The 67,500-nt window shown below is 40.9% G+C and overlaps 1 protein-coding gene across 1 annotated transcript; it reads right to left on the bottom strand.

Annotated features, from left to right (window-relative positions):
- Nucleotides 1–14,462: 14,462 nt before the first annotated feature.
- On the bottom strand, nucleotides 14,463–59,101 carry si:zfos-911d5.4 (uncharacterized). The gene is made up of 7 exons (XM_058407338.1): nucleotides 58,944–59,101; nucleotides 58,075–58,261; nucleotides 57,106–57,206; nucleotides 56,776–56,927; nucleotides 54,015–54,243; nucleotides 52,886–53,106; nucleotides 14,463–18,089 (listed from the first exon to the last, which is right to left on the bottom strand). Exons 2-7 carry the CDS (start codon nucleotides 58,236–58,238, stop codon nucleotides 17,922–17,924), a joined length of 1,035 nt encoding a protein of 344 aa, XP_058263321.1. The 5' UTR covers nucleotides 58,239–58,261; nucleotides 58,944–59,101; the 3' UTR covers nucleotides 14,463–17,921.
- Nucleotides 59,102–67,500: the final 8,399 nt, after the last annotated feature.

The following is a 67,500-nucleotide window of genomic DNA, read 5'->3' as shown; positions in this document are numbered from 1 at the left end:
ATGACACCTTCATGCCTAGAGGTTGGCAGGTAACCAGGGAACGAGGAGCAACAAAGCCTGGTTGATGCTACCACCACCACCATGCTTCTTCACAGTGGAGAAGATCTGTATCTGCTACTGTATTTTTGCACAATACATATTGTCAGGTCTCAAAGTTGTACATCATTTCATTTTATTTCATTTCATTTACATTTCATTACACGTGTCCTTTTTCTTTTTTCGGCGCTAAGTGTCTTGTTTTTGTGTTGTCTTTTTGTACTTATTGTTTTTTGCACTGTCTTGTCTTTGCTCTGTTTGCACCCAGCTGCACACTCTGCACTTTATGTGGCTTGGACAGTCTTCTGTCCTAGCTCTGTGGTGGTGTTTTTGTGTTGAACTCTTTGTTGTTGTATGTTTCTGTAGCACCAGGTCCTGGAGAAACAGTGTTTCATTTCACTATGTACTGCGTCAGATATATGTGACTGAAATGACAATAAAGCTTCTTGAATCTTGAATCTCAGGGTTATTGATTTTTAATTAATATTTTTTATATTTCATATTTTTATTTTATATTTTTACATGAATTCATTTTTTAAAATTATATATATATTTAATTATTATTATTATGTTATATTTTTACATATTTATATATTTATTTTATATTTTGATATTATTTCATTTTACATTTTATATATTTATATATATATATATTCACACTAAATATAGCACCTTTTGGTCCAGAGAACCTTTTCCTACTGAGTCTCCCACATGCTTGGCCTCATGGTTTCTTCTAAGATTAATCTTCCCTTTCTTGCTCACTGATTTTTGATGGACATCTACTCCGGTCAGGAGGGGCAAATTGTTGTATAATCTTTACATTTTATAGTAATGGATTTCAAAATGTAGGATATTTTTGTAGGTAAAATAGTCATTAATACTTTCCAAAACAATTAGCGTCTTCTTCTTCATGATGTTGTTTGTTTAGGTATGTTCTCAAAAAACTCTGGGTTCTTCCAGGAACAGATCCGTCTACACTGACCCGACATTTACAACTTTTACTTTTCTTACATGTAAATCATTTTTGTGGACATAACGTTTATAACATTTATTTTATTTTCAGTTCCTGGCTGTAACACAACCCCAACATGATAGTCCACTAATAGAAGATACTGGAAAGCTGGAATGAACAAAATCTAAACTATATCCAAACTAAACCCAAACAAATTCCAAATAAAATCCAAACTAAATCCAAACTAAATGCAAACTTAACCCAAACATATTCCAAACAAAATCCAAACAAATTCCAAACAAAATCCAAACTAAATCCAAACTAAATGCAAACTTAACCCAAACATATTCCAAACAAAATCCAAACAAATTCCAAACTAAATCCAAACTAAATCTGAACAATTCCAAACAAAATCCAAAGGAAATCCAAACTAAACCCAAACAAATTCCAAACAAAATCCAAACTAAACCCAAACTAAATGCAAACTTAACCCAAACATATTCCAAACAAAATCCAAACAAATTACAAACAAAATCTAAACTAAATCCAAACAAATTACAAACAAAATCCAAACAACATCCAAACAAAATCCTGGTAGGAACCTATACAGGGGATTAAGATAAATTATTATTAGATTATCAGATCAGACAAGATAGAACTTTGACAGCATATACACAAGAGAAATAAATATAAAAGAAATTGAAATGAAATATACTCCATACACAAAATGTACATAAAGCTGCTTGAGAATTAAGACGATATTGTACATGGTATGATTATTCACATATGAAGAATAAAAGGTTTTAAAAATGAAAAAAAAAACAACAAAAAAACATTTTTTGTTTATTCTAGGTAAGAAAATCATTTAGATCAGAGTAGAGAATGAGTCGGTGATCTGAGAGTAGATGGGTTTTGAATCTGTGTGTTTCTGGAGTCCATCATGTTTACACACAGTTCATTCATCCTGAATGTGAAACACTCTGAAGTCTGGTTCATACAGTCAGCGAGCCAGAGAGCCAGAGAGCAGCCATAACTCATTACCCGGGTCTCTCTGTGTTATTATTGAGCCTTTTAGCCTTGGGCTGATCCATTTATCGGGCTGTGTGTGTGTGTGTGTGTGTGTGTGACAGCCTCCAGTGTGTGTTTGCCGGAAGCGCAGCGTGCTTTTTATTTATCGATCTTCATACTTCGCAATCATCTGACGTGTGTCACATTGTGAAACATTATGCGTGGTTAATGAAGCTGCTGTAAAGATGGATGCTGCCTGCTCTCGGCTTTTTTTGGTAAATGGTCTGCTTTGAAAAAGACCTGTCCAAACACCACGGTTCCTGTTATGATTTATCGTCAGGTTTAACTGGAACTGTCTGATGTTTTTGTTACATATATACACACAATTTAATGCTTTACCTCGTGCCACACCGGACTCAATATCTTCATAATGAGACTAAATAACAGACTGAAATAGTATTCATGTTTATTTACTATCCACATAAATAGAAATCATTCCCTTTCCCCTGATCACATAAATACACTGTAGTTAAAAACATATAAATGAGCACTTTGGCCACGCCCCTTCCACTAGGATGGACAGTTATAGATTTCTAGGGTTAAAATGGTCAGAACACTGTTGCTAGGCAACAGTAAAGTATGCACACTGAACACAACATTAACATAACGTTATGGTTAATGATTTAGATATCAAGCTCATAGCTATAAACAAAAATTGACCAGAATGTCACCATTTACCTCAGAAAGGTTGGTGAATTAATAAAACATGCCTCTATGTGTCTCAAATTTAACTCAAAACAGACAAAAGTGCTGCTAACTCTAGACTACAGCTAATAGTTCATCTGGCTAGCATCTCAGCTACTGTTTTAAATATTCCTTTTGATAGAGATTGTATAAAAGTAACAGTGATGGTAGATACAAAAAACTATCCAAGTTATCAATATTTACCTCAGAAAAGTTGATGAATTAATAAAAAAAACACCTCTATATGTCTCCAGTTCCAGAGATGAGCATTTCTCTGGTATTTTCATGTTCACACAGGAAACAAATAATAGCATTTGACGATGCAGCTATAGCGCTAAAGCTGTTAAGCTAATAATCTAGTTAAAATGACAAACATTAACAGAGAATGTGGAAATGAGAACAAAGCAACTCAGAAAATCAACCTTTACCTTAGCTAAATGACTAAAGTGGGTAAATAAAATGACAATGAAAATGTAATTACCCTTAGAATCAACTGTTAACTCAAATTTCCACTCTAAGAAGCATCTGGAAATTGTGATATTTAAAGTTATACCACAAGAGAAGACAGTTATGTTGAATGTTATTGTAATACCCTAACTTAGCCTGAAGCTAATAGCAGATTGAACATTGGACAGTATACAAGTACATTGTGGAAACATTTACCTCAGAAACACACAAAAAAAAAACCCTCAGTACAATTAAACTTACATTGTAGTTACACTTAGCATTAAAATTACAATTTTTCAAGTTGTAAATACGATAAAAGCAGACTGTTTATGAAGGACGTCCACGTAAACACAATTAAAACACAATGATATCTGAGTAAACTATAAAACTAAACATAATAATTTACCTCAGATGTGTCGATAAATGACTAAGAAAAGCCTCGCTAATGCTAAAATCACGCTATAATTATACTTAGCATTAAAAGCTCGGTTGGGTTCAGCCATATTGAACTGCTATGTAGTTACTTGAGGTAATTTATTTTACACTGACTGTGTTTTCTGTTCAAATGAGGAATATGAAGCTCGGGATAATAGGACTCCATCGCTAAGTCTCTCTGTGACTGTACTTGACCTGTTTACCAGGCCGAGCGATCGCTTCGTGACCCGCTGCCTCAATTAACGGCTCACTCTGTGTGAGGCACAATGAGCAGGATGTGATCGCAAAAATGAAACGGAAAATAAAGAGCGGTGAAAAATGGTCGAGCGTGAAGAGCGAGTCTCACTGTGAGGCGCTGAGGGGGGGAGAGGAGGAAGAGGAGGAGGAAGAGGAGGAAGAGGTGGAGGAGGTGGCGATGCTGAATAGAGCTGTGAAAGAGGCTTTCAACAACGGCCATGAAATGAGCTTCATAAACGAGGCCTCTTCTGATCCATAATGCACTGCACTCGAGAGGGAAAGAGAGAGAGAGACAGAGAAACAGAGAGAGAGAGAAGTGTGTGTGAGAGAGAGAGAGACAGGTAGAAACAGAGAGGTTAAATGTAGAAAATGGAAAGACAAAGGAAAAGAGAGACAGAGAAAAAGATAATGAAAGTGATAAATGGAAATATATAAAAAGGAAGAGATAGATAGAGACAGAGAAAGAGAGAGAGAAAAAGAGAGAGAGACAGATAGACAGAGACAGAGAGATAGACAGAGACAGAGAGAAAGAGATGGATAGACAGAGACAGAGAGATTGGAAGACAGAGAGATAAACAAATAAAGTTAGAAAGTGAGAGTTACAGACAATGATAAAACAAAGAAGACAGACAGAAAAAGATAAAGTGAGGCAGATAAACAGAGAAAAAGATAAAAAGAAAGACCTAGAGAAAAAGTTGAGAGAGAACTAGAAAAGAAGGGACAACTGTGGTACATGGAAAAAGGGGGAAAACAAACAAGACAGAAACAATAAGACAGATAAAGACAGATGAAGAGAAAGACAGTAAGACCAAGAGATAGATAGAAATACAGGTAGATGTGTAAGACGGATAGAGAGGGATAGGCAGAGAGTGAAAGAGAGACAGGTGGAAAGAGAAAAGGTGGGAAGGATAAATAAACAGTCAGAGAGTGACACATGAAGAGAAACTGATAAACTGGGAGACAGAGCAAGGTAGACAGAGAGTAAGACTAATAAAGATAGAACGAGAGAGACAGACAAAGATAAAGTGAGAGAGATAAAGAAAGATGAAGAGAGAGACGGATGCAGACAGATAGAGGGAATCAGACAGAGAGAAAGACAGAAGAGACTGATAAATAGATGGACATAGAGAAAGACAGATAAAGTGAAATGTAGACAGCAGATATACAAGTGGAGAGAGAGACAGGCAGACAGACAGAGAGGGAGATAGATAGATAGATAGATAGATAGATAGATAGATAGATAGATAGATAGATAGATAGATAGATAGATAGATGTACTTTAGTAATCCTCAAGAAGAAATTTGGAAAAGAAAGTTAAGAAATGCAGAAATATAAAGAAAGAGAAAGAGATAAATTGAGACATAAATGAAGTGAGATAGAGACAGACAGATAAATAGAGATAGACAGAAAAAAGACAGCCACGGATAAATAGAGAGAGATAAAGTGAGGTACAGGCAAACGGATATATAGAGAGAGACAGTGAAAGAGAGAGCGACAGATAACCAGAGAGAGAAATTAAGACAAAGTGAGATACAGACAAAGAGATAAAGACAGACAGATAAATCAAGATAGACAGATAATAAGAAAGACAGATAAACAGGGAAGGAAAAATAGACAAAGAGAAAATGAGTCACACAGATAAATAGAGATAGACAGATAAAGAGAGTGGGAGATAAAGCGACAGATAAAGAGAGATAGAGACAGACAGATGTATAGTAATAGAAAGATTACTGTAGAGAGAGCGACAGGTAACCAGTGAGAGAGAAAAAAGACAGAGACAAAAAAGGAGAGACAGATAAAGACAGAAAGATAAAGTGAGAGAAAGATATAATGCGAGAGAGACAGACAGATATATTCAATTCAATTCAATTCAATTTTATTTTTGTATAGCACTTTTAACAAAGAGCATTGTCTCAAAGCAGCTTTACATGAGAAACAACATAAGAAAACAACAAACATATAAACAGACAGACAGACAGACAGACAGACAGTCCTAGATGTTATCCCAAGTGAGCAAGCCTGAGGTGACTGAGGCAACTGTGGCAAGGAAAAACTCCATTAGATGGTAAGAGGAAGAAACCTTGAGAGGAACCAGACTCAAAAGGGAACCCATCCTCATTTGGGTGACAGTTGTGTGATGCGGATACAGCATGTGTATAGTGTTATGTAAATCAATAAGGAGGTTGTTGTCCATGGCTCTGCTTGAATATCCCAATCCTCACAAGCAGAACCCGGCTGGACCTGGTCCATCTCCGGATGCCACTGGAGCCGGCACAGTCTCTGTATGCCTCGGGGTGGGTAGAAGAAGGGAAAAAATGGAACAGAATTAGTGTAGCTGCTGTTCATAATATTAGCAGCACTAGATGATAATGTGTATTTAATCAGATGTACTGGAGCACAGGGTTATGGGATGTGTTAGATGTTTGCCAGGCTAAAGAGATAAATCTTTAATCTACGTTTAAACTGGGAGACTGTGTCTGAGCCCCGAACACTGTCAGGAAGACTAGTCCAAAGTTTAGGAACTAAATACAAAAACGCTCTACCCCCTTTTGTAGACTTTAATATTCTGGGAACTACCAGAATGTCCGAGACAGATATATAGAAACAGATAATGAGAGTGCAACAAAAAAACAGAGAGAGAAAAAGAGACAGATAAAGACAAAAAGATAAAGTGAGAGAAAGATACAATGCAGCAAAGACAGAAAGGTAAATAGAGACAGACAGGTAAAAAGAGATAAAGACAGACAGATATATAGCAATAGACAGATAAAGAGAGAGTGACTGGTAACAAGAGAGAGAAAAGGAGACAGACAAAGAAAAAATGAGAGACAGATAAAGACAGAAAGATAAAGTGAGAGAAATATACAGTGCGACAAAGACAGACCGGTAAAGAGAGAGCGACAGGTAAAGAGAGAGCAACAGGTAACATTCAGAGTCTCCAAAAACAGAGGAAATAAACACCGAATTTTTTGCTAACATTTCTGATCCAGCATTTCTATTGGATGAAACAGAATCAGGACACAGCGAGTGATGGACTTTAACTGGACACATGCTGAGTTTATACAGAAATCATGTAGAGCAGCTTGTGTTAAAATCTGTAAATAAAAAAATTAGATTTTAGCATATTTTTCTTCTTTTTAACATATGGAGACGCCTGGGACGGAGAGAATAAATGAACGATAGACTGAGACAGAGAGAGTGAGACAGGGAGAGTGAGACAGGCTGGTGGGGAGGAACACAATAGTGCTGAACACTGGGCCTCATTCAGTGCAGTAATTGGCAGAGTGGCTTCATTTCACACACTGATTTGCTGCCTCTTGTCCTGCGAAGGCTTTAACAAGTTTGATGCGTGTAATAGAGGATGGAGGGGCGTCTATTCTTCCCCTGAGCGCTCGCTCTCTTCCCTTCATTCTCTCCTCTTCTCTCCTCTTCTCTCCTTTTTAATGCTGCATTAACCGGATTCTCTACTCTTCTTTGTAAACACGCAAAAAAAAAAAGCCCAGCTCCTTTAATCATTCGTCTGCTGGATGAACAAGTTCCTGCTTTTTTCCTCGGGCACAATGGGAGAAAAGGTGGAGGTGAGACAAAATTTAGTCACATCTGTATCTAAAAGCCCCTCTGAATGCTTTTGTTGGCTTTAATGAAATGGCAGCGGTGTGCGATGGACGATGAGGTGGCGGCGGCGGCCGAGGTGGTGCTGGTGGTGGTGGTGGAGTGGGGAGGGAGAAAAGCTCGTCATCTTTCATCAACCCGGCGCTAGATGGATCAGAAGGAGGGCGTAAAAAGCCTCCCGCCGAAATCACCGCATTTCCCCACAATAGCGAGCGTACGTGCAGGAAAAATACATGAAAAGATGTTTTTGAAAAGGAAGGCACATTGTAATCATGCATTACTTAGCCCATAACCTTTTAATAAATCCATTTAGGAGCCAGAGAGAGCTGTGCACTTAGCAATGGTGTCGATTTATTCGGAGCCGTTTGGTGGAAACCTGTCAGGACTTAGCGTTGATTAGCCAGAGTGTGTTTCCTACTTTTGATAAATCTAGTCAGGTTTTTAGGAAGGTGTAGAATACTTACCGCTCTAATCTAATACTCCGATAGGATTGTGGCTTCGGGTTTAATGGAATTACGTTTAGAGCGTTTTACGCTATATATAGACAACCTGCTATTCCCTGAGGAGACCAAGTCAGAGTCTCCAGTGTTAGCGCTTTCTCACAGACAGAGGAAAAGCTGTGAGGTTTCTGACATCTTCAGGACAGAGAGAATAAGAGAGTCTCACCAAGCTTTTTGGACACCCCTTCAAATCTTTGAACTCAGGTGTTGTTTTCCACAGGTTGGGCCTGGCCTTTTAGTTCCAGTGAAAGTAAGTCTCCGCTCTAATTCATCCCAAAGGTGTTCTATGGGGTTGAGGTCAGGACTCTGTGCAGGACAGTCAAGTTCCTCCACACCAAACTCACTCATCCATGTCTTTATGGACCTTGCTTTGTACACTGGTGTGCAGTCATGTTGGAACAGGAAGGGGTCATCCCCAAACAGTTCCCACAACGTTGGAAGCATGACATTTTCCAAAATGTCTTGGTATGAAGCTGAAGCATCAAGAGTTCCTTTCACCTGAACTCCTGAAAAACAACACCTTAATTCAATGATCTGGAGGGGTGTCCCAAAACATTTGGCAATATAGTGTAGCTCTCACTGCTTCATTGTTAATACTTTATACATTAAAAGCTAGCAACAGTATGACAGGAAGTCTTGTGGTGAAATAAAACTAGCCGATCGTGCCCAGGTTCTTTGCAGATCGTGGAAGTCGCTGCGTTTGACCTGATCTCTGAAAGGTCATGACACCAAGCAGAACGAGTGTGGATAAAATCGCAAAAGGTCATCTGCATATAGGTTACCTGTGAACTCTAAAATGATCCGTCTTGTCCTTCTGGTGTGTGAGGAAGACTCCAGACTAGGTTCAGACCTTCTGTGGTTCAAGTGCCAGGTATTCGCTGGACAAGTCAAGGCAGTGACCTTTGGCCTTTGAGTCGAGAGTGACCATTTGCACCACACCAGACCGGGTCCAGGCTTTCCGAGGTCATGAAACGGGTCATGAAGGGGCCACTGATTGGGATGGGACGGAAAGATAGGAGAACCTGAATTCTCACTTAAATATGTCTGAGGGACATACTGGATAAATATCAGGAACTCAGAAGATCCTTTTAAAGCAGGATGATGATGATGATAAGGAAGGTTTTTTGTTCATCATTTTGTCTATAAATGTACAATAATTTTTAAAAAAAATTCACTAACAAACACAAACCATCAGATCATTTGTCTAATAAAAAAACTGGACTTTTGGAGTGGACCGTGTCCACTGATGCAAACCGATGCACATGTAACAACATGCCTGAAAGAAACGCAGCCACACAAGAAAGCAGAAAATGAGCCTTTGTAGCTTTGAAGTTCCATCGACACGCACTGAGAGTCACGTTCAGGACAAAACCGTGTGCAGGGGTCAGATGGGGTCACGGAGGGATGCTGATTGACCCTATTTTAGCTCAATATCCTGTCTGAGTTCCCCCAAGAACAGAGGCGGCCTTGATCCAAACTCCGGAATCAGATTGATCCTTGGTCTGAATGTGGATCGGATTTCAGCTTCGCTTGTTGCTCCCGCGTTTGCTTCTGATCTCAGGTGACGTTTCGTCCCCTACCGACGTCCTGCGCTGGACCCTACAGAGTCGCCTTTGTCCCTGAAATCACTCAGCCCTCAAAATTTGGGCTAATAGAAATATGGCTTATTTAAAAAGCAGACATTCCCAGACCTGCTGATGGACAGCTGGATTCCTCTCAGCTAGGAATATACTGATAAACACTGAACAACCAGACATCAAGGGATTGGATATTATTTAATAATAATAATAATAATAATAATAATAATAATAATAATAATAATAATAATAATAATAAATTAGTTTATTTAGAAGAGTTTGGATGGGGAACTTGTACTCTGTGGTCAGTAAAAGACCACCCTTTGTTGGGAAGAGTCCAGGTGGAGTTGTCTTCCAATTTGGTCAGACTTGGTCAAAATAAGGAACCTTAGATGTCAGATTCCCTCAAGCACCTTTCCAAATGACACCATAACTAGACCCCAGGGATGGACAAAACGACTTGAGCTCTCACAATAGACAAAAACGGTCAGTTACCAAACGAATGAATGAACATCTTGCAAATTTATTAATGTGAGATTCATTGCAATACCACTTCCTCTGGGAATTTTTTTTGGAATTCCATTATTTTTATTGTATTTCTGTCAAATCTTGGAGCGGTTCTAATCCCCAACTCAATCAGACACAATGTTTAATAGTCATGGTGCATGACATAGCTGATTAAAGTTCCTCAGATTGGTGTTTATGGTTAAAATTCCAATTTTAATTGGAGTCACAGGGATTGAATATGGGAATATGAGTAACTAATATAAGTGACATTTATCACCTAAACTCTGAGTTCCCTGAATTCCAGACCTGTCGTCCTCTGAGAAATGTCCAGCTCTTACAGAGACGCCTTTGTCTCCTGCTCACTCAATCCCCACAATTTTGTCTGACAGAACCAGACGCTCTGTGAGCTCAACAAACCTGCTGATGGACAGTCTGGATTCCTCTGAAGATTCATCAGCTCCTTCATAACACAGTCTTTATCCACAGGGATTATGGAGAGCAATGAGAACGATTTCATTCTAAACTGAGTGACTGATTTAGATTTTAGCCAGCAAATCTGCTGAATCTTTCTCACTGCATAGCAGAAGAAGAAGCTGCAGGTCTTCATCAGCGACATGAAGTCAGTCCTCAGAAGGTTAATGGGCAGTTTTGGAGGTATTTTCCTAATCAGACATGGCTTCAAGGCAGAAGTAGTTAGGAAGAAGCACTTTTTCATAGCAGGCTCTTTCCTGCTTCTGGTTGAGGTGGTTGGTGACCTGCGAGGTTTCTCTCTGTGGCTAATAAAGCTGACAATCTTCAAATGCAATGTGAATTTAATCCTCCTCCACTTTCAAAAGCTGCAGGTCTTCATCAACCTAAGGTCTAAGGTCCATTCTTAACATCAGCTAGAACTGAAATCACCAGAAACACCAAGCTCCAGGAGAAGACCTTCAAATTGTCCATCAATCTGCAAACCAGCAGACGAAAAACTTCTGAGATGTTTCAGTGAAAGCACTTCTAAGAGGCTCGTTTGAGATCCACTAACATCAGGGTGGGTTAGGATTTCACCAAACTCACATGACTGACCAGGGGACAATGCAGTTTCCTCTTGTTTTTATCATGTCCATGTTGATCATTGAGTGTGCTGGACGTGTTCCACTCCACAGTGGAGGTTAATATGAAGCTCATATGAAAGTAGACAGGAATTTGCAGTGTTTCATATCATTAGAATCATTATACACATATAATAACATAATCAAGTATGAGAGTGGGATTATAAATCATTATAAACACTGAGAGTGGGATTATAAATCATTATAAACACCAGAGAGTGGGATTATAAATCATTATAAACACTGAGAGTGGGATTATAAATCATTATAAACACTGAGAGTGGGATTATAAATCATTATAAACACCAGAGAGTGGGATTATAAATCATTATAAACACTGAGAGTGGGATTATAAATCATTATAAACACTGAGAGTGGGATTATAAGTCATTATAAACACTGTGTGGGATTATAAATCATTATAAACACTGAGAGTGGGATTATAAATCATTATAAACACTGAGAGTGGGATTATAAATCATTATAAACACTGAGAGTGGGATTATAAATCGTTATAAACACCAGAGAGTGGGATTATAAATCATTATAAACACTGAGAGTGGGATTATAAATCATTATAAACACTGAGAGTGGGATTATAAATCGTTATAAACACAGAGAGTGGGATTATAAATCATTATAAACACTGAGAGTGGGATTATAAATCATTATAAACACTGAGAGTGGGATTATAAATCATTATAAACACAGAGAGTGGGGTTATAAATCATAAACACTGAGAGTGGGATTATAAGTCATTATAAACACTGTGTGGGATTATAAATCATTATAAACACTGATAGTGGGATTATAAATCATTATAAACACTGAAAGTGGGATTATAAATCATTATAAACACCAGAGAGTGGGATTATAAATCATTATAAACACTGAGAGTGGGATTATAAATCATTATAAACACTGAGAGTGGGATTATAAATCATTATAAACACCAGAGAGTGGGATTATAAATCATTATAAACACTGAGAGTGGGATTATAAATCATTATAAACACTGAGAGTGGGATTATAAATCATTATAAACACAGAGAGTGGGATTATAAATCATTATAAACACTGAGAGTGGGATTATAAATCATTATAAACACTGAGAGTGGGATTATAAATCATTATAAACACTGAGAGTGGGATTATAAATCATTATAAACACTGAGAGTGGGATTATAAATCATTATAAACACCAGAGAGTGGGATTATAAATCATTATAAACACTGAGAGTGGGATTATAAATCATTATAAACCCTGAGAGTGGGATTATAAATCATTATAAACACAGAGAGTGGGATTATAAATCATTATAAACACTGAGAGTGGGATTATAAATCATTATAAACACTGAGAGTGGGATTATAAATCATTATAAACACAGAGAGTGGGATTATAAATCGTTATAAACACAGAGAGTGGGATTATAAATCATTATAAACACAGAGAGTGGGATTATAAATCATTATAAACACAGAGAGTGGGGTTATAAATCATAAACACAGAGTGGGATTATAAATCGTTATAAACACAGAGAGTGTGATTATAAATCATTATAAACACTGATAGTGGGATTATAAATCATTATAAACACTGAAAGTGGGACTATAAATCATTATAAACACAGAGTGGGATTATAAATCATTATAAACACCAGAGAGTGGGATTATAAATCATTATAAACACAGAGAGTGGGGTTATAAATCATAAACACTGAGAGTGGGATTATAAGTCATTATAAACACTGTGTGGGATTATAAATCATTATAAACACTGATATTGGGATTATAAATCATTATAAACACTGAAAGTGGGACTATAAATCATTATAAACACAGAGTGGGATTATAAATCATTATAAACACCAGAGAGTGGGATTATAAATCATTATAAACACTGAGAGTGTGATTATAAATCATTATAAACCCTGAGAGTGTGATTATAAATCATTATAAACACAGAGAGTGGGATTATAAATCATTATAAACACTGAGAGTGGGATTATAAATCATTATAAACACTGAGAGTGGGATTATAAATCATTATAAACACAGAGAGTGGGATTATAAATCGTTATAAACACAGAGAGTGGGATTATAAATCATTATAAACACTGAGAGTGGGATTATAAATCATTATAAACACTGAGAGTGGGATTATAAATCATTATAAACACAGAGAGTGGGGTTATAAATCATAAACACAGAGTGGGATTATAAGTCATTATAAACACTGTGTGGGATTATAAATCATTATAAACACTGATAGTGGGATTATAAATCATTATAAACACTGAAAGTGGGATTATAAATCATTATAAACACAGAGTGGGATTATAAATCATTATAAACACCAGAGAGTGGGATTATAAATCATTATAAACATTGAGAGTGGGATTATAAATCATTATAAACACAGAGTGGGGTTATAAATCATAAACACTGAGAGTGGGATTATAAATCATTATAAACACCAGAGAGTGGGATTATAAATCATTATAAACATTGAGAGTGGGATTATAAATCATTATAAACACTAAGAGTGGGATTATAAATCATTATAAACACAGGTGGGATTATAAATCATTATAAACACCAGAGAGTGGGATTATAAATCATTATAAACACCAGAGAGTGGGATTATAAATCATTATAAACACAGAGAGTCGGGTTATAAATCATAAACACTGAGAGTGGGATTATAAGTCATTATAAACACTAAGAGTGGGATTATAAATCATTATAAACACAGGTGGGATTATAAATCATTATAAACACCAGAGAGTGGGATTATAAATCATTATAAACACCGAGAGTGGGATTATAAATCATTATAAACACTGAGAGTGGGATTATAAATCATTATAAACACCAGAGAGTGGGATTATAAATCATTATAAACACCAGAGAGTGGGATTATAAATCATTATAAACACAGAGAGTGGGATTATAAATCATTATAAACACAGGTGGGATTATAAATCATTATAAACACCAGAGAGTGGGATTATAAATCATTATAAACATTGAGAGTGGGATTATAAATCATTATAAACACTAAGAGTGGGATTATAAACCATTATAAACCCTGAGAGTGGGATTATAAATCATTATAAACACTAAGAGTGGGATTATAAATCATTATAAACACAGGTGGGATTATAAATCATTATAAACACCAGAGAGTGGGATTATAAATCATTATAAACCCTGAGAGTGTGAATTATAAATAGGGTCACTTCACCTATTTTTAAGCAAATGCAAACATCCTGTAAATGTGCACAATGTTTTAATGCAGACTCTTTTCCAGAACAATCTTTATTATTATTATTTTTTTAGACATTTTATTTCCACACACACATTTCCTAACAGCATGCTGCCATTTTGTTGTCATTTATTAAAAAGTCACACAAATAAGCATTAAATAAACTTCAGTAATATTTAGTGTAAAAATACAGTAAACAGTAAATCACGCAGGTTTAGCGCAGGAGTAAACAGTAAAGTGGTGAATAATTCAGTTTAAATAGAGAACACAGTTCTTTGAGGTTTTAACTCTGTTGAGATTTGAAAGCTGTGTAAACTCACATCGTTTAAAGCTAGGTCATTTTTACGTCCAGTGTTTTCCCTGAAAATCTCATCGTCATGCATAGTACCAATATATTGTGAAAAATATCATATCCACATGATCTCTTTAAATAATGAAAAACCACACTGAGGCCCGAAAGTCCACTTCATCAGGTATAAAAATAATAATAATAATAAACACAAATTCTAGTCACAATACACATATCTCATGATATTTTTCAAATTTCTTCACTAATTAGAAAAGATTTTTTCATCACTTTTATTCAGCACCACAGGAGAACAGTGGATCTTGGTGGGCGGGGCTAGCGGCTGTATTTGCTGCTTATTGGTTGAAATCCATAATGCAACAAGATTCGATATTTAAATACTGTTCGAATACAAATAAGAATCTGGTTTAATAACACAAGTATACAGAAATATGACCCGGAAAATGTGATGACATCATAACTCCTGAGCACCTGAAACGCCTCGTATGGAAATGTTGGGTTGATTTTATTATGCTTTAAACATAATAACACAACATGAATATAAAAGTTTGCTAGTTTTATAAACTGCACTGTTCTCAAATCTGATCATTATGGACTATTCTCAAATTCTCAAATCTGATTGGCTCTTCATTATGGACTGTTCTAGAATTCTCAAATCTGATTGGCTCTTCATTATGGACTGTTCTAGAATTCTCAAATCTGATTGGCTCTTCATTATGGACTGTTCTAGAATTCTCAAATCTGATTGGCTCTTTATTATGGACTGTTCTCGAATTCTCAAATCTGATTGGCTCTTCATTATCAACTGTTCTCGAATTCTCAAATCTGATTGGCTCTTCATTATGGACTGTTCTTGAATACACTAAGCGGGGTTCATGGAGTCAGACTTTTACATCTTTTTTGGAGTAAACACACTTTCTAATTGAAACATATATACATTATATATATATATAATTTTTAAATGCTAATGATTTTCAGATTATTATATATCTATAAAATTCATATATAATAAGCTATAGAAGATGAGATTATAAAACTCTCACCATGTTTCCACCATAGCTCATGTTCCTATTAAAGTGAAAATAATGTTGAATTAGTTGAGGTATTGTGTTCTATACATTAAAGATGAAAACGTTAGCGCTTCTCCTGCACTCATACCTCGCTAAAGAAAGCGTCAGGCTTCCGTGGGCTCGTGGCTATGCGATGCTTTTCACCGATAACATGGCCGCTCCACCTCGAACCTCAGAGCTCACACGCACACGAAATGCCCTCCAGGGTAAATTCATAAACTGCCATTTGTGAAACTTGAGTGCAACATAATGCGGTTTGAGCCTCGAGAGCCGCCATTCACAAAGATCCGAATCTGTGTGTTAGCTTAAGGCACTCGCGCTACATCTATAACAACTCCATTAAAGCCAATACCAGAGACGCTAAATGGGACTGCTAGCTGTTAGCGCTGGTGGTAAGAAAGAAGGACAATGCACTGAGTGAAAAAATCATCTGAATGAGTCGACAAATAATGTCGATTATTTCTCTGGAAAAATAAGCTAGCTAGCATTACATAGCTGTTAGTGCTGACAGGAAACTAAGTTGCACAAAATGAGACCACTAGATGTTAGCAATAACGCTTAAATAAGGGCACAGTCTAGCAAATGAGGCACAAGAAAAAAAACATGAGAAAAGAAAAACAAACCATTTTTCTAAAAATAAACAATACGTCATGTCATGCTAACATAACACACCAGAACAATGGCGCATGTTAGTCATTAGCACTGACACCAATTTCTCTTCAGCCAATCTCCGTCTGTACTAACCTGGTGATGAAAGCTAGCATAGCATAGCACGGATGCTAAACAGTGTGAAGAATCAATGCTGTAGAATGGAACAATCATAGGGATAAACGAAGGAATTGAACAAAAAAGAAAGAAAGAAAGAAAGAAAGTTTACTAACTGTAAACTTTATAGAAAAAAGCCTTCTAGAGCCTTCTACAGCTCAACACTGTTCGCTCGGCATCAATCAGCCCCTAGTTCCACACCTGCATCAAATTAGCATTAGCGCTCGCTCCTTGAAAGAGTTCAGCGACACAATCACTAATTAATTTGCCGCTTCAAAGCATGGGCTGACACTAGTCTCGTCATCCAAAACAAGAGAAAATGAGCCGCGATAATTAGCCAAACCTTCGCCATTTCCATAAAACGCCAGCGATTCCCATTGTGCCTGGGTGAAGGAGTGCGGTTTGTGTCACGAGTGGAGTTTAGCGCAGTTTACGTAGCTTGTGCTCCAGCCGCTGCTCTCGGAGAGCTTTAACAATGCCGAGGTCACAAATGGATTCGGTGTTGAAAAACGTGTCAAGATGAGCAGCCGCTGTTTTGTTGAGTGAGCAATTACAGCCGTCACAAACCGGGTATCTGTTAAACGAGCCGAAAACGCCGCCGCTCTCCAAAACCCGCCTCGAAAAGACAAAAAAACTGAGATTTAGACAGGTTTCGTACGCACTGTGGGGTAAACAAGAATAAATAAAGCCTATGAGTTTACGGTTCTTTAGCATGATGCTACAGAAGAACTGTCTTCATCATCATCATCAACACAGGGATAATAAAGTTAAGATTTAACATTTTCACCTTTAAAGTGTGTTTACGTCAGAAACTACTGAACATGAGACACAAGAAAGATGGCAGGAGGGTGCCAATACTTTAACACAAAGACTGTTCTTCTGAAGAAGGCTGATTGTGGGAGAAAGGGATTATTCAGTTTACTGGATGGAAACAAAATGATTGATCACTGGGTTTAGTCTGGTAAGGTAAGGCAATGTATATATTGCATGTTATAGAAGGATTAAGTCAGGGTTAAGGCAGTCTTAAGGCAGTGTTACGACAGGGTTAAGGTGGTGTTAAATCAGGGTTAAGAAAGTGTTAAGGCAGTGTAGTGTCAGAGTTAAGGCAGTGTTTAGTCAGGCTTAAGGTGGTGTTGAGTCAGGCTTAAGGCAGTGTAGTGTCAGAGTTAAGGCAGTGTTTAGTCAGGCTTAAGGTGGTGTTGAGTCAGGCTTAAGGCAGTGTAATGTCAGAGTTAAGGCAGTGTTTAGTCAGGCTTAAGGTGGTGTTGAGTCAGGCTTAAGGCAGTGTAATGTCAGAATTAAGGCAGTGTTTAGTCAGGGTTACGGTGGTGTTGAGTCAGGCTTAAGGCTCTCCCTCTCCCTTTAGATGCTAAGTGTGATGGAGTTGATGTTGTTAGCCGGGATCTTGGCGTCTTCGTCATCGCCGCTGATGCGGAACATGATGTGTGTGTTGGACGGGATGGTGGTCGTCCCGCTCAGAGGTTTTCCCAACCAGCTGTGAGCTCCACGCTTGTACATCCTCACCGTCACCTACAACAAGCAGAAATAATCACACTCAGCATGCTAACTTCAGCACGCTAACATCAGCACACTAACATCTACTCAAAATAATCTGATTTATATTCAAATTCAGATTCATATTCCAATTCAGATTCAAATTCCAATTCAGATTCAAATTCTAATTCAGATTTTGATTCAGATTCTTATTTAAAATACAATGTAATTTCTGACTGTAACTCTGCTTCAGATTACAATCCTGTTTCTGATTAAAATTCTAATTCAGATTCTGATTTCGAGTCCGATTTAGACTCCATGTCTGATTCTGATTTTGATCCTAATTCAAAATTAGATTTCAATTTCAGATTTAAATTCATATTCTAATTCAGATTCACATTCAGATTTGAATTTGGATTCACATTCTGATTCCAGTACAGACTAACACTCTGATTTTACTTCTAATCAAGATCATTCAGATTCTTATTTAAATTTAGATTCAGATTTAAAGTACTGTGCAAATTCTGACTAATTCTGCTCTAGATTAAAATCCTTTTTCTGGTCCGAATTAAAATTCTAATTCAGATTCTGATTTTGATTCAGATTTGGACTCTGTTTGATTCTGATTTTGATCCTAATTCTAAATTAGATTCCAATTTAGATTCAGATTCACATTCAGATTTGAATTCAGATTCTCGCTCTGATTCCAGTTCAGATTATATCTCTGATTTTTAATTCAATTCAAGTTTAATGAACTTTTTTGATGGAGTCCGATTCTATTACAGTTCCAAACTTTAATTCAGACTCAAATTTAGAACATATAATTCAGGTCCAGATTTAAAATCGCAATTAATTCACATTCCTTTCAGATTACGGTGAAGAGTTATGTTTCTAATTCAGATTCTGATCGATTTAATACTTTTATTTCTTTTTGAAGCTCCATAACCTTCAGCTTTCACGTCTCATTTTTTCAGCCCAGCAAATTCAGATAAAAAAATCAGGATTATATCAGAAAATTTCACTTGACAGATAATAAGAGAAAAAAACACATTAGGTGTACAGATAAAGGACAGGTTTTTGTGACCTCTAGGGGTCACGGAGGTCACGACCCTGACTGAGACCTTGTCATATCTGTCTAGCTCTCTCCAGACATCCCTGACCTTCACGTTTGACCTTTGTGGGCCAAGCTGTTGCTCACCGGCTGACCAGGAGGATCGATTCAGATTCGATTAGGGTTAGAAGCCACCTGGACATCGTCATGACGACAAACTTTCCACCATCCCGAACCTCCTGTGCCGACACCGGAGACTCCTTCCATTTATGATAAATAAACACTTCCTTACGGTAAACTACATTCACGTGACACCGTACACGTCCCAGCGAACGAGCAGTTGCTATAGAAATGATAAGGTATTAGAATGAGAGCTTTAATTTAAACCCGCGTTCCGAGCCGCGCGGTTATTATAATCAACACCTTCAGAACCGAGAACTCTACATTAACACTTGGTTATTGTTGGTTAATGCGCTCAGGAAGGAAGTTAAATGAATCACTCTGAAGTCGGTGATTAAACGTAATAAGACGTGAATAAGCTGCGATTTGCGTCAGTGTGTGTATTAGCGTCCCGCTGCGTGACTCAGAGCCTCGGTGATTCAGTGGAGCAGCAGGACACACTTCAGCATCAAAGAGAAAAGCAGTGCATCTTTGAACAAGCCAAGATTGGACTCGGATCTCTCTCCATCCAGCTTAACGAAGTGTGTACTCAGCATGACACACACACACACACACACACACACAAGGTTCTCCGGCTGGACAATAGCCTCCTTAATGAGATTTGCGTGGCCGGATAATTGAACTCTGTTCCATTTCAAAGGAAAAATCTGCAGCACTTCTGCTGTTTGACGCGCCTTATACACGAGATTAAAGTGTACAACCGTGTCCACCTTCACAACACACATACGCACACACACAAACACACAGGCTGGGTGAGATGTTTTTTTGTTATAAACATGGACAATTTTTTTCAATTATGGTTTGTGTGAGAGCGGCGTGTGATGCCGAGGGTGTTTGGCTAATGGCCGCAGGTCGAGGTTCAGCGAGTGGAGCTTATTGCAGACGCGCGCTCAGGCTTTTATGAGCGACACATCAAAAGGTAGATAAACTACCAGAAAAGAGGAGAGATGGAATTGAAATGTTCATCTCCATTTCTGTAAAAATGTGTTTTAGTCTCTTTTTTTGTAACAGAAAATGTCATTTAAACAGCAAAAAAGCATGTGTGTGTGTGTGTGTGTTACAGGACTTTATAATATCCTGTGATTTAGGTTTTTACTGAAAAATGCTTGTTTTCTCTGTGAAGGGGGTGTGGCCTCGGTATCTGTCAGTCTTAGTGAAGGAGGCATGGCCTCTGTATGTCAGTCTCACTGATGGAGGCATGGCCTCTGTCAGTCTCAGCAAAGGTGACTGGGTCTTTCAGTGTCTGTCAGTCTTAGTGAAGGGGGTGTGGCCTCTGCATCTGTCTGTCTCAGTGAAAAAAGTGTGGCCTCTGTGTTGGTCAGTCTCACTGAAGAAGACGTGGATAGGACTGTCACAGTGAAGGAGGTGTGGCCTCTGTCTATCAGTCATAATGAAGGAGGCGTGGCCTCTGTGTCTGTCAGCCTCAGTGAACAGGGTGTGGCCCATGTGCTGGTCAGTCTCACTGAAGGAGTCATGGCCTCTGTGAGTGTCACAGTGAAGGAGGTGTGGCCTCTGTGTCTGTCAATCTTATTGAAGGAGGTGGGGCCTCTGTGAGTGTCAGAATGAAGGAAATGTAGCCTCTGTGTCTGTCAATCTTATTGAAGGAGGTGGGGCCTTTGTGACTGTCACAGTGAAGGAGGTGTGTTCTCTGTGTCGGTCAGTCTCACTGAAGGAGGCGTGGCCTCTGTGTCTGTGAGCCTCAGTGAACGGGGTGTGGCCTCTGTGCTGGTCAGTCTCACTGGAGGCATGGCCTCTGTGACTGTCACAGTGAAGGAAGTGTGACCTCTGTGTCTGTCCATCTCACTGAAGGTATGACCTCTGTGACTGTCACAGTGAAAGAGGTGTGGCCTTTGTGTCTGTCTGTCTTAATGAAGGAGGTGTGGCCTCTGTGACTGTCACAATGAAGGAGACATGGCCTCTGTGTCTGTCACAATGAAGGAGGGGTGGCCTCGGTGTGTTACTCATAATGAAGGAAGCGTAGCATCTGTGACTGTGACAGTAAAGGAGATGTGGTCTCTGTGTATGTCTGTCTCACTGAAGGAGGCGTGGCTTCCATGTCTGTCAGTCTCTGTGAAGGAGTTGTGGCCTCTGTGACTGTCACAGTGAAGGAGGTGTGTCTGTCAGCCTCAGTGAAGGAGTGAGTCTCAAGAACAGAGGTGTGGCTTCTATGTCTATGAGTCTCAGTGAAGGAGGCGTGGCTTCTTTGTCAGTGAGCCTCAGGGAGTGAGGCGTGGCCTCAGTGGCTCTGTGCCATCAATTGAGATTAAATTGCTAACTGAAACACAGACAAGATAAAGACATACTGTTTAAAAAAAAACAAAACGTAGCTGTAGCCTGGAATAATTATGACTGAGTATTGCATGAGTATTAAAAAGGATAACACAGCATGAGTGTTATAAAGGGTTTATTACAGATTATGTACTATTGTAAACACCTTGCTGCACTCTACACTACACCTTTAATATTCCTCAATGACAGAACATCGAGACTCGAACACAGTTGTGGTTTCCAGCTGGAATTCTTCTGGAGCTCACCTTACACTGACACCTGAGTCGCTGGAATGAAACACAGCTTCATTAATTCAGGCATGCTGAAACAATAGCACCTTGAGCGTAGCTCTTAGACGGCAGACGTCTGGAAGGGGGTGGGGGGGTGGGGAGAGACGTGGCACTGACACAACAGCTATTTGTCTACAATCAACCTCAAACCTCGGGAAATCATCAGCACCCAGTCGGAGTGATGAAACATGACAGCTCTCTGAGTTCAAAGACAGTCAGAGATTTATCACTTCTGCTTTCTAGCAGTTTAGCATCCAGAGGACAAGTTCATACTCAACATCACACCAACATCTCCATCACCCTCTCATACTCATCAACACACCATCTCCATCTCCATCACCCTCTAATACTCATCAACACACCATCTCCATCTCCATCACCCTCTCATACTCATCAACACACCATCTCCATCTCCATCACCCTCTAATACTCATCAACACACCATCTCCATCTCCATCACCCTCTCATACTCATCAACACACCATCTCCATCACCATCACCCTCTAATACTCATCAACACACCATCTCCATCTCCATCACCCTCTCATACTCATCAACACACCATCTCCATCTCCATCACCCTCTCATACTCATCAACACTCCATCTCCATCTCCATCACCCTCTCATACTCATCAACACACCATCTCCATCTCCATCACCCTCTCATACTCATCAACACACCATCTCCATCTCCATCACCCTCTAATACTCATCAACACTCCATCTCCATCTCCATCACCCTCTCATACTCATCAACACACCATCTCCATCTCCATCACCCTCTCATACTCATCAACACACCATCTCCATCTCCATCACCCTCTAATACTCATCAACACACCATCTCCATCACCATCACCCTCTAATACTCATCAACACACCATCTCCATCTCCATCACCCTCTAATACTCATCAACACACCATCTCCATCTCCATCACCCTCTAATACTCATCAACACACCATCTCCATCACCATCACCCTCTCATACTCATCAACACACCATCTCCATCACAGCTGGAATTCTTCTGGAGCTCACCTTACACTGACACCTGAGTCGCTGGAATGAAACACAGCTTCATTAATTCAGGCATGCTGAAACAATAGCACCTTGAGCGTAGCTCTTAGACGGCAGACGTCTGGAAGGGGGTGGGGGGGTGGGGAGAGACGTGGCACTGACACAACAGCTATTTGTCTACAATCAACCTCAAACCTCGGGAAATCATCAGCACCCAGTCGGAGTGATGAAACATGACAGCTCTCTGAGTTCAAAGACAGTCAGAGATTTATCACTTCTGCTTTCTAGCAATTTAGCATCCAGAGGACAAGTTCATACTCAACATCACACCAACATCTCCATCACCATCTCATACTCATCAACACACCATCTCCATCTCCATCACCCTCTAATACTCATCAACACACCATCTCCATCACCATCACCCTCTAATACTCATCAACACACCATCTCCATCTCCATCACCCTCTAATACTCATCAACACACCATCTCCATCTCCATCACCCTCTCATACTCATCAACACACCATCTCCATCACCATCACCCTCTAATACTCATCAACACTCCATCTCCATCTCCATCACCCTCTAATACTCATCAACACACCATCTCCATCACCATCACCCTCTCATACTCATCAACACACCATCTCCATCTCCATCACCCTCTAATACTCAACACACCATCTCCATCTCCATCACCCTCTCATACTCATCAACACACCATCTCCATCTCCATCACCCTCTCATACTCATCAACACACCATCTCCATCACCATCACCCTCTCATACTCATCAACACACCATCTCCATCTCCATCACCCTCTAATACTCATCAACACACCATCTCCATCTCCATCACCCTCTCATACTCATCAACACACCATCTCCATCTCCATCACCCTCTAATACTCATCAACACACCATCTCCATCACCCTCTAATACTCATCAACACACCATCTCCATCACCATCACCCTCTAATACTCATCAACACACCATCTCCATCTCCATCGCCCTCTCATACTCATCAACAGACCATCTCCATCTCCATCACCCTCTCATACTCATCAACACACCATCTCCATCACCATCACCCTCTAATACTCATCAACACACCATCTCCATCACCCTCTAATACTCATCAACACACCATCTCCATCACCATCACCCTCTAATACTCATCAACACACCATCTCCATCTCCATCGCCCTCTCATACTCATCAACAGACCATCTCCATCTCCATCACCCTCTCATACTCATCAACACACCATCTCCATCACCATCACCCTCTAATACTCATCAACACACCATCTCCATCACCATCACCCTCTAATACTCATCAACACACCATCTCCATCTCCATCACCCTCTCATACTCATCAACACACCATCTCCATCACCATCACCCTCTCATACTCATCAACACACCATCTCCATCACCCTCTCATACTCATCAACACACCATCTCCATCACCATCACCCTCTAATACTCATCAACACACCATCTCCATCACCCTCTCATACTCAACATCACACCAACATCTCCATCACCCTCTAATACTCATCAACACACCATCTCCATCTCCATCACCCTCTCATACTCATCAACACACCATCTCCATCTCCATCACCCTCTCATACTCATCAACACACCATCTCCATCTCCATCACCCTCTCATACTCATCAACACACCATCTCCATCTCCATCACCCTCTCATACTCATCAACACACCATCTCCATCTCCATCACCCTCTCATACTCATCAACACACCATCTCCATCTCCATCACCCTCTCATACTCATCAACACACCATCTCCATCTCCATCACCCTCTCATACTCATCAACACACCATCTCCATCTCCATCACCCTCTCATACTCATCAACACACCATCTCCATCTCCATCACCCTCTAATACTCATCAACACACCATCTCCATCTCCATCACCCTCTCATACTCATCAACAGACCATCTCCATCTCCATCACCCTCTCATACTCATCAACAGACCATCTCCATCTCCATCACCCTCTCATACTCATCAACACACCATCTCCATCTCCATCACCCTCTCATACTCATCAACACACCATCTCCATCTCCATCACCCTCTCATACTCATCAACACTCCATCTCCATCTCCATCACCCTCTCATACTCATCAACACTCCATCTCCATCACCCTCTCATACTCATCAACACACCATCTCCATCTCCATCACCCTCTCATACTCATCAACACACCATCTCCATCTCCATCACCCTCTCATACTCATCAACACTCCATCTCCATCACCCTCTCATACTCATCAACACACCATCTCCATCTCCATCACCCTCTCATACTCATCAACACACCATCTCCATCACCATCACCCTCTCATACTCATCAACACACCATCTCCATCTCCATCACCCTCTCATACTCAACACACCATCTCCATCACCCTCACCCTCTCATACTCATCAACACACCATCTCCATCACCCTCTCATACTCATCAACACACCATCTCCATCTCCATCACCCTCTCATACTCATCAACACACCATCTCCATCTCCATCACCCTCTCATACTCATCAACACACCATCTCCATCTCCATCACCCTCTCATACTCATCAACACACCATCTCCATCACCATCACCCTCTCATACTCATCAACACACCATCTCCATCTCCATCACCCTCTCATACTCATCAACACACCATCTCCATCTCCATCACCCTCTCATACTCATCAACACACCATCTCCATCACCCTCTCATACTCATCAACACTCCATCTCCATCTCCATCACCCTCTAATACTCATCAACACACCATCTCCATCACCATCACCCTCTCATACTCATCAACACACCATCTCCATCTCCATCACCCTCTCATACTCATCAACACACCATCTCCATCTCCATCACCCTCTCATACTCATCAACACTCCATCTCCATCTCCATCACCCTCTCATACTCATCAACACTCCATCTCCATCTCCATCACCCTCTCATACTCATCAACACACCATCTCCATCTCCATCACCCTCTCATACTCATCAACACACCATCTCCATCTCCATCACCCTCTCATACTCATCAACACACCATCTCCATCTCCATCACCCTCTCATACTCATCAACACACCATCTCCATCTCCATCACCCTCTCATACTCATCAACACACCATCTCCATCTCCATCACCCTCTCATACTCATCAACACACCATCTCCATCACCCTCTCATACTCATCAACACACCATCTCCATCACCCTCTCATACTCATCAACACACCATCTCCATCTCCATCACCCTCTCATACTCATCAGCACACCATCTCCATCACCCTCTCATACTCATCAACACTCCATCTCCATCTCCATCACCCTCTAATACTCAACACACCATCTCCATCTCCATCACCCTCTCATACTCATCAACACACCATCTCCATCTCCCTCTCATACTCATCAACACTCCATCTCCATCTCCATCACCCTCTCATACTCATCAACACTCCATCTCCATCTCCATCACCCTCTCATACTCATCAACACTCCATCTCCATCACCCTCTCATACTCATCAACACACCATCTCCATCTCCATCACCCTCTCATACTCAACACACCATCTCCATCACCCTCTCATACTCATCAACACACCATCTCCATCACCCTCTCATACTCATCAACACACCATCTCCATCACCATCACCCTCTCATACTCATCAACACACCATCTCCATCACCCTCTCATACTCATCAACACACCATCTCCATCACCCTCTCATACTCATCAACACACCATCTCCATCTCCATCACCCTCTCATACTCATCAGCACACCATCTCCATCACCCTCTCATACTCATCAACAGACCATCTCCATCACCCTCTCATACTCATCAACACACCATCTCCATCACCATCACCCTCTCATACTCATCAACACACCATCTCCATCACCCTCACCCTCTCATACTCATCAACACACCATCTCCATCTCCATCACCCTCTCATACTCATCAGCACACCATCTCCATCACCCTCTCATACTCATCAACAGACCATCTCCATCTCCATCACCCTCTCATACTCATCAACACACCATCTCCATCTCCATCTCATACTCATCAACACTCCATCTCCATCACCCTCTCATACTCATCAACACACCATCTCCATCTCCATCACCCTCTCATACTCATCAGCACACCATCTCCATCACCCTCTCATACTCATCAACAGACCATCTCCATCTCCATCACCCTCTCATTCTCATCAACACACCATCTCCATCTCCATCACCCTCTCATACTCATCAACACACCATCTCCATCACCATCACCCTCTCATACTCATCAACACACCATCTCCATCTCCATCACCCTCTCATACTCATCAACAGACCATCTCCATCTCCATCACCCTCTCATACTCATCAACACACCATCTCCATCTCCATCTCATACTCATCAACACACCATCTCCATCTCCATCACCCTCTCATACTCAACACACCATCTCCATCACCCTCTCATACTCATCAACACACCATCTCCATCACCCTCTCATACTCATCAACACACCATCTCCATCTCCATCACCCTCTCATACTCATCAGCACACCATCTCCATCACCCTCTCATACTCATCAACAGACCATCTCCATCTCCATCACCCTCTCATACTCATCAACACACCATCTCCATCACCCTCACCCACTCATACTCATCAACACACCATCTCCATCTCCCTCACCCTCTCATACTCATCAACACACCATCTCCATCTCCATCACCCTCTCATACTCATCAACAGACCATCTCCATCTCCATCACCCTCTCATACTCATCAACACACCATCTCCATCACCATCACCCTCTCATACTCATCAACACACCATCTCCATCACCCTCTCATACTCATCAGCACACCATCTCCATCTCCATCACCCTCTCATACTCATCAACACACCATCTCCATCTCCATCTCATACTCATCAACACACCATCTCCATCACCCTCACCCTCTCATACTCATCAACACACCATCTCCATCACCCTCTCATACTCATCAGCACACCATCTCCATTTCCATTACCCTCACACACTTATACTCATCAACACACCATCTCCATCTCCATCACCCTCTCATACTCAACATCACACCAACATCTCCATCTCCATCACCCTCTCATACTCATCAACACACCATCTCCATCACCCTCTCATACTCATCAACACTCCATCTCCATCTCCATCACCCTCTCATACTCATCAACACACCATCTCCATCACCCTCTCATACTCAACACACCATCTCCATCACCCTCTCATACTCATCAACACACCATCTCCATCTCCATCACCCTCTCATACTCATCAACACACCATCTCCATCACCCTCTCATACTCATCAACACACCATCTCCATCACCCTCACCCTCTCATACTCATCAGCACACCATCTCCATCACCCTCTCATACTCATCAGCACACCATCTCCATCTCCATCACCCTCTCATACTCATCAACACACCATCTCCATCACCATCACCCTCTCATACTCATCAACACACCATCTCCATCACCATCACCCTCTCATACTCATCAACACACCATCTCCATCACCCTCTAATACTCATCAACACACCATCTCCATCTCCATCGCCCTCTCATACTCATCAACAGACCATCTCCATCTCCATCACCCTCTCATACTCATCAACACACCATCTCCATCTCCATCACCCTCACCCTCTCATACTCATCAGCACACCATCTCCATCTCCCTCACACACTTATACTCATCAACACACCATCTCCATCACCCTCAAACTTTCATACTCAGCATCACACCAACATCTCCATCACCATCACCCTCATACACTCATATTCAACATTGCACTAACATCTCCATCACCATCACCCTCATACACTCATACTCAACATCACACCAACATCTCCATCACCATCACACACTCATACTCAACATCACACCAACATCTCCATCACCATCACCCTCATACACTCATATTCAACATCATACCAACATCTCCATCACCATCACACACTCATACTCACCATCACACCAACATCTCCATCACCATCACCCTCATACACTCATATTCAACATCATACCAACATCTCCATCACCCTCACACACTCATACTCACCATCACCAACATCTCCATCACCATCACACACTCATACTCACCATCACACCAACATCTCCATCACCATCACACACTCATACTCACCATCACACCAACATCTCCATCACCCTCACACACTCATATCCACCATCACACCAACATCTCCATCATCCTCACACACTCATATCCACCATCACACCAACATCTCCATCACCATCACACACTCATACTCACCATCACACCAACATCTCCATCACCATCACCCTCATACACTCATATTCAACATCATACCAACATCTCCATCACCCTCACACACTCATACTCACCATCACCAACATCTCCATCACCATCACACACTCATACTCACCATCACACCAACATCTCCATCACCATCACACACTCATACTCACCATCACACCAACATCTCCATCACCCTCACACACTCATATCCACCATCACACCATCTCCATCACCCTCACACACTCATATCCACCATCACACCAACATCTCCATCACCCTCACACACTCATATCCACCATCACACCATCTCCATCACCCTCACACACTCATATCCACCATCACACCAACAACTCCATCACCCTCACACACTCATATCCACCATCACACCAACATCTCTATCACCCTCACACACTCATATCCACCATCACACCAACATCTCCATCACCCTCACACACTCATATCCACCATCACACCAACATCTCCATCACCCTCACACACTCATATCCACCATCACACCAACATCTCCATCACCCTGACACACTCATATCCACCATCACACCAACATCTCCATCACCCTCACACACTCATATCCACCATCACACCAACATCTCCATCACCCTCACACACTCATATCCACCATCACACCAACATCTCCATCACCCTCACACACTCATATCCACCATCACACCATCTCCATCACCCTCACACACTCATATCCACCATCACACCAACATCTCCATCACCCTCACACACTCATATCCACCATCACACCAACATCTCTATCACCCTCACACACTCATATCCACCATCACACCAACATCTCCATCACCCTCACACACTCATATCCACCATCACACCAACATCTCTATCACCCTCACACACTCATATCCACCATCACACCAACATCTCCATCACCCTCACACACTCTATCACAGAAATGGACAGACAGACAGACAGACAGGCAGACAGATAGGTTGACAGACAGTGAGAAATACAGACACAGAGACAGACAGACAGAAATGCAGACAAACAGACAAGCAGGCAGACAGACAAAGGGACAACCAGAGACAGACAGACAGTTTAAGCTCCTTATGTGACCCTCTTGATGTTCAGTGTATTAATAAAGAGATTTCTGCATGTTTCCTGTCTGGTCTCAGGTGTGTGTCCTCAGCAAGCAGGTGTGATCTCTGACTAAATTACACACACACACACACACACACACACACACACACACACTTACACACACACACACACACACTGATCTGAGATCAGATAATCACATCACCTGGGGCCACTTCCTCCTGAACTCAAATTAACACCGCAATGCAATCAGGACACCCCCTGAGGTGAAGTGTACACTTTACCCCTAATCCCTACACACACACACACACACACACTCATACACATTCCTACAACTTACACACACTTGATTCAGACTTTTCACTCGTCTGTATTTAAATTTTATATTTATTTAAAATATTTTTGAGTAATTTCAATTTAATTTATTTTAGATAATTTTTTAAATATTTATTTAAGCATCTTGGCTCATTTCTATCTTTCTGCACACTGATATTTATTTTTTATTTCAGATATTACGGTGATCGTATTTCAGGAATCGTTTCTCGATGATCTAAGGTTCAGGAGCCGGTTTGCTTTCCGAGTCTGAGGTTGGATTATCGGTTGTTTTGTGAAGGATCTTGTTGTTGTTGTTGTTGTTGAGATAAAGCTTGGCTCTCTCACGCCTCACTGCTGGAGAATCATCTCACTGACGCTGTTCTCTGTAACTCTGAGTATTTATTACAGGAAATAAATCCACCTGCACCGTGAAAAACCCAACATCTGACCAAGTGGAAATACACTATATTGCCAAAAGTATTCGCTCACCCATCCAAATAATCAGAATCAGGTGTTCCAATCACTTCCATGGCCACAGGTGTATAAAATCAAGCACCTAGGCATGCAGACTGTTTTTACAAACATTTGTGAAAGAATGGGTCGCTCTCAGGAGCTCAGTGAATTCCAGCGTGGAACTGTGATAGGATGCCACCTGTGCAACAAATCCAGTCGTGAAATTTCCTCGCTCCTAAATATTCCACAGTCAACTGTCAGCTGTATTATAAGAACGTGGAAGTGTTTGGGAACGACAGCAACTCAGCCACGAAGTGGTAGGCCACGTAAACTGACGGAGCGGGGTCAGCGGATGCTGAGGCGCATAGTGCGAAGAGGTCGCCAACTTTCTGCAGAGTCAATACAGACCTCCAAACTTCATGTGGCCTTCAGATGAGCTCAAGAACAGTGCGCAGAGAGCTTCATGGAATGGGTTTCCATGGCCAAGCAGCTGCATCCAAGCCATACATCACCAAGTGCAATGCAAAGCGTCGGATGCAGTGGTGTAAAGCACGCCGCCACTGGACTCTAGAGAAGTGGAGACGCGTTCTCTGGAGTGACGAATCGCGCTTCTCCATCTGGCAATCTGATGGACGAGTCTGGGTTTGGCGGTTGCCAGGAGAACGGTACTTATCTGACTGCATTGTGCCAAGTGTAAAGTTTGGTGGAGGGGGGATTATGGTGTGGGGTTGTTTTTCAGGAGCTGGGCTTGGCCCCTTAGTTCCAGTGAAAGGAACTCTGAATGCTTCAGCATACCAAGACATTTTGGACAATTCCATGCTCCCAACTTTGTGGGAACAGTTTGGAGCTGGCCCCTTCCTCTTCCAACATGACTGTGCACCAGTGACCAAAGCAAGGTCCATAAAGACATGGATGACAGAGTCTGGTGTGGATGAACTTGACTGGCCTGCACAGAGTCCTGACCTCAACCCGATAGAACACCTTTGGGATGAATTAGAGCGGAGACTGAGAGCCAGGTCTTCTTGTCCAACATCAGTGTGTGACCTCACAAATGCGCTTCTGGAAGAATGGTCAAAAATTCCCATAAACACACTCCTAAACCTTGTGGACAGCCTTCCCAGAAGAGTTGAAGCTGTTATAGCTGCAAAGGGTGGACCGACGTCATATTGAACCCTATGGATTAGGAATGGGATGTCACTTAAGTTCATATGCGAGTCAAGGCAGGTGAGCAAATACTTTTGGCAATATACTGTATCTTTAATACGGACGAATTCATCTGTTTCCTGATACAGGATGCACAACAAAACAAATAGACAATTATTTAAAAAATAAAGCTGGATATTTTTCTTTTTATTATTATTATTAATTTCAAGTTTGAACTAGTTTTGTTCTTCTAGCAGATAATCTGGAAATTTATTACAAAGATTTATTTTTTAAAAACAAGCACAAGAAAATCTAAAGCTTGTGCCAGATAAAAGAAATCCCTAGAAACATCTTCAATATGTTATTATTTTTTTATTTAATCATATAATCAGGAAAAAACTCATTAACCTCAAGATATTTTTTTTTATTAACTAAGATTTCATATTTTGCAGAGTGAAGTCACACAGCCGAGAGATCTCTTATTGTGTGTGTGTGTGTGTGTGTGTGAGATGTATTTTTTAATAAATAAAACAGACATGATGCAAAATAAATAAATAGAAAATAAATTATAAGATCTAAAATTTTCTATTAAATTGAATGTATATGTATATATCAAAACGTTATTTTTATCAGTCACACTGTATTTATTTGTTTATTATTAAACAGTTTTAATTCAGTTTTCAATTTATTAAAATGAACAAAACATTTGTTTAAATTTTATTTTATTCCAGCACACCCAAATCTATTCAATGTTTATTATTCATTTATTTAATAAAAAGTATTTTTAATTAAATTAATTAAATAACAATTAATAAATCAGTATTTAATTAGTAATACATGTATTGGTAATTATTAGTAGATATAATAATATTTAATATCTAATATTTTGTAATTTAATTTATTATTAATTCATTAAACCACAATTATACTTATATTTTATATTTATTTATTTATTTTTATTTATTTATTCATTTACATATTTATAATATGTCTAGATTTTTTTTATTATTATTTATTTATACATTTATAATATATTTAGGTTTATTCATTTATATTTATATTATAAAGTATATACTAATGCGTTTTTAGTGGAAACCAAATTAAATCCAAATGAAATCTGAATATTTGAAATATTAGGGCCAAATCTGGAGTGACGAGTTCAGCACTTAAAGGAGGAAGAAGAGTCTTGGAGAAATACTTGAAGAAAGTATCTGATAAGTTTCGATCGTTCTAGTTTTCAGATGCAGAAACTCGCAACTGAATATTTCAGAACGGTCTTCTGCCTCAGCCTTCATTCCAGGAGCTCTTTCTTTTCTTCTTCTCTTCTCTTTTTTTCCCCCACAGACGTGTCTATAAATTTTCAAAGGGATGCTCCTGTCGCTGGTTCTGAGCGCGTGTAACCCGAACGCAGACAGCCGAGCCTCCTGCCAAGTCCTGAATCAGTGCGGAATGATCACTTACACTCGATAGGGCGAGTAAGTCTTCACAAAGTACGCCAGGCATTTGAGCGAGAACTGCGTTTGAACCTTTACGTGATCTATGACAAGTGTTCTGATGCCAAGACGCTGCAACGTGAGACGTGCTAATAACGTCTGCGCCCTGCTGGTGGTGGTGGAGACGGGTGCTGTGTGGAAGAGCGACTCCCGCTTCAGGACTCCTGCTTGCTGAAACCACACGACAACAACAACACGGGGATTTCCAGAGCGAGCTCTAAACACCGCCGCGCGTCGGTTAGCCACAGGACCGCCGGGATTCTTCCAGAGAAATGTAAGCGGCGTGTCGTGGTCTGTAAACGAAACTCTGGCGTGGAATCGGCCGAGCGACGCTGTGTGGTCTGATCCGCACGGCTGCCAGGGATTTCTCTCTCTTAACCAGACAGATACGACTAAAATATCAGCCGAAACCTCCAGCAGTGCCAGTTTAGCCGCAGAATCGTGACCTGAAGCGAGACACGGTGTCGGTTTTCATGCGCTCGCTGCTAGATTATCCCGATTCTCCGTTAACACACGGGTTTACGCAAATTTATCACTTTATTATAAAATACCTACAAACCTTAAGAGATTACGTGAAGCATAAGGAATTTATACATTTACGAGGAATAAAACACCCCTGATGTGACGAAATGAAAATCCATATTTATTTATTTATTACTGAATTAAGTAATATTAACGAAATATTTGATCAACACGTAACGTCCGCAACTCCCTGTTCTGCAGGACATTAAAGCAGCTACAAACAATGAGCTGTTGCTAGAGAAACGATCACTTATTCATTCTAGTTAAAGAATAAGCTACTGTCAGAGCTGCTGGTACAGAACACTAATCAACAGCTTCTGACCAATCAGAGCGCAGAACTCAGAAGAGCTGTGATGTCACTGAGTGACGAGACTGTTAGGAGTAAATGATGTATGTGTGTGTGTGTTTACTTGAACATGTGTCTGTGTGTGTTTGTATGTGTTTTGTGTGTATTTGTGTGTGTGTTTTTGTGTGTGTTTGTGTGTGTGTGTTTATATGTGTGCGTGTGTGTTTTTGTGTGTGTGAGTGTGTGTGTGTGTGTGAGATCTTAATGCTGGTTAATTGTGTGTGTGTGTTGTCTGGTTAAATTAGTTGCTTCAGGATTTAGTGGAGCTTTTTTCTGATTTGTGATGTAGTTCAGACTCTCTCTGACGCTGTACTCACGCTCACACGTGAATGGAAGACGGATTTTGAACTTGATCACGTGTTGTGGCGTCACACGACACGTCTCGGAACAAGTCTGTGTAAAATCTTATTGAAATTGAAAGGAAATGAAAAGAATTCACGAATGAGCAAGATATGTATTGAAGTGTATCTGTTCCGTATCGCAGACGAGTCCGCAGTTATTGTTTCCAAAATGAAGCAGAAACATATTTGAGAAGAACGGCGGGATAGAAGACTAAACGAAGGACAAAAGGGGCCTGGTACTGACACTTGGAGAACACCATCACCTCACAATAGTGTGTGTCACACGATACGAGGACAGACGCGTCCTGTCTCTCCAGGAACGTCTCTCTAAGCCTCTCTGTAGCAGTTACAAGTAGTTGTAAGTGTCTTTTTTTTTGCACCACTCCCTCGAGTGTTTCCATTAAGCGCTGACATCTTCACTCGACGGCCGTCTGGGCCAAACCTGGATCGTCTTCTCTCCGTTTCTCCTCAGGGACGCGTCGCTATTTGTTCCTCTGGTTCTTTTTTTCAGGTCCGGAGCCCGAGGCTGTCGGACGGGAGACGCACAAAGGGACGAGAGCTCGGCTCAGCTACTCTCGCTCTCTAAACCGAAGGAGAGAGAAAGCGAAGGAATGACCTCACCTCTTTCCTCTGGTCGTAAATCTCTCGGCAGGTTTCCTGTCGCTCTCACCTGGCGCTCACCTGGCCTAGCGTGACGCAGCTCAGAAAACACGCCGCTTTTGTTCACCCTTCATTCAGATCCAGTCAGATAAGGAAGACTAGATGCTTTCTGCCTGTGTGTCTGACTCGCTTGTCACTTGCCTGAAGCCAGACACGGTGTGTATAACTACACGGGTCACACACAGGCATGTTCTCCGTGTCCTCACACACTCCACACAAACAACACAGGGGTCTGGGGGGTTTTCCCAACAAATAAAAAGAGCTTAATACTAAATACCCAACATCGGTAATGCTGTGATTACAGGACTTCCAGATACTACAGCACTCCATGATGGAGATGATTATGAATTATTCACATTCATTATTCAGAGTAAACGCAGTAAATACGATTACCGTTAGTAACCATCTGGTTTAAACTAGTGCCATGTTTTAAACTAGTTAACACAAGAAAGAGACAAAATGTCACATTCTCTTATAGTGATGTGTTTCTGCTTCCTGTCTCTTGAAGGCGTATCACTTGGAGGCATGTCAGTTGGGGGCGTGTCAGTTGGAGATGTGCCAGTTTATGGTGTGTCAGTTGTGGGTGTGTCAGTTGTAGGCATGTCAGTTGCAGGTGTGTCAGTTGTAGGCGTGTCAGTTGTAGGCGTGTCAGTTTAAGGTGTGTCAGTTGTGTGCATGTCAATTGTAGGTGTGTCAGTTGAGGACGTGTCATTTGGAGGTGTATCAGTTGAGGACGTGTCATTTGGAGGTGTATCAGTTGAGGACGTGTCATTTGGAGGTGTGTCAGTTGAGGACGTGTCATTTGGAGGTGTATCAGTTGAGGACGTGTCATTTGGAGGTGTATCAGTTGAGGACGTGTCATTTGGAGGTGTATCAGTTGAGGACGTGTCAGTTGAGGACGTGTCATTTGGAGGTGTATCAGTTGAGGACGTGTCATTTGGAGGTGTATCAGTTGAGGACGTGTCAGTTGAGGACGTGTCATTTGGAGGTGTATCAGTTGAGGACGTGTCATTTGGAGGTGTATCAGTTGAGGACATGTCATTTGGAGGTGTATCAGTTGAGGATGTGTCAGTTGAGGACGTGTCATTTGGAGGTGTGTCAGTTGAGGACGTGTCATTTGGAGGTGTATCAGTTGAGGACGTGTCATTTGGAGGTGTATCAGTTGAGGACATGTCATTTGGAGGTGTATCAGTTGAGGACGTGTCATTTGGAGGTGTGTCAGTTGAGGACGTGTCATTTGGAGGTGTGTCAGTTGAGGACGTGTCATTTGGAGGTGTATCAGTTGAGGACGTGTCATTTGGAGGTGTATCAGTTGAGGACGTGTCAGTTGAGGACGTGTCATTTGGAGGTGTATCAGTTGAGGACGTGTCATTTGGAGGTGTATCAGTTGTAGGTTTGCCAGTTTAAGACATGCCACTTAGGGTGTATCAGTTGAGGATGTGTCAGTTGAGGACGTGTCATTTGGAGGTGTCAGTTGAGGACGTGTCATTTGGAGGTGTATCAGTTGAGGACGTGTCATTTGGAGGTGTATCAGTTGAGGACGTGTCATTTGGAGGTGTATCAGTTGAGGACGTGTCAGTTGAGGACGTGTCATTTGGAGGTGTGTCAGTTGAGGACGTGTCATTTGGAGGTGTGTCAGTTGAGGACGTGTCATTTGGAGGTGTATCAGTTGAGGATGTGTCATTTGGAGGTGTATCAGTTGAGGACGTGTCAGTTGAGGACGTGTCATTTGGAGGTGTATCAGTTGAGGACGTGTCAGTTGAGGACGTGTCATTTGGAGGTGTGTCAGTTGAGGACGTGTCATTTGGAGGTGTGTCAGTTGTAGGTTTGCCAGTTTAAGACATGCCACTTAGGGTGTGTCAGTTGTAGGTATTGTAGGCGTGTCAGTTTGGGGTGTGTCAGTTGTAGGCGTGTCAATTGTAGGTGTGTCAGTTGAGGACGTGTCATTTGGAGGTGTATCAGTTGAGGACGTGTCATTTGGGGGTGTATCAGTTGAGGACGTGTCATTTGGAGGTGTATCAGTTGAGGACGTGTCATTTGGAGGTGTATCAGTTGAGGACGTGTCATTTGGAGGTGTATCAGTCGAGGACGTGTCATTTGGAGGTGTATCAGTTGAGGACGTGTCAGTTGGAGGTGTATCAGTTGAAGACGTGTCATTTGGAGGTGTATCAGTTGAGGACGTGTCATTTGGAGGTGTATCAGTTGAGGACGTGTCAGTTGGAGGTGTATCAGTTGAAGACGTGTCATTTGGAGGTGTATCAGTTGAGGACGTGTCATTTGGAGGTGTATCAGTTGAGGACGTGTCATTTGGAGGTGTATCAGTTGAGGACGTGTCATTTGGAGGTGTATCAGTTGAGGACGTGTCATTTGGAGGTGTATCAGTTGAGGACGTGTCATTTGGAGGTGTATCAGTTGAGGACGTGTCAGTTGAGGACGTGTCATTTGGAGGTGTGTCAGTTGAGGACGTGTCAGTTGAGGACATGTCAGTTGAGGACGTGTCATTTGGAGGTGTGTCAGTTGAGGACGTGTCATTTGGAGGTGTGTCAGTTGTAGGTTTGCCAGTTTAAGACATGCCACTTAGGGTGTGTCAGTTGTAGGTATTGTAGGCGTGTCAGTTTGGGGTGTGTCAGTTGTAGGCGTGTCAATTGTAGGTGTGTCAGTTGAGGACGTGTCATTTGGAGGTGTATCAGTCGAGGACGTGTCATTTGGGGGTGTATCAGTCGAGGACGTGTCATTTGGGGGTGTATCAGTCGAGGACGTGTCATTTGGGGGTGTATCAGTCGAGGACGTGTCATTTGGGGGTGTATCAGTCGAGGACGTGTCATTTGGGGGTGTATCAGTCGAGGACGTGTCATTTGGGGGTGTATCAGTCGAGGACGTGTCATTTGGAGGTGTATCAGTCGAGGACGTGTCATTTGGAGGTGTATCAGTCGAGGACGTGTCATTTGGAGGTGTATCAGTCGAGGACGTGTCAGTTGGAGGTGTATCAGTCGAGGACGTGTCAGTTGGAGGTGTATCAGTCGAGGACGTGTCAGTTGGAGGTGTATCAGTCGAGGACGTGTCATTTGGAGGTGTATCAGTCGAGGACGTGTCATTTGGAGGTGTATCAGTCGAGGACGTGTCATTTGGAGGTGTATCAGTCGAGGACGTGTCATTTGGAGGTGTATCAGTCGAGGACGTGTCATTTGGAGGTGTATCAGTCGAGGACGTGTCATTTGGAGGTGTATCAGTCGAGGACGTGTCAGTTGGAGGTGTATCAGTCGAGGACGTGTCAGTTGGAGGTGTATCAGTCGAGGACGTGTCAGTTGGAGGTGTATCAGTCGAGGACGTGTCATTTGGAGGTGTATCAGTCGAGGACGTGTCAGTTGGAGGTGTATCAGTCGAGGACGTGTCAGTTGGAGGTGTATCAGTCGAGGACGTGTCAGTTGGAGGTGTATCAGTCGAGGACGTGTCAGTTGGAGGTGTATCAGTCGAGGACGTGTCAGTTGGAGGTGTATCAGTCGAGGACGTGTCATTTGGAGGTGTATCAGTCGAGGACGTGTCATTTGGAGGTGTATCAGTCGAGGACGTGTCAGTTGGAGGTGTATCAGTCGAGGACGTGTCAGTTGGAGGTGTATCAGTTGAGGATGTGTCATTTGGAGGTGTATCAGTTGAGGACGTGTCATTTGGAGGTGTATCAGTTGAGGACGTGTCAGTTGGAGGTGTGTCAGTTGAGGACGTGTCAGTTGAGGACGTGTCAGTTGAGGACGTGTCATTTGGAGGTGTGTCAGTTGAGGATGTGTCATTTGGAGGTGTATCAGTTGAGGACGTGTCATTTGGAGGTGTATCAGTTGAGGACGTGTCAGTTGGAGGTGTGTCAGTTGAGGACGTGTCAGTTGGGGGCGTGTCAGTAAGAAAACAGAGGAATCAGTGTTTAGAGCGTCTGCAGTTAATGTTTTTGAACGTGTTGAAACTGAAGGTTTTTTTAATGGTTCCATCAGTTTGTGAACCCACTGTAAACTTTACTATATTAATACTGAATCTGATTTACAACACACACACACACACACACACACACAATACGATATTACACAGTATTAATATAATAAAGTTTACAGTGGGTTCACAAACTAATGGAACCATTAAAACTGACTGCCCCTGATGTGTGTCATGCGTGTCCATTATTTCCTAGAAGTTAAAACCTTGCTGTAGTTTTGTGGAGCTGACTCGCTCCACAGTGACTCCTCTGACTCGTAAACACAGAGGACCCGAGCCCACGGTCAGTCCGGTCTGTGTGTCACTGGACTGTCTGATGTCTGAGTTCAGTCTTTCAGAAATCGTGTGTATCTGTGGCCTGATTTCCTGATGCCGTGTGTGTGTGTGTGTGTGCTGTGGCTCGACTTTAACAATCAACACAACGATCTCTGGGTCTAAATCCCAAGCAGAAACATCTGGATACGCAGAATTCCGTGTGTCTGATAATCTCTGGGATGTAAATCAACCTCCGATCACTGAACCCGCTATGTAACTTTCCTTTTTTTTTTTCTCCAATCACTGCAAGTAAGACGGATGCTTCACACACACACACACACTCTCACGAAGGCATGTGATCACCTGTAGGTCTGGCAGCAGCTCAGCTCTCGTTGGGTTTCAGATCCTGGCACGGCTTCTCAGGTATGAAGGGCGTGTTACCTAAAGCTACAGGTGCCGTGTTTCAGGTGAACTCGCTGTAAACTCACACCGTCTGACTCTTTTGTTCTGTCATGTCTCAAACAAGATGTAGACAGAAAAAAAAAACACACACACACACACACACACACACACACCAGTTCTCCTCGCTGTCCTGACACACACACACACACACACAAACACACCGGTTCTCCTCGCTGTCCTGACACACACACACACACCGGTTCTCCTCGCTGTCCTGACACACACACACACACACCGGTTCTCCTCGCTGTCCTGACACACACACACACACACACCGGTTCTCCTCGCTGTCCTGACACACAGAAATGTTTGTCTTTTTTTTCTCAAACGAACACATTTCCTAGAAGCGTCTGCACGATGCCCGAGCCCATTCTTCAGAAATCCTATTTCTTTTTAAATCGGAGGCATTAGAGCAGCGGCAATAATTATTAGCGCCACATTCACGCTCCTTTATTCTGGTCCATTTTAAGCGCGGTTACTACGAGAGGTTAAAATATGAAGCGCTCTTCCAGGGCTGAACGGCTGCAGGCTTTTTTTTTTCGTTCTAAACTCGAGAGCGCAATTTATGGCTGATTTAATTTGGCTCTTCGCAAACATTCCTAATGACATTAGTCCCGCTGCATACACTGACTGCCTCCGTCTTATTCCATTAACCCCCCAAATCGGGTTTAAAGACCATATTGATGCCGAGCATTATTAAGGGTGATTATCAAAACAACAGACAATGGGCCAAAGTGTCCGCTAACCAGTTTATGTGTAATTTTGCAGAGCCACAACAGATGGCTGAGGCAGTAAATTACAGCCTGCTGGAGCTGGAGCTGGAGCTGCTGTGGAGAACTGTACTTCAGCTGTAATGTGGAAATGCAGCAGGCTGGAGATAAGGAGGGTCGCGGCAAAATGGCTTCCTGGTAATTGAGGAGCAGAATAGAAGGCAGGGGGAACAGGTGTGACCCTAAGCATGTTGGACGTCTCGTTGCGTAAATGAGGAAAAAGAAAAGGTTTTAAAGTGTAGTTTCAGGGTCATGGGATGAGTGAGACCTTCGTCTGGAACAGGGCAATGTTGTTAATCGTTAGGCGTTCATGCTTTCTGGATTCTGATTGGTCAGGCTATTGTCACTATAGTAACAACTCGTACGCTCTTTCAAATGCTATAGCAAGTTTGTTCGGCGGATTCAAGACGTGCAATGGTGCGGGGATATGGAGGCGATTTCTGTAAGGAATCGTTTTCTTCAGCATGAGAGCAGAAGGAGTCTCCAGCATCAGAGCTTCACAACAAAACTGTGATTAGGATTTTTACCAAAAAAAGAAGAAAACTAAGATGCTTTGATAAGCTGTGGTTCCTTTTTTTCCAATTCAATTCGATTTTATTTGTATAGCACCTTTTACAATGGACACTATCTCAAAGCAGCTTTACAAAAGAAGATAAACAGAGAAAGGAGAGGGGGAAAAAATTTAAAAAATAAAAATAAATTATTAAAGTAAAGTAAATTATTAAACTATTTTATCCTTATTTTGTTTAGGAAGTTCCCTAAACATTAAACATAACGATAACTGGATAAAAAGTACGATGTTTCACGGCATACTAAATGAGAGATTGTAATCGGCTGATGAATTGCAGTGATATAAAAGTCAGTAAGATCGACTCCTCATCACACCATGCCGTCGTTGATTATTTTCCCACAGCAGCACAACAGAGTATCAGATACATCACTTACAAAAAACAACTACACATAATAGATTGTTTAAAGGGTGCCAAAACTTTTAATCGTCTTTCCCTATATAAAGCCCGAGGAGATGCTCGTTCACTCCACACACTCGGATTAACGTGACACTCATCAGGCGGTTCAGTGAATCCTTCAGAAACTTCTAGAAGGTTTATATTTCTGTAAAGCTGGTTTGTTCAGGACCAGAGAGAAGCAGGAGATCTCCTCGCCTTGACAAAAGCCCTCCATTTGTTTCAACCCTCCCGTTTCCAGATGTATGACTTGCAAATTCGGGCGTCATTATGCGCACCGGGCCAATCGGCAGGTCCGACTCGCTGACAGATATGCAAATGGCTCCACTCCATCCACTTCACTCCTTTGATTCGGGGCCAATTAAAGCAAATGCTGCTCTGCGTGTATAATGAAGTGGCTGTGCTGCGGCGACTTGCCTGACTGGATAAATGAACGCTTATTGATCTTTCTTTAGTGTCTATTGATAGCATCCTGCACTGAAAGACTCCAAAACAAATGGGCGTTTAAGAGACGAGGCCCCCACCCCGCCCCACCCCGGCCGTGCTGCTACGCTAATAACAAATGATATTAAAGCACAAAAAGCGGAGAAGACTGGGCTGTAATTAGCGATCACGGCACTTAGAGCTTTTTAAACTTCACGCAGCTGATGATGATGATGATGATGGTTATACTAAACAAAAGAAAACTAGCATCCTGATTGATTAATAATAGGCAAGAATAACAGGATTAATCAGAGGAAGAGATGTAAATAAAATGCAGAAAGGAGGAAATAGCTGCACTCCAGCCACTCCACAGGGAGATAAACACGTAAACAAAACAAAGCCGAGGCCGAAGCATCTCTCAGAGAGAAGCAGGTGCCGGGGGGTTTGTGCTCGGAGACGCAGCTCCGGCCGGTGGCCGTGTCGGGGTTTGAAAAGCGTTCCTCGCACCCTGTAAATCAAGCTAAACACATAATGGACGCGGTAAGTAGTTAATTTTAAAATCAATGGCACTAATTCGGTTTGTGGCGGAGATACCAGAGGAGCAGCTGCAGCTCCAACTCCTCTTCTACTTTCATTTCACTGACATGCTGAAAATAATTATTAAACCATCCAGCTCTATTTATTTATTTATTTATTTATTTATTTATTTATTTATTTATTTACGTACGTATTTATTTGTTTTCATTTATTTATTTTATTTATGTATTTATTTATTTATGAATCACTTGTTAGAATTATAAAACCCTTCAAACAAACTCATTAAACTGTTAAGTGTAATTGTTTTTATGGAAACAAAAAGATTTAAAGCGATTAGATCTACTGGATTACTGAGGACCAGAGCTACTCAGAAGTGAGCACTACTCAGGGAGCCTACTCAGGGAGCACTACTCTGAGTAAGCTCCCTGAGTAGTTCTACCTGAATAGTGCTCCCTGAGTAGGCTCACTTAGTAGTGCTCACTTCTGAGTAGCTCTGGTCCTCAGTAATCCAGTAGATCTAATCGCTTTAAATCTTTTTGTTTCCATAAAAACAATTACACTTAACGGTTCAATGAGTTTGTTCGAAGGGTGCCAAAACTTTTAAATGATACACACACACACTTCCACATGATAAACACACACGTCTGTTTGATTTTGTTCACATGAATCAGACTTTCATTCTATTTTAGAAATTCAATTAAACACCATGTCTATTTATTTATTTGTTTATTTATTTATTTATTTTTGGTGAAATAAACCAGTCCCCGGTGCTGTAGCTCATGAAGCTTGTTGAATGCTGTTAGCTTCTTTTCCTCATTAACAAGCTCGCGGTCGGTGTTGTTCGGAGAGCTCGCGGCAGCCGTTGCCTCAGATACATTTCAGGATAAATTTGGTAATTGAAGCGCTCACGGATTCTTGAATGCTAATTTGACCGGCACTCGCGTTCCTTCTGAGGGCGCTTAGCGTCCAGTGACGCTCGGAAGAAGCGGGGAGCGCTTGTGAGGAAACAAAGCGACACAAAAGTGAAAAAGTGGAGGAGGAGCCGGAGCTAATCAATCACATGAGCAGAGGATCACTGTGCCGCTAACACACTCGCATCACTGTGTGTCTTCATCTTCACACCAGGTTCACTAGATCATCACGAACCATCCTGTAGACTTCACTCAAACATGCTGCCTACCTAGGGAACCTAACGAGTGGACAAGGTTAATCCAGATATTGAGATCACAGAGCTGAGGAGTTCTGTCACTCAAGCGGGCTCATTACAATATTAGGCCCTGCCCACTTCTGATCTGATTTTCTGTCTTGTGTTTTTTTCCCCTCCGTTTAAGTTTATTCTTTAATAATAAAAAGCCTTTTGTCTGGTGTTTATAAATACATGTTTTAATTCTACTCCTGCTCTGAGTACACACGTACACACACACACACACACACGAATACTGGAAAGCCAATAGACGCTCGTTAAGCAGCAGCGAGAAAACCAGTTTAAGCCGCTTTCCGGCAAACGCTCGCATCTTCCGCCCTGTTGACATGCGCTTTGAGAAATCACATGATTTCCCCGTCATGGCAAGCTGTCAATTAAGCTGCAATCTCTGTAACAACATAAAGCAGTGGCTCACACACACACACACACACACACGAACAGCAGAAGCAGCTCTGGACTGAGACTAAACTGTGTGTTTTATGAATTGTATATTTGTGCTGTGTATCTCACCATCAGCAGCAGAACAGAACCACAATACTGCTCTTACACACACACACACACACACACACCAGATGAATGGAGTCTTCAGAGAGCAGCCATTAACAATTTCTGCTGTGTGTTATCTATGACAACACACACACACACACACACTTTAAGGAAATGGAGAAAAAAAACCCCCCAGAAACAATGTGTGTGTGTGTGTGTGTGTGTGTGTTTCTGAAACAGCAATATTATTTATCAATACACTGTTATTTTAGTTATTTTAGATTGGTTAAAATCAATCCACGTAGCTCCGACAACACACACACACACACACATTTCAGGCTTTCCCTCCAAACTGTACATTTGCACATTAAAACTTCTGAATCTAAACTTCTCTTGTGTGAGCTGGAAACTCTCCTATGTTCATTTCTGCAGAAAAAAATGAAAAAGATTTAAATATTTATTAGACGCTCAAATGGGCGTGTCTCGGGCAGGTGTGTCTGTAACGGGCAGGTGTGTCTGTCACGGGCAGGTGTGTCCGTCACGGGCAGGTGTGTCCGTCACGGGCAGGTGTGTCCGTCACGGGCAGGTGTGTCTGTCACGGGCAGGGGGAAAGCCACAGCGAGATTCGGTCAACGGCGTCGCGCAACTCGGGTGAAGACGGGGGTGCCAATACTTTTAGTCGTAATGAAACAGAACGTTGCATTGAAGAATCTTTCAGGAGCAGGAGGAGTCAGGGTTTCGTTCTATTACACACTATGTAGTGAGCTATGTAGGGTGCATAATGCTGTTATAACACACACTGTGTAGTGAGCTATGTAGGGTGCATAATGCTGTTATAACACACACTGTGTAGTGAGCTATGTAGGGTGAATAATGCTGTTATAACACACACTGTGTAGTGAGCTATGTAGGGTGCATAATGCTGTTATAACACACACTGTGTAGTGAGCTATGTAGGGTGCATAATGCGGTTATAACACACACTGTGTAGTGAGCTATGTAGGGTGAATAATGCTGTTATAACACACACTGTGTAGTGAGCTATGTAGGGTGCATAATGCTGTTATAACACACTGTGTAGTGAGCTATGTAGGGTGCATAATGCTGTTATAACACACTGTGTAGTGAGCTATGTAGGGTGCATAATGCTGTTATAACACACTGTGTAGTGAGCTATGTAGGGTGCATAATGCTGTTATAACACACACTGTGTAGTGAGCTATGTAGGGTGCATAATGCTGTTATAACACACTGTGTAGTGAGCTATGTAGGGTGCATAATGCTGTTATAACACACACTGTGTAGTGAGCTATGTAGGGTGCATAATGCTGTTATAACACACACTGTAGTGAGCTATGTAGGGTGCATAATGCTGTTATAACACACACTGTAGTGAGCTATGTAGGGTGCATAATGCTGTTATAACACACACTGTGTAGTGAGCTATGTAGGGTGCATAATGCTGTTATAACACACAGTGAATTAAAAAAATAAATGATGTCATTATTATTGTGGCTAAAATAATCAGACAGAGATAAACAGGTGACCGGGGTGTGTATGTGTGTGTGTGTGTGTGAGGACACAGTCTGTCAGAAGGGCTGTGCTCAGCTCTCCGTCTCTGAAGCTGGAGTGCTTAATGCATTATGGATCGTGTGAGCGCGCAGCGGAGCGAGGTGGGATCGATATTCCGCAGTGTTCCCTTCCCCTGTAGCGGATCCTTTTCCCCTTTCAGAGCTCGGATAACAAAAAGAGCCTCTAATAAAACCATCAATTTATTACACACACGCAGGATTTATTTACACGTCCACAGGGGAGGCATGCGCGAGCTGTGTTAGCATACTCTATAGCTGCTACTGTGACTAGCGACATGGTGCACACACACACACACACACACACACACTGATTATAGACAGATACACAATATAACCAGACAGACAGACAGAATAACCAGACATACAGACAGGCACACAGTATAACCAGACAGACAGACAGACAGACAGACATAACCAGACAGACAGACAGACAGACATTATAATCAGACAGACAGACAGAATAACCAGACAGACACACATACAGATACAAAGTATAATCAGACAGACAGACAGAGTGTCAGACAGACAGATACACAGTATAAAACCAGACTGATGATGATGGTGATTATTATTATTATTATTATTATTATTATTATTATTATTATTATTAGCAGCTCTACAGGTCTCTGGACAGGTTTGGTGCTTCAATTTTAAGGCAATAATGTTAATGATATTACTGGTGCTACTGGTGTTACTGGTGTTACTGGTGTTACTGGTGTTACTGTGTAACCCTGATACACACCACAGCCTCAATTTACAAATATTTCTTTAAAATAGCGGATGATATTTTAACACAGTGTCTCCCCCCGGACAGCAGAGAGGACCCTGGGGAGGGTCTGGGGGGGCAGCTGTGGGGCAGCAGAGATGGGGGGGGGTGGAGGCATGTGGTGTTGGGGTGAGCAGATGTCATACAGATGGATTGGTAATGGAGGATTGTCCAGCACTTAGATGATGGACAGGACGATGGTCTCAGTGGAGTAAAGTCTGTTCTGGTTCATGTTAAAGTCTGATCAAACATGTACACCCGTGTGTGACCTGCCGTGGACAGGCGCCACGTGATGACATCATCAAAAAGCGCTGCACAGTCATGCATCTGTTTCTCTCCAGCTCACAAAGAGGTTATAAGAGGACAGAGGGAACACGGCCTGTCGTAACTTACTGACATCTCTATGTCTGTCTCTTTATCTCTCTCTGTGTTATTCTTCCTTCCTCTGTCTGTCTCTCTCTCTCAGTCTGTTATTCTGTCTCTCTCTCTCTCTCTCTATCTGTCTGTCTCTCTTTCTGTCTATCTTTCAGTCTGATATTCTCTCCATCTGTCTGTCTCTCTTTCTCTCTCTCTGTCTGTCTCTCAGTCTGTTATTCTCCCTGTCTGTCTGTCTCTCTCTCTCTGTCTATCTCTAAGTCCGATATTCTCTGCGTCTGTCTGTCACACTCTGTCTGTCTCTCTCTTTCTTTCTCTCAGTCTGTCTCTGTTATTCTCTCTCGGTCTGTCTTTCTGTCTGTCTGTCATGTCATTTCTGATGTTGTCTTTTTGTCTGTCGTTTTAACTCTGTCAATTATTTTGTCATTGTTCTGTTCTGTCTCTCTGTCTGCCTTTCTGTCTCTCTGTCTGCCTTTCTGTCTCTCTGTCTGTATATTGTTTTGTATCTGTCCAAACTGCCTGTATTACTATTATTATTATTATTATTATTATTATTATTATTGTACAGATCTGAAATTATTCATCTGTCTATTTTTTTGAATGTCAGTCTGTCCTTTTATTTACCTATCAATGATGTAACTACGAAAATCTATCTATCAATCAATCAATCCGTCCGTCCGTCCATCCATCATAGTAGAGTGTAAAAGCGTCAGTAAATCTCGACTTGGCTCCAGATCGGCCTGTAAGGCGAGAATCCCCCAAGACTGTGTGACCTTTGACCTCTCACAGTCTTTAGCCTTGACTTCACTCTGTCAACATGGCAGTAAGTATTGTTCTGTTTGACAGAGAGCAAATTAAACACCACCCCAAGCCCTCGTCTCTCTCTCTTTCTCTCTCTCTACCCCCCCCCCCCCGCTATTATCATATGTTTATTTTTTTACTCTCACACTGGAAATCTCTCATAACCTCAGAATAAACCTTTACCTCTAATATCATCTCTATTTTATCTCTTCACCAGACATGGACTTATTTATTTATTTGTTTTCTTTTTTTTTTTCCTCCACTCGTTTTGCTGCAATCGCTCGCCGATCCTCGCCACTTTGCATGCGCAGTGTGCGTCTGGAGTATTTTACTTCATTAGCCAAATCAATTAATTGCCTTCCCGTTAAGCAAACTACCCAGAAAGCCCCGAAGCAGCCGCACTATTGAGGCAGGGAGAGGAGGCTCAAAAGGCTGCTTTTAGGCCCGGCATTTACATGCAATTATCTTCTTATACAATTAACTGGATTGGGCTAATGAGCATCTTGCAGGCAGCGAGCGGATTGAGTCCCTGAATGGCGGAGCTGAGTGAGTAATTGCCGGTTCGGCATGGCCATGTTAATGGGAGCGATCTGAAAGGAGGAAAAAAAAAGTCTGCATCGGAGAAGAGTGCCACTTAGCCGAGCGGGAGAAACAAATATTCCAGCAGTCAACAACACGCAAATCGCTCAGGAGGGGAACGACTGCTGCGGCGGTGACGGCAGCCATGTTGTGGTCTCATACAAAATTAAAAATGGAAATTAATTTAAAAATAAATGAACACATTTTTTTTTTAAATGGAAAAATCCTTTCAATGCCTTAGCAACAACTCTGAAAAAATTCAGTTTAATATTACATCATAATATTTTCTTTAATAATTCTACATTAGATTTATTAATCTGTATCTCAATATGCAAATGAGCTCTCGAACAACCGACAACGTTTTTTCATCCGTGAATATTCTGACCAAACACTTTATCTGACAAAACACGCAGGACCGTGAGGATGATCTTTCTGGACTTTAGCTGAAGTTTTTTATGTGTCTGTTCACTGGTCTGTATATTTTAATTCAGATTGATTCATCTTCATTTATCGCTTCTGTTCATTTGGATTTGCTGCTTTGACTCATTTTGATTCGGTGCATGATTCATTTAAACAACTGCATTAATTCATGTTAACTATAGACATTTTTATTCATTGCTTTGACTCATTTTGATTCACTGCATTGACTTGTTTTGATTCAAGACATTTCCTATTTTGATTCAGTTTGATTCATTGAGTTGTTTTGTTTAATTTTGATTCACTGCTTTGACTCATGTTGATCCATTGCTTTGACTCATTTTGATTCACTGCATTGACTTGTTTTGATTCATTGTTTTGACTCATTTTGATTCAATGCTTTGACTCATTTTGATTCACTGTATTGACTTGTTTTGATTCAAGACATTTCCTATTTTGATTCAGTTTGATTCATTGAGTTGTTTTGTTTAATTTTGATTCACTGCTTTGACTCATTTTGATTCACTGTATTGACTTGTTTTGATTCAAGACATTTCCTATTTTGATTCAGTTTGATTCATTGAGTTGTTTTGTTTAATTTTGATTCACTGCTTTGACTCATTTTGATTCACTGCATTGACTTGTTTTGATTCATTGCTTTGACTCATTTTGATTCAATGCTTTGACTCATTTTGATTCACTGTATTGACTTGTTTTGATTCTAGACATTTCCTATTTTGATTCAGTTTGATTCATTGAGTTGTTTTGTTTAATTTTGATTCACTGCTTTGACTCATTTTGATTCATTGCTTTGACTCATTTTGTTTCACTGCATTGACTTGTTTTGATTCATTGCTTTGACTCATTTTGATCCACTGCATTGACATGTTTTGATTCATTGCTTTGACTCATTTTGATTCAATGCTTTGACTCATTTTGATTCACTGTATTGACTTGTTTTGATTCATTGCTTTGATTCATTTTGATTTACTGCACTGACTTGTTTTAATTCAAGACACTTACTATTTTGATTCAGTTTGATTCATGGTAATGAACTGTTTTGATTCATTATTTTGATTAATTTTTTCACCGTATGATACAGTTAAAGAATTTATTTGACTCGTTGCCTTGTTACAATTTGATTCCCTGCTTTGACTTGATTTAATTCAGTGCACTGATTCACTTTTGATTGATCCATCGCAGTTTCAGAGCATGATTAATAGAAATCACTGAATTAATTCTATTCATTCATTGCAACGATTCATATTGATTCATTACTTCATATAAATTGTGTCACTTTGATTCACTGCTTTGAGTCGCTTTAATTCAGTGCATGAATTTATTTGACTTATTTTGACCGATTCAGTTTGTTTCAGGGCAACAATTCTGTTCATTGTTGTATCAGTGCAATGATTCATATCCAGTTTCAATTTGTTTCTTTTGAATCACTGCTTTGACTCAGTGTACCAATTCAGTCTGATTCACTGCATTGACTCATTTTGATTCACTGCATTGACTTCAACACATTTACAATTTTGATTCAGTTTGATTCATGGTAATAACTTGATTTGTTTCAGTGATTTGACTCACTGTATGATACAGTTAAAGAATTGCATTCTTTGCATCGATTCAGACTGACTGAACCGATTCAGTTTGTTTCAATGCTTTGACTCATTTTGATTCAGTGCAACGATTCTGTTCATTTTCAGTTGATTCCTCTCTTTGACTAAAGATGTATCAGTGCAGTGATTCACATCCAGTTTCAATTCGTTCCTTTTGACTCCCTGCTTTGACTCGTTTTGATTCGGTGTATTCCTGTATCTCATGTAAGTGATGTTTGATGATGTTTCAGGAGAGATTATGAGCAGTGATGTGGCGGTGAGGCGCCTGACCCAGCGTGCGGTCATCAGCACGCTGTTCTGGGGCGGTGCAGGTGTGAACACAATGCGGGGCTTTTAACAGTTCCTCCTTTCATCACCTCCTCGCTCTTCACACCGAAATTGCGATACAAATACGCCATTCTGTAAACCAAGCCGTGTGCCTTTGTCCTGCACTCGCCACTCACCGCCTCATAAACACTCCTCTACCTCGCCCAAAAAAGTTGACTGGTGTCATTTACTGACAGCCATTACAAAGAGCTGATAATATAATAACTGTGTGTGTGTGTGTCTGTGTGTGTGTGTTTTGAGAGCCTTTAACACTTCCATCTCGATGTGTTTCACAAACTCGGGTCATTTTAAATGACTTAAAAGTTTAATTAATGCTAAAATGATAAGCAGGATAAGCATTATTAAAAAAAAACATGACACGTTAGGGGACACACACACACACACACACACCAGCATAATGTCAGTGCTACTATAACTTGACTACAGTGCCATCTGTTGGTGGAATAATAACAATAATAATAATAATAATAATAATAATAACAATAATAATAATAATAATGTTGAGAGATTAAACGCTGAGAACATTCTCAATCCAATTTATTTATTAATTTATTCTTTTATTTACTTATAAATTATTTAGATTTGCAAAATAAAAGTCCAAATGTAATCTGTTAGTCCGAAATAAATATAATATATATTTAATATATTTATATATAAATATATCTATGTCTGAAGATCACTAGTCTCACTACAACCTCTCTCTCTCTCTCTCTCTCTCTCCTTTGTCTCACTGTCTCTCTTTAACTCCTTTTCTCTCTCTCTCTCTTTATCCATCTCTCTGTCTTTCGGTTTCCATCTTATGTTTGTAGTCTCTCTTCATCTGTCTTGTTTACTTTATGAGTGCACTCCCTCGCTCTATCTGTCTTTCTTTATCTCTCTCTTTAACTGTCTCTACCTCTCTTTTTTAGCTGTCCCACTTTATCTGAGTCTCTCTCTCTCCCTCTCTCTCTCCCTCTATTTCTTTCTCTCTCTCTCTCTCCCCCTCTCTCTCTCTCTCCCTCTCTTTCTCCATCTCTCTCTCTCTCTCTCTCTCTCTCTCTCCCTCAGTGTGTTGTGTGTAGTTGTTGCTCGTTTTTCAGCAGCAGGCCCGCGGTGTTGTTATTGATTTCAGTAAACAGGACTGTAATGAATGGTCTGTGTGTTTCTGCTGCGCACCACCTCTCTGTTATTTACTCACTCAGTGTGTGTGTGTGTGTGTGTGTGTGTGTGTGTGTGTGTGTGTGTATGTGTGTGTGTGTGTGTGTGTGTGTGTGACTGACACTCCGTTAATGTCGGGATGATGGAAGCACTAACATTATGACACCGTATCCATATTCGCTCCTGGCCGAAAGAGAGAATGATCTTTTATATAAAATCTCATCTTTAGTAATTAATTAATTTATTTATTCATTCATTCATTTTAAAAAAAAGATCAAATCAGGTGCATTCAGTGAAGATGTAGTTTTGTCACTAGAATCATTTGTATTTGTGTGTGTGTGTTGCAAAAGACTGAAAATTATACTAGTCAATTAATTAATTAACAAAATGAACAAACAAATGAATAAATGAAATACACTGATAGATAGATAGATAGATAGATAGATAGATAGATAGATAGATAGATAGATAGATAGATAGATAGATAGACAGACAGACACACAGTGTGTGTGTTTGTGTGTGTGTTTGTGCATGTGTGTGTTTGTGCATGTGTGTGTTTGTGCATGTGCGTACTCTAACCTGTGGTTTGTGTCCCAGCAGAGCCCACAGTGTGTCCGTACTTAGGCTCCACCCCCTGCTGAACTCCAGCACGTCTGTTTCCTGTCTGTCCAGCGCGAGGTGCTGGCAACCCTGAAAGTCTCCCTTCAGCTCGGCGCCGCTGCTCAGCTGCACCACGTCCCACGTCCCCAGTCGTCCCAGCACGCTTTGCACCGCCCCCAACTGCCTGAATGACAGGTGACCTGGCCAATCAGAATCAGAGAAATGTCAGAAACAGTTCTGAGGGGGCGTGTCCAAAATGCTAGTGCGCCTTAAAGAGATCAAGAAGAACAATCATAAAAAAAGCAGTCTGCGCTAATTTAGCCTGTTAGCATGTAGCTAGCTTATGGCCTTGAACGTATTTCTTCATCATCTTTAGTTAGCAAATGAACAAAAATATCGCAATAATAAAAATAACAGATTATAAAAAAAAAAATAAAAAAAACACACCAAGAGTTTCTGCTAGGTTTAATTACACCTGTGAGTTTATTGTACTAGCGATTAGTGCTAAGTGTTAAGTGCTAACAGTCTTACGTTGCTTTTCTTAGCAATCCATCAACACATCCAGAATTCCAGAAGGTTCTCCGTCAGTCTTTATCTGTACGAAAGGCAGCAAATGCTAGCTAGAAATATTTAGCCAGCTTACGCTCAAGCCCTAAAACGTGCATGTTACGCTAAATGTCATTTCAGCCAAAGGTCATAGGTCTTTTTTTTTTTTTTTGCATTTTACCAACATGTGGTCAGTGTTGACGTTCTGGACTGGTCACTGTGTCTTTACCCTGTCTAAAGACTACACATGCTACATGCTAGCTATAAAAACATAACCTCAGTAATTAGCCTGTTAGCCTGTACACAGTCCATACTTCTGAGTTGACTAGCAGCAGTGTAGCATCACATTCTTTTTTTCTACATGTTATGTGAAGTAAGGTTTCTGTCACTGTCTTTAATCTGACCATATAAAAGACTTCTATAAAGCTAAACCGTTAGCCTTAGTCTTTAGCTACCTTCCACTCCGCGTCTACATTTTCCAGTTGCCTAGCAACAGTGCTCTTATGACACGATCTACATTTATATAATTTATATATCTATACTCTGTAGATGACTCTCTGACCTGAGATCCAAGAAGGTGTCATGGCGTCTGTGATCCAGGTGACGTAGCCCTCCCTGAGTGAGCGCAGAAACATCTCCATGTCTTCATAAGAGACCAGCTCCTTCCTCTTCCTCAGCTCTTCATCCAGGTGACAGTGAGGTGAGAGGAAGAGGATTCTGGGTAAAAAGAGCGTGGGCTTGATGTTCACGCCACACCGCTGCATGTGGCTGCACAGGTCCTTGGTTTTTGTCTGAGATAACAAACACAAGCTACATGCTAGCTAGCAATAATTCATGACAGTCTCAACAAGCTGCTAAAGTGCCTAGCAACAGTGTCCTCATGCTTCTATGTGTTCACATGTTAGCGGTCAATGCTAAGTGTTATCAAGAGTTTATAAAGTCTTTTCGTTGCAATTTAACAACAGATTCTGTGTTTCTGTTATTTTAAATGACATGCTAGCTAGTAAAATCCTAGCTTCAATAATTAGCTAGCTTACTCTCAGTTGCCTAGCAACAGTGTCCTCAAGATTTGAGCAAGATTCAAGGCGCTTCTATGTGTTCACCATGTTAGCGGTCAATGCTAAGCGTTATAAAGAGTTTATAAAGTCATTTCTTTGCAATTTACCAACAGATCTGAGGTAAATGATGACATTCTGGATGTTTCCGTTTTCAACGACATGCTAGCTAGTAAAATCCTAGCGTCAATAATTAGCTAGTTTTCTCTCAGTTGCCTAGCAACAGTCTCCGCAAGATTCAAGGCTCCTCTATGTGTTCACGTTAGCAGCCAATGCTAAGTCTCTTCAATTTAACAACAGATCTGAGGTAAATGTTGATGTTCTGGATGATTGTCACATTTCTACTGTTCCAGTGTCTTTACTACATCTGTACACAAGACTTCACAAGCTACACTATACTGCCAAAAGTATTGGGACACCCCTCCAGATCATTGAGTTCAGGTGTTGTGTTTCAGGGGTTGGACTCGGCCCCTTAGTTCCAGTGAAAGGAACTCTTAATGCTTCAGCTTCATACCAAGACATTTTGGACAATTTCATGCTCTTTGTGGGAACAGTTTGGGGACGACCCCTTCCTGTTCCAACATGACTGCACACCAGTGACCAAAGCAAGGTCCATAAAGACATGGATGAGTGAGTTTGGTGTGGAGGAACTTGACTGGCCTGCACAGAGTCCTGACCTCAACCCCATAGAACACCTTTGGGATGAATTAGAGTGGAGACTGTGATCCAGACCTTCTCGTCCAACATCAGTGCCTGACCTCACAAATGTGCTTCTAGAGGAACGGTCAAAAATTCCCATAAACACACTCCTAAACCTTGTGGAAAGCCTTCCCAGAAGAGTTGAAGCTGTTATAGCTGCAAAGGGCGGGACAACTCCATATTACATTCATGTTCATTTAAAGGCAGACGTCCCAAAACGTTTGGCAATATAGTGTATAATACAACATCAATTAAATATTTAGATATCTACATTTCCAATAAAACATGTTTAGTGTGAGATTATAACTATATAAAGGTATAATATTTTGTTTATTGTTGTTTGTATTTTGTTTGTCTGAACCAATCACACACTCGAACCATAAGCATGACCCTGTCTAACCTCAGCAGGAGTGTGTACGAGAGGCTCTTATAGAAACCTGACATCATCATCATCATCATCATCATCATCATCACTCACGGTGCTCCTCAGTGACCTGGGTTCAGTTTTTACATTTGTTCTGTAATTGCTGCTCAGCATCTGTTCATAGGTTTATAACTCTTCATAGATAATAAAGTTTCTAAATGTCATAGTTCATTCAGCGCGCGAGAGAGAGAGAGAGAGAGAGAGAGAGAAGGGGGGGGGGAGACAGATAGAGAGACAGAGAGAGAGGGAGGAGGGGGGAAACAGATAGAGAGACAGAGAAAGACAGAGAGAGAGAAGGGGGGGCAGATAGAGATAGATAGAGATAGACAGACAAAGAGAGAGAGTGAGAGAAACAGAGAGAGGCAGAGAGAGAGAGACAGAGAGAAGGAGGGGGGACAGATAGATAGATAAATAGAGAGAGAGAGAGAGAGAGAGAGAGGGAGAGAAAGAGAGAGAGAGAGAGAGACAGAGGACCAAAGAGAGGGGGGGCTGAGAGAGAGAGAGAGAGAGAGATCTTTAACATAAACAGGATAATACACAAACTGCACTTTTACTTGTTTACAGAACAGGAAGTCAGCCTGAAGACAGTGTGATGATGTTTCTTGGTGTTTTTTACGATCAGCTCTGGAAGGACAGACGAGGTCTGAAGAAAGAGGCGGAGTCGAACACTGATCACTGACTCCTGAACGATTCCTAAATGAATCATTTGTACAGAGTGACTACTGAATCGATCAATTAAATTGATACACGAGTACTCTAAACTTAATAATAAACAAAAACGTATAATTTTTAATATGGTGAGGTTTCTGTAAGAACGTGGTGTTGAACATTTATTTAACACGTTCTATTTGTGTTTTTTTTATCTTATTAACTTCTAGAGATAAAGACGTGTGTTAGAGCTGCTAGAACAGAAGTGAGAACAACAAGAAGTATTTCACAGATGCTTCACAACTTACTACAAACAGACTAAACAGTGTATAATGCGCAATTCTTTAAGGAATAAAAGACTTCAGGATGTGTTTCTGTAGGAATTTAATCAATACCAGGGTTTTAAGTAACTCCTGTTGTTGATTATTTCTCTGGAACTGCATGACACTGAGTGTTTCACTCGGAACACTGGAGCTGGAGGGAGTGTGATGTGTTACCGTGATGGACTGCAGAGGGTCAGGGATCTGCTGGATGGACGTGTTGGTGAAGTTCTGCTCCTCCTCTTTCACCTGGATGTGCCATGTGTTGGGGGCGGGAGCTGAGACCACACCCCTCCAGGGCTTCACGTCGATACAGTACACACCAGCGCCTGTACACACATCACACGTTCAATAAAAAGTCCAATGAAGAGCTTGAGGGTTTGGAGAACATCTGTGTGTGTGTGTGTGTGTGTGTGTGTGTGTGTGTGTGTGTGTGCGTGTATACAGAGGAGAAATGAAGGAGCTTTTCAGAAGCACAGTGAAATAAAGACTTTTTCAGACACACACCTGTGAGGATGATGAGGTTGATCTCCTGTCGTGATGTCTGAAACTGATTTGGGATGCGCAGGTTACAGAACAGATCTTCTTTCTTCAGCCCACTGAGCCTCCTGGAATTTACAGAGACATATTAGACAAATAATATCTCCTAATGAAAGAGGCGTGGCTTCTGAGTTTCAGGCTTAATAAAGGAGGTGTTGCCTCTGTGTCAGATTTAATAAAGGAGGTGTAACCTCTGTGTCAGAGACAGAGACACATTAGATACAATAATATCTCCTAATAAAGGAGGCGTGGCCTCTGAGTCTAAATAAAGGAGGTCTGGCCTCTGTGTCTCAGCCTTAATAGAGGAGGTGTGGTCTCTGTGTCTCAGTCTTAATAAAGGAGGTGTGGCCTCTGTGTCTCAGCCTTAATAGAGGAGGTGTGGCCTGTGTCTCAGTCTTAATAGAGGAGGCATGGCCTCAGTGTCTCAGTCTTAATGAAGAAGGTTTGGCCTCTGTGTCTCAGCCTTAATAGAGGAGGTGTGGTCTCTGAGTCTCAGTCCTACTGAAGGAGGTGTGGCCTCTGAGAGTCAGATTTAATAAAGGAGATGTGGCCTTTGTGTATCTGTCTTTAAAGGAGGTGTGACCTCGGTGTCTCAGCCTTAACAAAGGAGGTGTGGCCTCTGTGTCTCAGTCATGTGAAGGAGGTGTGGCCTCTTTGAGTCAATCCCAATAAAGGAGGTGTGGCCGCTGTGTGACCTTAATAAATAAGGTGTGGCCTCTGTGTCTCAGTCTTAATAAAGGAGGTGTGACCTTTGTGTCTCAGTCTTCATGAAGGAGGTGTGGCCTATACATTTCAGTCTTAATGAAAGAGGTGTGGCCTCTGTGAGTCTCGTACAGGTGTTGTAATAAATCAAGATGCCTCACACCTTCAAGATTATTAAACACATTCTATAAACAATACAGCTTAAAGATGCAACCCTTCCACAGGTGTACTGACCGCACGTGTTCTATAAAGTCTTGTAAGGTAGGAATCTTCTCCTCCTTGATGTTTTCCAGCTCTGCACCACTAGGAGAAGAGGACAGGTTCTTTCCACAGCCGCTGGGTTTTCCAGGTCCAGATGAGAGGTACATGTGGACCAGTCGACTCCCGAGCTCCAACATTCTCTCACGATCGATCGGTTCACCTGACACGTGACACGTGAACAGAATGAATGGTTAAACCAGTGTATTATTGTACATGCATCCTGAGGAACATCATGACTTCCTGCTTCAGCCAGGAATGTTCTCACTTTTTTTCTTCCAACTGTAATAGGAGATCTGGAGTGACAGAAGATATTTATAGAGATATAATAAAGAAAAATATGCTCTATGATTCAACTCCAATAGTTCCAGTATAGCAGTGTGTAACGTGATGTCCAGAAAAGTTTACATTTGAAAACAAAATAAAATCATCTACAATATCGTGAATGTATTTATTACGTCACTTAGAACTGTGGCAGTGTGGCATGATGAAATAAAAGGCATCATATATTATCAAATAAACACGAAAAAGGTGTTAGGAAAAGCTAGCTAAACAAACAAACAAACAAACAAACAAAAGGTAAGCCAAGTCTGAGAGGATTATGTAAAGAAGGTCATTTAGATCACAACAACTTTGTAAATCATACAAATTAAAACAGAGGTCAACAGTGACTGCACACACACACACACACACACACACACAGAGAGAGAGAGAGAGAGAGAGAGAGAGAGAAGAAAATGCGCGCACACAAAGAGCGCGTCCAAGCAAACAAAGCAAAACCTCTCTCTCTCTCACTCTCTCTCACTCACTCTCTCACTCACTCACTCTCTCTCTAAACTTCTTACCCGAGAATAAACCGGAGTTAAATCAGTAAAAGTCTCTCTGCTGTTTCAGGAGGTTAGCGTGTGTTTAAAAGTCTGCGACATGTGATTGATGAAACTGAATCCCTGAAGGTTATTTCCCAACACACTGCTCTGTCCTAGAAGATGTAAACAACGAGCCGCGTGGAGCGCAGTGACGTCACCACTGTAGCGCCGCCAGGTTTCTGTAGGTTGCCAGATTGAACGTACCAACGCTTTTTATACCTCACTTTCCTCAGTGTAATTCGTTTATTTCACGCCTACTTCAGAGTTTTAGAGAGCTGGAGCTCACATTAACTTAGTAAAATGTTCAGCGTTATACAAACCCCTTTAACACAGAGTTAGACAGCTGTAGCCTTGCATAAACACTACAACAGAGGGCTAGACAGCTGTAGATTAGCCTAAGGATCCTAAACAAAAAGAATTCCTCTCTCAGTTGCCTAGCTAAAATACCTTAAACACAGGAGTAGATAACTGTTGCCTAGCTAAAATACCTTAAACAGAGGGGTAGATAGCTGTTGCCTAGTTGAAACGTCTTAAACAGAGGGGTAACTAGCTGTTGCACAGGAAAAACACCTTAAACAGAGGGGTAACTAGCAGTTGCCTAACAAAAACACCTTAAACAGAGGGGTAACTAGCAGTTGCCTAACAAAAACACCTTAAACAGAGGGATAACAAGCTGTTACCTAGCAAAAACACCTTAAACAGAGGGGTAACTAGCAGTTGCCTAACAAAAACACCTTAAACAGAGGGATAACAAGCTGTTACCTAGCAAAAACACCTTAAACAGAGGGGTAACAAGCTGTTACCTAGCAAAAACACCTTAAACAGAGGAGTAACTAGCTGTTACCTAGCAAAAACACCTTAAACAGAGGGGTAACTAGCAGTTGCCTAACAAAAACACCTTAAACAGAGGGGTAACTAGCAGTTGCCTAACAAAAACACCTTAAACAGAGGGGTAACTAGCAGTTGCCTAACAAAAACACCTTAAACAGAGGGGTAACTAGCAGTTGCCTAACAAAAACACCTTAAACAGAGGGGTAACTAGCAGTTGCCTAACAAAAACACCTTAAACAGAGGGGTAACTAGCAGTTGCCTAACAAAAACACCTTAAACAGAGGGGTAACTAGCAGTTGCCTAACAAAAACACCTTAAACAGAGGGGTAACTAGCAGTTGCCTAACAAAAACACCTTAAACAGAGGGGTAACTAGCAGTTGCCTAACAAAAACACCTTAAACAGAGGGGTAACAAGCTGTTACCTAGCAAAAACACCTTAAACAGAGGGGTAACTAGCTGTTACCTAGCAAAAACACCTTAAACAGAGGGGTAACTAGCTGTTACCTAGCAAAAACACCTTAAACAGAGGGGTAACAAGCTGTTACCTAGCAAAAACACCTTAAACAGAGGGGTAACTAGCTGTTACCTAGCAAAAACACCTTAAACAGAGGGGTAACTAGCTGTTACCTAGAAAAAGTATTCTAAAGAGGTTTAGTTGTAGTCTAGAAAAAAACACCTCAAATGGCTAGATAGCTGTGTCCTAGCTAAAACACCTTAAACCAAGAGATAGAAATTTGTAGCCTAGCAAAAAGGGCTATATAGCTGTAGCCTATTCATATCACCTTTAACAGAGGGTTATGATAGCTACCCTAAACAGAGGATTATAGTAGCTATAGCCTAGTAGAACGACTTAACAAACTGCTCAACAGCTGTTACTGTGCAAAAACACCCTAAACAGAGGGTTGTATAGCTGTAGCTTAGCAAAAACCCTTTAAGCAGGGGTTTAGATGGCTGTAGATGAGCTTGAACAACTTAAGCAATGAGTTAGACAGCTGTGTTCTCTGTAAATATGTGTAATGGAGACATAGGCTCATGTACTTTAGCTCCATTATCATAAGCATGGGCAAATATACAGTATTTAGCCTAGGCTAAACACTCTAATCACGGCTAAACTCAGGTTTCACGTAAATATTTCGAGTTCCAGAATCTGAAGCCTCTGTTTAGCGAATTGTTAGTGTTACAGAGTTACAGCTGTTTAGTCTTACACTTAGTTTAGGTTGTTTAGGCTAGGTGGAGTAGACATGAGCCCATGTTTCAGATCGTTTACTTGGTTAGAAGAATCCACATCCTTGTTTAGCCATGCTGAAACACCACGAATGTAAAAACAAATGAAAAAAAAGCAGTTTTAGACGTCTTTAAGGGCTAAATAAGTTTATTAGGATTTATGATTCGAGGCAGGTGGCTAGAACGAAGATCAATCCATCTTCAGTCAGACGACACGTAACAGAAAAGCCATACGAAACTCACTCCTGTGTCTAAAGTGTGTAGCCTGTGGACAAAACACCTCAGCTAACGTATATAATCAATCCCATACGTACTGTTCTAACAGATTAGCCTCACTGAGCTGATAGAGCCCCTCCTATTTACCTTAGCACTTCCTTAAAGACCCCGAATCGTAAATAATGCATGCATTACACTGGCTAATGCTAGATTAGCTCCTGGGACGATTGATATGGTGCTAGTTGCCTGCGGGGCATGTGAAATGTTAATGCTAGCGTGGTGAAGAAAGGACACTCATTTGTTTTCGGATGTGTCAGTGTTGTGGCGGAGGTGGTACGCTAGCTCCATTATGGCGAGCGAGACGTGGTGATTTAGAGAGCAGGCTCGACAATTGATGAGGCCGTGTGAATGGGAGTGTTTTTGATTCACGCTGTGGAGCGAATCGACTGAGAAATGTAAGAGTTATGAGACCATTTTAGGTGAGCAGTGTGAGCGAGTTAGCAGAAGCATCGCGATCCTGCTGCATTCACTGGGATTTGAATTGTTATTTCCTAATCAGTTTATTGATCTAATTATTAAATCAAGTGTTTTAAATCAGAGAAACATTAACTACACAAGACATTCTGGACCAACTTGGAAAGATAAAAATGACTACACATAAGAAATCACAAGCGATGAGTCATTTAGAAATGAATCAACTCTTTGAATCAACTCTTTTTGTTGACACACAGGTGAATCATTTATTTTTGTTATTTTACATATTTTTCCATTTGTTGACTTTTGTAAAATGCTTTCAAACGATGTAATGGAACATTGTGTTTAATATCTGAGCTAGTAGTAGGAAATTGTTATTTCCTGTACATGTGTGGAGTTCTGCCTTCACTTTAAACCATTTTTTTGAAGAAGATAACAAACATATATATTTATAATAAAATGGAGTTCATTCAGCTCTACTGTGAGGAAGGACGTTCATATGGTCAGTGTGATGTTGGATATACTGATAGTGTATCATGGAGTAAAGATTAGTTTGTGATCTCTAAAAACACACCAGGAATGTTCTGGAAGACCAAACTATTCCAGATTAAAGGATGTAATATAAGAGCAGAGCTGTGTTCATACACACACCAATCCACTTTCTACTGCTGCAGCTACTGCTGGACTTCCTGTAGATCCTGAGTGACCCATGTCTCTTCCAATCAGAGGGAAGAATTCCATTAGCAAAAACTATACCTACCTTTACCACTTTGTCTGCATTCTCCTTGTGTTTTTGGATTTGTTTTTTATGTACTTCTTGGCCACCGTAGATATCAGTAACTCATCACAACGCCTCATCACTGATTACTTTCCTCCAACAGCACAACATTGTTGTGTTTCTTACATAGTGTTGCTCCAGATAAGCACCATACGGATCAAAACTTCATCATTAACAGGACTAAACGTTCCTTCCTTCTATATGGAGTGAAGTGTGTTCTGTTCTCAGAGGACACTGATATGAAATTTTCCCGTCAGAAAATAAAAGCATTTTTATTTATTTTTATGAGATCAAGATATTGTCACGAGTGTCTTGTTTAAGCCTCACAACTCCTCATGATCTCGTAGATCAATCAATCTCGTCAGAGCACCGGTAATTTGACGGACGTGTGATAATGTCGCACGTGTCTGGACGTGTCATTGTCTAACTGATGTCTATCAGAAGCCGTTCATTTTAAAGAGCAAAGGAAATTTCCTGAAACGGGATTTTACGGTTCTTTGTTAGTCTTTAACGGATTTAAACGCTTTTCCAGCTGGAACGTGAGGGCCTGTGAACTATTCAGTGTGTGCGAAAGCAGTAAAAGAAGCCGGTTTGGGAGTCGGAGAGCTTCGTTATGAGCTTCGGCGTGTATCTGGAATCTTTTCCACACAATGCTTTCACCCAAACAAACAGCTCCGGGTGTTATTGCTATTTGCACTGACTGCACATGTTCAATAAAAACAGAAATTAATGTTTCATCTGATTTTGGGTTCAGATCTGGCACACATACACACACACTAAACACACACACACACACTAAACACACACTAAACACACACACGCACACTTGTGCGCGACACAGGCATAAAAAAGAGGATATTAGTTCAGAGATTAGGAATATTTAATTCTGGCATAAATAGACAGAAACGTGCGATAAGGATCAGAATTAGAGGCGAAGACTGAAAGGACTTCATATCGACAGCTGATAGCCAAATCAGCTCATATGAGCTCAATAAAGCGATCGCTTCCCTCAGCACTGACCCACACTTCAGTGAGAGATGGAACCGATAGCGCAGGCCCAACCTCAATAAACCCACAACAAAGGAGTCAAAGAAGGAGAAATTAAAGTGAAGCAGGATGCGATATCGGCCGAATTCGAGCATAAAGCCCGTCTTACAGGATTTAATATCGTCTCCAATCAGAGAACAAAGCCGCGGCGCATCGTCACCTTATTATTCGTCTACTGCTCTAACTTTTCCTTTATTCACTCCTTTATTTCAGATGCACCGCAAAGCACGGCAAAGCTTACTTTATATATTGTAATATAATCTGGTGCAAGCGCTGTCTCTGATAACAAAGACATTCTTAATTACAATGCATTGTTTTAGGTTTTAAACGATTTAGATGTGTCGATGCGGCAATTAGTCCGAGCGCTTCGCTCTTCCCAATTAACGTCTCTTCATCGAACAGGCTTCTCCTTTCGATCCGTCTCGTAGCTTTAATCAGCCTTTTATCCCTGAACTGTTGTCTAGAGTGAAATGAAAATATCAATATTTGTCCACCATATAAAATCCCATCATGCACTGCATGACCAAAAGTATGGTCATCTCATTCCGGGTCTTTATTCTCCTCTCTTCACTGTTCTTCATAATCAGCTCCACTCTTCTGTCCACTACAGTAGATGTTGGATTGTGGCTTTGGGGATTTTTGGGGTTTCATTCAGCTAGAAGGGCATTAGTGAGATCAGACTCTGGTATTGAGGAGCATTAGTGAGATCAGACTCTGGTATTGAGGAGCATTAGTGAGATCAGACTCTGGTATTGAGGAGCATTATTGAGATCAGACTCTGGTATTGAGGAGCATTACTGAGATCAGACTCTGGTATTGAGGAGCATTATTGAGATCAGACTCTGGTATTGAGGAGCATTACTGAGATCAGACTCTGGTATTGAGGAGCATTATTGAGATCAGACTCTGGTATTGAGGAGCATGATTGAGATCAGACTCTGGTATTGAGGAGCATGATTGAGATCAGACTCTGGTATTGAGGAGCATTACTGAGATCAGACTGGTATTGAGGAGCATTAGTGAGATCAGACTCTGGTATTGAGGAGCATTACTGAGATCAGACTCTGGTATTGAGGAGCATTAGTGAGATCAGACTCTGGTATTGAGGAGCATTAGTGAGATCAGACTCTGGTATTGAGGAGCATTATTGAGATCAGACTCTGGTATTGAGGAGCATTAGTGAGATCAGACTCTGGTATTGAGGAGCATTACTGAGATCAGACTCTGGTATTGAGGAGCATTAGTGAGATCAGACTCTGGTATTGAGGAGCATTAGTGAGATCAGACTCTGGTATTGAGGAGCATTATTGAGATCAGACTCTGGTATTGAGGAGCATTATTGAGATCAGACTCTGGTATTGAGGAGCATTAGTGAGATCAGACTCTGGTATTGAGGAGCATTATTGAGATCAGACTCTGGTATTGAGGAGCATTATTGAGATCAGACTCTGGTATTGAGGAGTATTAGTGAGATCAGACTCTGGTATTGAGGAGCATTAGTGAGATGAGACTCTGGTATTGAGGAGCATTAGTGAGATCAGACTCTGGTATTGAGGAGCATTAGTGAGATCAGACTCTGATTTTGGGATGTTGAGGAGACTCCAGTTCCAGTTTATCCTAAAGGCATTCAGTCAGGACACTCCACTTTCTCCAACCTTCACCTCCATACTATGTCTTCATGGCGCTTACAGGCTATGTGCACTGGTACATTGTAAATATAAGTTGTCTTTATTTGTCACATATACATTACTGCACAGTGAAATTCTTTCTTTACATATCCTATCCTTGGAGGGTTGGGGTCAGAGTTCAGGGTCAGCCATGATACAGCGCCCCTGGAGCAAGGGGGTTTTGGGTTCTTGCTCAAGGGCCCAATGGCCCAATGGTGGCAGCTCAGCGGTGCTGGGGCTTGAACCCTGATCTTCTGGTCAACGACCCAGAGCTTAACCACTTGAGCTATCACCACCCTGGTAATGCTGGAGCAGGGTTTGGACTCAGATATTTTCGGGAAGAAGCTCATATGGAGTGATGGTCAGGGGTGCACAAAAAAATAAACAGTAAAGACAAAGACACAGTTCAGATTCATAGATTTAGAGTGAATAAGTGTTTTGTTTGTTTATCACATGATCACATGGTGTATCTTTGCAAGGCTCTGAAGATGTTTTCTTTACACACACAGGAACATTTCCATCCAATCAGCTTTTGGTAAATATGTTTTGTAAATACACGTGTAAAGTGTATGAATGAGTCGATAACGTCTTCGAGTCGATTTCTGCATCTGCTCGAGTTAAAGCATTCACATGTTTAAAATAATCTGGGTGTAGCTTCACACACCACAGTCGCTCGGATTCTTCTGCATCTGTATGATGTAAACATGTTCAAAATAACATGGTATTAAGTCGGAAAAACAACAAACTACATAAACATCCTGAGATTTCGACTTAAACTGTGATCAAGTCATGACGTTATAATAAATAATGATGTTCTGCTTTCAAATCATGAGATGTTAATAGAAATAACTACATCGAGCTCTGAGATTTTAATAGAATGTTACATAGCTATAGAAATGAGGTATTATAGGTGAAATATTATATATTATATTAGATATCAGATTATGTGCAGTATGTTCTAGTTCCCTTTTGTACCTTTAAATACATTTTGTATATATAGAATATTTCATTTAAATTTAATTTATATTTATTTTTCTTGTTATCTGAATCTGGCAGAAAAGAATTTCCTTCAGGATTAATAAAGTTCGATCTTATTTTATCTTATCTTGTCTTATATTATCTTATATTATATTATGAGGTATTAAGTTAAACAACAAAATACTATATATATAATAAATTATATGAATTATATTAAATAATAAAGCTAAAATACTACATTTAAAAAATAACAACATACACTGCAAAAACCTACGATTTCTTATCTAAAAATATAAAAGAGATCAAATATAATATTATTAAAATAATGTATTTAAATGTTATTATTCTATCGTCTTATCGTCTTTCTAGAAATTCCAGAAATAATCTGCCAAGAAAAGAACAAAATCTGAAGCTTAAAAATAATAAAACAGGCCTAGAAATCATTTTTATAATCTATATTAGGTTTATTTTGTTCTTATAAACAAAAACAGTCAACCTATTTTATATTGCTGAGATTTTATTTTTGACAGCTGCAACATCGAAATAGTCTGTGTTAAAGTGAAATAATGTTATATTTAATCAAAATAAAAATTAAATTTAAATGAATTAAATGAATGAATAAATTAATTAATTAATTTAAATGTCATTATTATTTTAATAATAAATTGCCAAGATGTTTTTTTCTGCCATCTACTACATAGAAATAGTCAGATTTAAAGTGAAATAATGTTTTATTTAATTAAAATAATAATTAAATTCAAATTAATTAAATGAATGAATAAATTAATTAATTTAAATAATAATTGGATAATTAATAATCAGTTTAATAATGATATAATAAATAGAAAATATCGAGTTAAATATCTATACATTGCTTTCTATGGAAAAGGATGAGATATAAATGAGATATTATTAGTCGATAATAAAATATTTAATGAAATAATCATAGATTTTGTGATAAAAGATAAGAAGGTAAATAATTTATAAAGGTTAAAAGGTTAAATAAAAGGTCCAGCTCTTCCTCGCGGGCTTCCTTAAAGCTACTGTTCTCAGAGCATGTGTGAGGTGAAGGCAGCGTAACGATCCAAAGCCTTTTCCAATTCAATTCCACTTCTGCGGGATTTTCCCCATATGTTCCGAGTTCATTAATCCGGCTGTAAATAGGCCATGTTTAAGGGCGAGGATTATCAGTGTGAATTATTCAATCAGGACGTAATGAGGGAGCTGAAGAGGGTCACAGCTGCCGTCTGCTCCATTACACTCTCCTGCATTACAGACGGAATCCGTTTAAGCAGAAGCTCCATCCATTCACACCTCCTC

The sequence above is a fragment of the Hemibagrus wyckioides genome, linkage group LG13 (genome assembly GCF_019097595.1).
Source record: "Hemibagrus wyckioides isolate EC202008001 linkage group LG13, SWU_Hwy_1.0, whole genome shotgun sequence".
Taxonomy (NCBI): Eukaryota; Metazoa; Chordata; class Actinopteri; order Siluriformes; family Bagridae; genus Hemibagrus; species Hemibagrus wyckioides.
The sequence above is the reverse complement of the archived record's forward strand: the minus strand, read 5'-3'. Positions and strand labels throughout refer to the sequence as shown.

Bases quoted from the DNA above. Each gene is read 5' to 3' on its own strand.
- si:zfos-911d5.4 (XM_058407338.1), bottom strand. From the start codon at position 58,238: ATGTTGGAGCTCGGGAGTCGACTGGTCCACATGTACCTCTCATCTGGA. The intron at 53,107-54,014 runs GTCAGAGAGTCA...CTGATTGGCCAG, and splicing joins GACACCTTCTTGGATCTCAG to GTCACCTGTCATTCAGGCAG. The intron at 18,090-52,885 runs GTTAGAGTACGC...TGCTTGTTGTAG, and splicing joins TGCTGGGACACAAACCACAG to GTGACGGTGAGGATGTACAA.